The following is a 66,188-nucleotide window of genomic DNA, read 5'->3' on the forward strand; positions in this document are numbered from 1 at the left end:
TTTCCACAAAGACAATTGCTGTATACAAGTAAGGGAGCTAGGATTTTGTGGCTGTGAAAATCAAGAGTGGGCATTTTCCAATAATTTTGACTCAAAAAAAAAAATACTGGCATATTGGACTCATGAGAGGAATGCTGGGAGAGGAGTGCACAGTGCTGCAAACGAAGAAATTTCCTTGGAGTTAAGATTGCTTCTTGACTCCAGTTTGTGAGCTACTATACAGTAGTTGTAATGGTATGAAAAGAAATACTATTAACACTCTTGGCCATTACATGTGCAACACACAGTTAAGCATAATATACACACAATGTATTTATAGAGGTCTCTGCACACCTGTGGGGAAAATATGTATATAAAATGCACAGATTTTTTTTAAAAAGCACAATAAGTTTTATGTACAGTTATTTTCATATAAATTGTGAAAAGAAAACATTGCACTTTTATTTCTAATGTGGAAATTGTTTTCTCTGCATTGCCCCTGTGATTAAAATAGAGAAGCTTCCTTCTCAGTTTAATTCCGGACAATGATTTTAATTTTTATTTCATAGAATAGAGCTTTGTATTGATTAATTTTTAAAAGATATTGTCTATAGGGCATTTCTGTTAACAGTCTTAAATTATAGTTTCATACTACAATGTGTTTCACTGTCATTTTCTTTATTTCTTATCATTTTTTTTAAAATGCTTTAGTTTATAAAGCCACCTAAAGATAATTTTTAAGCCTGGCAGGAGAAAACAGTAACAACCATGATGGCATAAGTCACACTGAATGATATTCTAATTGCTTTTAAAGTAAATTAAAATTAACATTTTTTAAACAAAGGTTCTTTAAGTAAACTTCCTTCTGTTCCATGCATCAGAATGCCAGTCGTTGCTAAGCTTTACAAAACTTCTCCCTCACTTTTTTAACAAGTCTTAAAATAGAGGAATTGATTAAACTGGATACAGATTAATTCCTGATGGGTGACATTCTAGTCCCATTGAAATCAATGAGAAAACTCTCCTTGACTTCAGGGAAACTAGGCTTTCCCCTGTGTTTTATAACTGAGCTACATAGCAACCCGTTTAAAACAACCTGTTGGCACTTAAGACAAAGTTAAGGCTTCCCCCCCGATGGAAATGTAGTACTTTCATAACGCCAGACAGATCAAATATGTGGAGGTAACCACAAAAGTGGGGGAGTTTTATGTTTTGGTTTTGTTTTCCTTTTAAATCAGTAAAGTCTGCCCAGAATGGCAGTTCTTATTTTGGGCCTGACCGTGTTGCTGCCACGTGGAATTAACATTGAAGAATGGGAGTTCTGTTGGTAGAGCTCATGCGGGAACAAGCCTTTATTTGCTGAGCCCATGTACTGTAGTAAGCATTGATAGGGCATTGCCACAACAGTGGGAATTTCCAAGTCGCCGTGTTGCAGATACAGTATATGCATATGTTAGTCCTGTTTGTGTTGTGCGCACACAAACATTGTAAAAGGATTGTTTGGTGAATAGTGTGGGATTAATGGGAATTAACTTTTAACTATTGTGTAATCTGTAGAACCAAGAAAATGTGATTGCTTAAAAACCAAGTTAAACTACCACTTGGTCCGTATTCAGATACTGTGTTTTGTACCTTTTTTGTGATTATAAAACTCAGAACACAATGTAACCAAATCAGCAACATGTAAATGTATGCAAAATTTACAAAGTAATTGAGACAGATATCTGGAAAGTGATCACATACGTAGCAGCAAATGCTTAAATTGTGTAAATAGTTATAATACAACTATTTGATATTGTGTTTTAATTCGTTCTGCATTTCGTTTTGTAAACCCTTTTCCTCATTTTTAAGTTCACCTGTGTGTACAGTACTGTATCTTACGTCTCTTTCTTCAGGACTTCCATTATTGCTGGAGCTTCCAACATGTATATGTTTCTTTGAAAAACAATCCTACTGTTGTTTTTTGTAAATATTTTTGTATTGAATTTGCATGGATAAAACCCACATGTCCAAAACCAGTGTACATATTCTATGTATAAAATACAAACTGTTTCATAACTTCTGTGTAGTCAAGTTATTCGTTTTAATCTTTTATATCATATAGTGTGTAACTTACCAAATTCAGATTTACCTATCGTTTAGTCATTGCTTCTTTTAAAGGCCAGTACTCATGTTTAAGAGGCAACAATGAAGACTTTTTGCATCACAGTTTTTGTTCTCTTAACAATTAATATACTTTTTTCTGCCACAATACTTTGTATATTGAAAGACCTTCTTATGGGTAGGGGAGATTGTGATGACTTGCTTGACCAACAGTTCATAACCTGTGAAGACAGAGTCCTCACTTCTAGTGAGGACTTCTTGATGTGGAATCATTCCTAATTTATATTACATAAGACCAACAAACATCCTGTTGGTTGTATATTTGAGGGCGAACTCTGTGTGTTTTCTGAATCCTAATGTTTAGTTGTCATGATACAAAATCATAATCCTTTTAAGATACAAGACTTCAATGCTGATGGCACCTTCTTCTCTGCCTGTGGTTAGCTTTTAGTTAATTTTTTTTACACTGAGATTTTCTGGGCCTTAGGGTTCCTGAATACTAAGTGTGAAAGCTTCCCCTTTGCATAGGGTGTTTTGGGCATTTTTTTCATTATGTAAGATTTGGCATCTTGCAGCAGAGCCTGGTCTTCCGTTCTACTATTGGGAAATTATGAAGTAGAAATTGAGAAACAGCATGACAAAGAAAGTGGATCAAATCCCGTGGAAAAAGCTTATAAGCGGGTATTAAAAATTCTTTTATAGCAAAAATTCAAGGTTTTAAGATTTAAACATAGAATGTTCTTTGGTTAAGTCTGATATTCAGTTTCCACACAGTCATGGAGACAGGTCAGTACTGCATAGAGGAGATTTAATAATCTAACAATCTGCAATCTCCATGTGGAGGTGTTTCTAGAAAAACTGAGCATCCAGGGGGCTCTCGAGAGATGTGTGGGGAGAGGGTTAATTTATTAGGCCAAGAGGACCCAAGAAAAATGGTCCCTATTATTCCGGCTTTTAGGATGCCACCTGCTAGCTATATAGTTCAGACAAGGGCAGTACTTACTGTTTTTTCTATTTACCACCTCTGTTAAAGGCAATGCAAAAGGCAGACACTCTTGCCAATACTATTGATGAAGAGAAGGGAAGAGGACTTTGTAACACTGAGTATATTTTCTAGAGAATCTTTATTGCAATACCTTTTTCCTCTTAGCTGGTAATGCAAATGTCATTTATGAACTTATGCAACTTTCTGTTGACATCTCACTAGCTTGGGCAGTGACACAGGAATCTTTGTTTTCATGTGGTTCTTGTGCAAGACCTCAATCTGTTTTTCTTCCCTGTGAACTATGCATGACACTTGTCATAAACAGATAGCTAAGGGTTAATGTTTCTTTCACCTGTAAAGAGTTAACAAAGGGAACCACACACCTGACCAGAGGACCAATCAGGAAACCGGATTTTTCAAAGCTCAGGGAGGGAATTTTTGGGGTGTGTGTCTTTTGTCTGTTTCCTCCGGCTATTGAGAAGGGTTCTTCTTATTCAGCTTCTATCTTCATTTTCCAAGTTGTGAGTAACACAAGGTAAAAACAATAGGCTTTTATTGTTTTTTTTTGTATTTACATGTGTGTAGTTTGCTGGAATGTTAATTGTATTCTTTTTGAATAAGGCTGTTTATTCATATATTTTCTATAACAATAGCCCTGTGTATTGTCACCTTGATGCAGAGATCAGTGTTTTGTGTTTTCTTTCTTTTTATATAAAGCTTTCTTTTTAAACCGTTGGGTTTTCTGGTAGGCTAAAGGAACGAAGGGAAGGGAAATTCTCTTTGTGTTAGTTTTACAGAGGGTGAATCTGTGCAGCTCAGGGAAGGAGGAGGGGGAGGTAAATTGCCCTCTCTGTTTGCATTCAAGGAGTTTAAGTACAGTATCGCCAGGATAACCCAGGAGGGGGAGCTGGGGATGAGATAAAGAGAGACAGGGGAGGAGGTTGTTTTCCTTTGTGTGAGACTCAGGGCTCTGATCTTGGGTCCCCAGGGAAGGTTTTGGGGAGCCAAAGTGACAAAACCTGGAATTTTTGGCTGGTGGCAGCGATATCAGATCTAAGCTGGTAATTAAGCTTAGAGGGTTCATGCTAGCTTCTCAGTTTAAGAACGCTAAGGTTCAAATCTGAGTAGGAAGCTATGACAACATTCCATGTACGATTCCTTCATCACATCAGGTTGACTGTTGCAAGGGAAAGCTTATCTCTCCATTTGTGGTTTGAAGTTGCCAGTGCTTCTCAAGGTAGACTTTTAACTAGTCAAGTAATACACGTTCTCATTCACATACAAGTCTGGTTTTTTAAATCTTTCTTCAGTTGTCACATGACAAGCAGCTGATGTCTCCCAATTTCCAACCGTCATTCTGTGATTTTTCGATTGAGATTCATTATTCTGACCTTAGCATTTGAAAAATTTCCCCCTTTAAATGTGTGCAGGAGCAAGAGTTTGTGGAAGTTGCAGAAAGAGGATTTTTGTGCACTCAGCTGAGAATATTGATCATACAACAATCCCTATTTAAACTGCAACGTTCCAGTACATTTTACTTGTGGAATCACCATAAAATATTTAAAAAAAAAAACAACAAAACCCCTTCAAAATATATTTGTGGGACTATATTAAATTGAAATAGCGATCAAGGTATTATAATTAGCTACAAATTTAGCATTTCAGATAGCTGCTAAAAATTTTGAAGTGATTTCTATAAATCTTACCGTTCTTTTTTTAAAAGGTTGCATGTTATTTCAGCATGTCAAAGCTATTCCCAAACCACATAGGTAATCGTTTGCTTTATTTCCAAACGAGGGCTCTGTCAGGATGGAAATCTCATAGTAATAAATGTTCTGATCAGACAGCTTTATATCCTAATTTAAAAAGTCATTTCAACTCATTTGCCTTTGTAAACTGAATGACAAACATCTCTGTAGGGGAAGACAACAATAACTTGCAGGTAATAACAGATAGTGTAAAAAGAATTAGAAAATGTTAATTACTTGTGAACTTCAGAAATACATTAAAGATTTAAATGTGTATCATTATAAACTCATTTATATTTTAATAGGAAAATGTTACAATTAACCATCCTGTATGTGGTAATTCCTTAAACTTTTTAACTGATATTTTAAAATATGATGAATTTATAAAATGATTTGAATATTTGTATTTTTCAGCTGCTCAGTAAACATCTATCCTTCCAGTATTTTAACATTGGGCTTATTATTAAATGGTTCTCTCTTTAGTATAACAAATGACATGTATTTATACACACATAAGGTGGAATATATGATAGTGTCCCATAAATGTTTTATCAGTATGAGGTTAGGGGGAGGGATAGCTCAGTGGTTTGAGCATTGGCCTGCTAAACCCAGGGTTGTGAGTTCAATCCTTGAGGGGGCCACTTAGGGACCTGGGGCAAAATCAGTACTTGGTCCTGCTAGTGAAGGAAGGGGGCAGGACTCAATGACCTGTCAAGGTCCCTTCCAGTTCTAGGAGATAGGTATATCTCCAATTATTTATTAATTTTTAATATTTGGCATTCATGGAGTGAATGTAACTTTTTATGGCCCTTTTTAACTCCAGCAATCAAAATACATCCCTGTAAAGAAATATTTTTTCTACTTGTCCTTTAAGAGATGAAAACACTCAGTTTCATAATCCAGGTAAGTGCCCTTGAGATAATGCACAGGCCCCACACCACTGCTTCCCCCTGGTACAGTACACCACGGAAACCTTAGGAATTACTTGGAGTTTGAATGCGTCAGGATGCTAAAGTAGGTTTTGCTTAGCTCTGTGTTTGCAATATAGGAACTCCTCACTTAGTCATCCCGGTTAATGTTTCATCGTTATGTTGCTGATCATTAGGGAACATGCTCATTTAAAGTTGTGCAATGCTCCACTCTTACGTTGTTTGGCTGCCTGCTTTCTCCACAGCTGGCAGCCTCCCTATGCGGCCTGTCTCCCACGCCCTGTCTCCACAGCACCTCCCGCCCACTGGCAGACCCTGCTGGTCAGTGCCTTCCCCCACCTCCCACCCATAGCAATCAGCTGGCTTGCGGCGTTTAGGAGGAGCAAGGATGTAGTGTGCGAAGTAAAGGGGGAGGAGGTGCGGGGGAGAAGAGGCGGTCAAGGGTGGGGGCTTGGGGGAAGGGGTGGAGTGGATGGACTGAGGGTTGAGCCCCCCCGCCCCCAGCAAAGTCAGTGCCTGTGCTTGCAAGAACAGCAAGAGAAGCAGCCGGACAATCCATCCTCTTGCACTCTCTGACTCCACCACCTTGACCAAGCTTCATACTCAGCAGTGATGACTGTAGTATTAAATTGTTTTGTTTTAAAACTTGTACCTGTATTAAATTGCTTGTTTAAAATGTATATAATGCCTTTTGTCTGGCAAAAAAATTTTTCCCCTGGAAACTAACCCCCCCCCCACACCATTTACATTAATACTTGTGGGGAAATTGGATTCATTTAACATTATTTCACTTAAAGTCGCATTTTTCAGGAACATAACTACAATGTTAAGTGAGGAGTTACTGTATATTTATTTGTATATTCCCTTAATTTCCAATTACTTCTAAGATTGTCATAAGGTCATGAAAAGTGGCAGAGCCTGAAGAGGAGTAAGACATAAAAGTGAACAGTAACCCACTGTATTGGCCAACCGCAGCTCTGCATTGCATCCATTCACAAGGAGTGCCCCCAGCCTGTACTACTCCTATGGCATGAGACTCTAGGCTCCCTGGGTCTTCTCCTCTACTTCATATAACCTGTCTGGGCCTGCCGAATGCCCAGGCTGACCTGAGAAGCTGGCTACAAGCAGAGATGACTCCTCATCTGCATCTCTAGTAGCCAAGGAGTCACGGCCATTGCCATGCCAGCTCCATGCTAGCCGGCCGAACAGCTCCACAGAGCCATTGTTGACTTCAGCAGCCCTCACCGCTGCAGCCACTTCCTGATGGAGCTGCTTGCAGATGTGTTGTGAGAGGGACGAGAACAGGCCACTCTTTGCCAGACACCCTTCTCCTCCTCCCGCCCCTGCACAAACCAAAAAAGCTCCTTCCCAACACAGTTAGAAAAAATAGCTGATCAGGGAGATTGAGCACCTGTTGCTCAGCATAGGTGGGCTTTCCTATGAGCATGGAGGCAGTTCACTCCAACATGGCCTCTGCAGCCACCTCCCAGTTCTGCACTGGCTGTTGCCCAAACTTTTAAACTACATGTTGTCAGGGCCTTTGTCACACCACTTTTATCTTCCAAATTAGGTATGCAAATTTGTAACTAACTTTTGTACCTCAAGTTGGCTTGGCTTTTAGTTGATTTGGATTTCCTGGTTGCCAGGCTCCCAGAGTTAAGTGGATTTTGTTTTCTAATTTTCATATTGAAATTAAGCTGGTCAAATTAATCATTTATAAATGTTTTTGTGACTTTGACCCTTTCTGTTCATCTGAATCACTTTGAAGCTGATCCTGATTTTTGTTAATGTGTTTGTTCTTCATAAGAATTCACCAGATAGTCACAGGATGAACTACTATCAGTTTACAGGCTGGTGACAAACTGCTCTCTTCAAATATTTGTTCTTTGGGAGGATGTTCTTGGTCACCTAACTCTCATGTTACTGTTTTTGTTATAATCAAAGCATAATGACAAGCCAAGGAAAAGCAAATAACTTACTTTCTGGTACAAACATTTGGATAAACAACTTTGATTTATGAACAATTTTTAAAGAGGTCACAACAAAAACCTTGTGATTCTATCCATGAAAACATTTGGAAAGCTTTAATTTTAGTAATATTCACCAGTTCTAATTAGTAACAAAAAGTATAAAAATCCATTTTAAAGTAGCCATATGCCCAGCATAAAATATTAAATGGCTGATACACCCCTGCACAAATCCCAGCAATGTGTAACAGGTATTTGCTGCCCCAGACTAGAGGACCCGCTACCTTGGCACACCCCAACAAAGAGAAAAAGAATAGCAAGTTCAGACCTGTAGGAGAGGGCACCCAGGATCAGCTACTGACTAATATGAACTGGGCCTCCTCTAGCAACAAGAAGGGCTGGAAATGGGCAGAAGCCATTTCTGGATGAAGCTGTGACAGGGGAGGAAGGATTTCCTCTGTCTTAATCCAAGAAACCCAGTCTGGACAGTGGCCAAACTGTGACTGCACCTTTTTAGTTAGACCACCAAAGGTCTGTTGTTCTAGGCCAGTGTTTCTCAAACACTTGTGTAGGGGAAAACCCCTGGCGGGCCGGGCCGGTTGTTTACCTGCCCCAGTTGATCACGAGTCCCAGAGGCTGCCGTTCGCTGCTCCAGGCCAATGGGGGCTGCTGGAAGCAGCGTGGGCTGAGAGACATATTGGTCACCACTTCCAGCAGCCCCCATTGGCTTGGAGCAGCAAACGGCAGCCAGTGGTTTCCCCAGGAATTGAAATTAGGGGGGGTGTCAGGACCAATGAGATAAATAAAAGAGATGAATAAAGTAAATGTTTTGTTTGGATTATGCAAATTTAACATAAGAATAATGCAAGTTACACCAAACACATAACAGGTCTAGATTTCTAAAAAAATATACATTTAAAAAAAATATTTAATTTAAATTGACTTTTGAAAAGTAAGCCATCATGGAGTAAGAGGAAAGTCCTCTCATGGATCAGTAACTGGTTAAAAGATGGGAAACAAAGGGTAGGAATAAATTATCAGTTGTCAGAATGGAGAGAGATAAATAATGGTATCCCTGAGGGGTCGGTACTGGGACGATTACTGTTCTACATATTCATAAATGATCTGGAAAAATGGGTAAACTGTGAGGTGGCAAAATTTGCAGATGATACAAAACTACTCAAGACAGTTAAGTCCCAGGCAGACTGCAAAGAGCTACAAAGGGATCTCATAAAACTGGCTGACTGGGCAACAAAAATGGCAGATGAAAGTTAATGTTGATAAATGCAAAGTAATGCACAGTGGAAAGCAATCTCAACTATACATACAAAATGATGGCATCTGAATTAGCTGTTAACACTCATGAAAGATCTTGCAGTCACTGTGGATAGTCCTCTGAAAACATCCGCTCAATGCGCAGCAGCAGTCACAAAAGCAAACAATGTTGGGAATCATTAAGAAAGGGATAGATAAGACAGAAAATATCATATTGCCTCTATATAAATCCATGGTACGTGCACACCTTGAATAGTGTGTGCAGATCTATGGTCACCATCCTAAAAATATATTTGGAATTGGAAAGGTACAGAGATGGGCAACTAAAATATCAAGGGTATGAAACAGGAGAGAAGATTAAATGACTGGAATTTTCAGCTTAGAAAGAGATGACTAATGGGATATGATAGAGGTCTACAAAATCTTGAATGGTGCAAAGAAAATGAATGAGGAAATTTTATAATCCTTCACATAACACAAGAACTAGCAGTCACTCAATGAAATTAATAGGCAGCAGGTTTTAAAAAAACGAAAGAAGCACTTCTTCACACAATATAAGTCAACTCAGAACTCTTTGCCAGGGGATGCTGTGAAGACCAAAACTGTAACAGATTATAAAAAGAACTAGATAAATTCCTGGAGAACAGGTCCATCTGTGCTATTAGCCAGGATGGGAGGGATGCAATACCCGCTCTGAGTGTCCCTAGCCTGTTGCCAGAAGCTGGAATGGCAACAGGGGATGGTCACTTGATGATTCCTGTTCTGTTCATTCCCTCTGAAGCACCTGGCCTTGACCACTGTTGTAAGACAGGGTACTGGGCTATATGGACCATTGGTCTACCCAGTATGACCATTCTTATGTAAAATTAATTATAATAAAATGTTTAGTACAGAAACTGCCAACATAATGACCTCCCAGATAACAACAAAGTGAGATAACAACCTTAGCAAATAATGCATATAAAAATCTTGGCCTACTAGGAACATTTATTTAATTTCATTCCAGTCACAATCTAGCAATCTGGAGCAATGACTAAAAATATAGTCCAACAAACAAATGTTTCTTTAACATTCCCTCACTTTTCCCTCCCCCGCACCCACTCACCGTGTTGTCCTTGGCAGTGGAGATTCGAGTTCACAGGTGCTTTCACGTGAATACATCTGCCAGGTGAGGGACAAGAGGCAACCTTGCTTGTTCCTCCAGCTGCTCACTGTTTGCTCTGCCACGGCTGTTCGTTGTGACCATTCACTCCACTACTCGGTTGCCAATGGCCCTGCGCAGTCACCTTCAGCTGCCACCTGCCACTGTGACCTCTGCGAGTTGGTCTCTTGAGGTTCCACCAGCTCTCAGTGATTTCAGCTGAGCTTTCAGTGTGGGAACCTCGCTCGCTGCTAGTGCAGTCTGGGCTGTCTCTTGGGGTATGGCTACACTTGAAACTTCAAAGCGCTGCCGCGGCAGCTTTGAAGTGCAAGTGTGTCGCAGCGCCAGCGCTGGAGAGAGCTCTCCCAGTGCTGCACTTACTCCACATTCTGATGGGGTTTAGCTTGCAGCACTGGGAGCTGCGCTCCAGCGCTGCGGCACTTTTACACTGCCACTTACAGCGCTGTATCTTGCAGCGCTCAGGTGGTTTTTTTTCACAGCCCTGAATGAAAAAGTTGCAGCGCTGTAAAGTGCCAGTGTAGCAAGGCCTTACACAAAAACACTGTACCCACAGGAACACTGTCCCCCAACAGGATTAAGCACTTAGACCTGATTGTCAGTTGATTTCAGCTGCAGTGGTCACTTAACAGAACAAAAGACTCTTTATGGAGCCTAATCAGCTCTGTCTTCAAACAGTGGAGAGGGACAGGTCCCCACCCTCTCTCTTGATGCCTTCAAATCATCACAGGTTAAGTATAGTTCTACTGCCCATTACTCATACAATAAGAACAACATTTCATCCCTCATTCCCCCCACATTCAAGTGGTTTGTAACCCAACCCCAGCCAAAATCTATCACTTGGACACAGATCTGTTTGCTGGATACCTAGGTAGATTAGGTGTGAATGTAAATATAATCTGGCCCTGAAACCTTTCCCCGCAGCCCCAGCTCATCACTAGCTGTCAGGGAGAGCTCATTTAGACTTTGCTTACAAATCATCATTTGAAATTATTGGGTTGGCCAACATCACCAAAATGAATGCACTGACATCATAAAAAACAACAGCTGTATAAGGAAGCTAGCCTATGTTCATACTTTTAAAATCTATTATACTTTTTCAGATACACATTTTATTATACACTCTATAAGCTTTTAAAGTGTGTATTAATGTTTCATTTTTAAATTCAGATTTCCAAACAGTCACTAAATTGGTATGTAACTAGCTCACAAAACTTGGGGGGGTATTGGAGAAATTCAGGGGGGTGTAGGGAAATCACTGGTGGGAGCTGTGATTGGCCAGGACAGGTAAACAAACTGGCCTGGCCCGTCAGGGGCTTTCCCTACACAAGCGGCAACCCCAGTTTGAGAAACACTGTTCTAGGCTATGGAATGTAAAGCCCAAGTGACTATCTTGAGTTAAATATTAGTTGATTGCTGTAAAATTAAGACAGCTCACTTCACAAGACACTTCCACTGACTCAGGCAAGCCTGAGGTAACAGTTTTGGAAGTAGGAAACCTACTAAGATTTCTGACACAAGAGCAGGCCTGGGCTGAAACCTTTCAGCTGTTCCTGGAGAAGCAAGGAAGAGGCCTAATGGGCTGCCCGGCAGCAGTAGGCTCTATCTCTTGTACTGGTTCAGTAGTGGCAACACCACCACCACCACCAGCAAGTGTGTCCGTTTCAAGAGGTGGCACTCCAGTGGATTGTCACTTCATCTGTCTGTGGAGCACAAGGTTCTGGTCTCGCCCTTTCCAAGCTGGAGCCAGCTGATGACCCAAAAGCATATCTGCTGAGGTTTGAGTGGGTAGCTGTATGCCACAGTGGGCTAAGGAAACCCAGACCACAGAGCTTGTACCTTTCCTGTCTCAGGAAGCCCAGGTCACTTACGGGGTCTTACACAATGACTGACAGTCTAAAGACTGCTATCCTTGGGGTGGCAGAGGTGTGTCAAGAGGCCCTCACAACCAATTCTGGATGGATCCTTGTGCTCCTAGGTCACACTACAGGCTGTTGCCCAGTGTCTGAAGAATTCCATCCTTGCAATGCGATGGACATTATATTCTATGGTATTAGAACAATAGTTGGGCACACTTCAGCTGCTATTCAGATTGGGTTCGACAACATAACCCCAGCTCCCTGGTGGCTGCCATCCAAACAAGGGATCAGAGAACTCTGCCTCCGATCCCAGAGCTGACAGCTGTTACCAGGCATCATAGCTCAGTAAAACTCGGGAAAACACTGTAGGAGTTTGTAGATTCTGGGTGTTTTCACATGCTAGTCATGGAAATCCTACTGGACCCCCATAGTTCTCCACTGTGATGACCCAGTGCATGTTATTGGCATCCATGGGGATGTCCACTCCTGTCCTACCTTCTGGGTACTGCTGAGTAGGGGAGGACCCAGATTAGCAGGCGTGAAGAGTTGCTTACCCTGGAAAATGATAACAGAGATGGACTGGCAGCAATTCCCCTCTCTACTGTCTCCTTGCTCTGGCCTTCTGTGTAGCCCTGAGTTGGTACCTGACCAATTGGGCAACCTCCTTCCAACTGCAAACTTTGTACTCTTGGGAAGGGCTTTTGACCTAGAAAAGCCAAAAGCAATGATGGGAACCCAGGAAGGCTGGTTACAAGGAGGTCTTGCAGAAAAGACTGAATCTGAGGAAAGCTCTCACACCCTAGATGAGTTCCCCCAACTCCTTGGCCAAGATGAACCACCATTCAAACTGGACAGCCATAGACAGAGGGAGGGAGACATCCTGGGAAAGCCTTATGACCAGGTGGTGGTTATCAATGGTACCATCACCCACAGGCCTCCCAGTTCCCCACTTTGAGATACAAAATGGCTTGCTGCATGGAGCCAAACGGGACTGACAAACCTCCAGCTCTTGGTCCCGTGAGGAGCTAAGAGGGAAGTCCTATGACTGGCTCACTCAGTACCCTCCTCCGGCCACCTGGAAAAGGATGAAACCCTGAGATTGCTGGACAGGTATCCGCAAAGAGACATAACTGTTGTGCTTCCTGCCCCAAATGCAAGCAAGTAGCACCCAAACAGGCCACCCAGGCCCCGCTGGTACCCTGGGAAAAAAGTGCAAGGCAACACTAGTACGTCCTAGTTGTGATAGACTGTGCCACCTGCTACCCAGAGACTATTTCTTTATGCCCCATGACAGCCCAAACAATTGCAAAGAAACTAGTACTGGCCTTTTCCCAGGTAGGTTTGCCCACCGAGGTCTTCACTGACCAAGGAAACAAATTCATTGCCTATTTTCTACAGGAGATCTGGCAACTCCTTAAGAGTCAAATCTCTGTCTATTGCCCCCAGACAGCTGGGTTTGTGGAAAGATTTAACCAGACCCTAAAGAACACATTAACCTTTTTTGTAAATCAGATCCCAAAGCTTGGGACCAGCTTCTATCATTAATTCTCTTTGCAGTGAAGGAGGTGCCACAAGCATTGACAAAGGTCCCACCCTTTGAATTATTGTATAGACAACCGCACCAGAGAATCCGTGATCTCTTTAAGGAGGCCTGAGAAGAACAACAATCCTGCTCCCAAAATGTACTACCCTACGTCCCGCAGATGTGGGGAGTTGTGGGACAATTTGTCTGAGAAAATGTTCCATGAGCCCAGCAGACCAAGGCCTGATGCTACTGTGATGCTCTGTACCTCAGGGGAATACTCTGCGTCCCCATGTTCATTCTTATAATATGATTGTGGGGTATCCAATGCAAAGTTTGTCATCTCGGGTGTCTTCAGAAGGCTCATAATGCACTGAGCATTGTTGTTATAGTAATGTTATAGGTTGTAATTTCATGTATATACTTAGGAAGCTGAAAATGTGTCCTCATGGCTTAAAACCAGCCCAAGCAAAATTCTCCAGGAGCAGAGTTCACACCTCATCAGGGCATGTATGGGACTAACCCAGCCCAGCCTCACAGGAACAAAGTTCACTGACCTAGGCAGCAACAAATGATTTGCTGGACTCTCAAATGAGTCACCCCCCCTTCCCTTGGTCAGTTTGGGACTGCAATGAGGTTATGCTCACCTGACTCTGAACAGGGGGCGGGGGCGGCAAAGCCAAGAGGGAAGAAAGAACATGATTAAAGGAAGAGATGTTTGCCAGGCTCTTCCTCTCTCTTTCATCTACATCTACAGACATCACCACCAAGAGACTGAAGCGCTGATCAAAGGGGAGAGCCTGACTGAAGGGCAACCAGCCAGCCTGTGGTGAGAAGCATCTAAGTCTGTAAGGGCACTGAAAGTGTTAAGATCAGCTTAGAATATATTTTGCTTTTATTTCATTTGACCAAATCTGATTTGTGGTGCTTTGATTTATAATCACTTAAAATCTATCTTTTGTAGTTAATAAATATGTTTGTTTATTCTACCTGAAGCAGTGCGTTTGTTTTGAAGCGTGTCAGAGACTCCCCTCGGTGATAACAAGCCTGGTACATATCAATTTCTTTGTTATAGTGACACACTCATACAAGCTTGCAGCATCCAGCAAGTGTAACTGGACACTGCAAGACGGAAGTTCCTAGGGTTGTGTCTGGGATCGGAAATATTGGCTAGGGTCATTTGGCTGCACAATCCAAGCAGCTGCTGGCCAAAAGTGTTCACTCACATAGCTGGGATCAGCTTATACGCAGGAGGCTGTGCGTGAACAGCCCAGGAGTGGGGGTTCTCACAGCGGAGCAGAGTAAGGTTGGCTCCCAGCATCAAAGATTGGAGTGACCTAGCAGATCCCCGGTCCAGACAACACCAGAGGGGAATGTCACAGTTACCACAAAGGGGTTAGGAAGACAGCATATCAGCCTGGGATTGTGGGTTGCGATTGATCTCTGGCACACAAAGCAAACTCTGGGCCAAATGACAGGGCCCAGATGAAGTTATCTGGTGAGCTGGGCAGATGGATTATGAGATCCTCTATTCAGGAAAGAGAAAAGGGCAGGTATCTCATGGAAATCCATTTTAGAGCAGAGGTGAGTCCAGACTGGTGGTCACATTACGTCCACGTGGCTTCCGTCCTACAATTGCTGGAGGAGGCTGGGCTCACAGTAAACCCTCAGAAATGCAAGTTTGGCATGCAAGGAACAAGATATCTCGGGTGTCTCTTGGGAAACAGCTAATCCAGCTCCTTCAGGACAAGACAGAGGCCCGTTAAAAAGCTCTGATCCCCAAGGCCAAAAAGGAAGTGTGGGCATTGGTTGGGTTAGCAAATCATTACTCTTGCGTCATGCCTTCCTTTGCAACCTTAAGAGCATCTTTGACAGATGTCTCAAAGGCAGCAGCACCAAACATGGTCTGGGAGTAGGAGGAAGCCTTTGATAAGATAAAAAAAGTTCTGTGTCAGTAAACTGTGCTCTGGCGCCCAGACTTTTTGCTACTCTTTGTTGCGCAAACGGACACATCAGAATTTGGCCTGGGGCCTATGACAGAACTGAAACAGCAGATTAACTTTGTGCTTTCCCCACAGGCAAAATATTTGACCAGTGATGCAACAGAAGTGCCACTGCCAATAACTGCTTGGTCTATGACTTTGGGTCACGTAATCTAAACACTTAATTTCCAAGGAATATCCCTTGAATAGTGGTTATTGTATTTATAGTCAAATAATCCATGACTATTTATTTTTTCTATAATATCCATGTGCTGATCCCATCCAACTCGGTTAATAATATTCTGCTGACCTGTAGTCTCTGACCTGTATTCTCTGGAAATACAAGAATTTTGGTGATAATGCAGACCAGTTGTCCATGTAGTCAAATATCATTTTTCTTCCAAACAGTGGATGGTGTTTGCCTTAACTCCTTAAGAATGAGAGTTTATACCATATCCTTAAAAAATAATCTTATCTGATATGACTATAAATATTCCTATTAATAACTTTTGCTTGTTTGTTGTATATGTCTAAGGTTTGGCCTCAGTTATACCATGTGACAATGTATGCCACAGGTTAATAAGACATTGTGCAAAACTGAATTGTAGCAGTTTTTTTAATCAGTTTTTGTCTACATCATGGTGAATGAAGTGGTTCACCTGATAGTTCTCATTCATTTTTCTCTGTACATCAGAGAAGGATCTTTTCGAATGAAAGGTGGTGTATAAAAATGCAAGATGTTACTTTTTAAGCATTATTTTTACAGTTTTATAGCTGCATTTCAGGTTATAACCAACCCAAAATATGGAATTTCAGACTAAGTATTTTGGAAAAGTTGAATATACTGTTTTGCTGTCTTCTGGAAGGCAAGCTGACATCACACATAAACAAGGGGTGGCTAGGCCCTTCCTCAAAAAATCTCTGGAAGCCAACAAACTCACCAGTTCTCCTCCTGTCTGAAAGATCCCTGTCTATTGAAGGCAACTGGAAAGGTGGAAACAATATCCAGCTTATCTGGGATTTTACACTTGTATCTTTATCGGTCGGGTTCAGACCTGGATCTGCACTGATATCTTTGGTGGTTGACATAGCAATGGACACAGGTCAAGTGCCCATGGCGTTTCATTTACACCTCTCAGCAGCTTTTGGTGCCATTACCTATATGGCATTGGTAGTTCACCCACTGGATCTTGTAGGAATGGACAAAGCACGGCCGTTTGGTGGCTTTGCTGCTACATTCCTATATCAGAGGCTGTTGGTGGGAGATTATTTATCTCCCTGGAATCACCTTCCTTGTGGGACCCTGCAGTTTTCCCTCCTGTCGCCGCTCCTATTCAGTGTTAATGGGCAGCGTGTGAGACTGAGCGCAGAACCGTTCTGCGGCTTCTGCTCGGGGCCACAAATGCACAGCGCCCTGCCCACAACCCCCCCACAACTGCCCAGCACACCACACTGAACCCCCACTCCCTAGTTCTTCAACACACAGAGATCTTCCTCGCAGCCCCTAGACTCCCCACAGACCCACTCCCTGCCTCCCAGCCGCACTCACCGGCCCTGCTGGGAGGTGACTGTGGCTGCCAGGCTGAGCTGCCAGGGCTGGTCCCAGGATCGGGAATTGTTCTGGCCCCTCGGGAGTGGTGCAATCAGCCAGGCTGGGCCTGCCCCGGCTGGGCTCCCTCAGGACCCACTTGCCTGGAGGGGCCCAGCCAAGCCCCCCCCAACTGAGTGAGACTGGCCAGGCTTCTGCATCAGTCCCAGGCGGGGACCTAGAGGTGGTGGGAAGCAGAGACTGCCAGGAGCCGGAGGTGCACTGGGGTCTGGCCAGGGGGCAGAGAGAAGCCAGCGGGTGGGGCTGGGGGTGGGAGAGGAGCAAGTGGTGGGTGGTGTGGCGGGGGGGCGGGGGAGCCAGCAGGCTGGTGGGATCTCAAGGCACAGTGCAAGCAGAGCAGGCTGTGGCCCCTTCTGAGCATGGGCCCAGCTCCATAGTGCCACTGGTGCCATCGTAAACCTGGCACTGGTGTCTGACAAGTCAGAAGCCACCTGGATGAGACCAAACTGGTCGAAATTCATCCTGGGGTAGACTGAAATGATGCTTGTGGCCTGGGGAAGAAGTTAGAAAGATGGGTAGAGATGCCGTCTCCATCCCTAAATGGTTTGCAACCTATTGCTGCTCTTGGATTCCACAGTAGCAGTAGCTGCTACGTTATGGCCTAAATATGGCCAGGAGCTTAGAGACACTTGCGTCTAATGTGAACTTTACAAGGGTGAGCCATGCCACTGTCTCCTCCTTGCTTGATTTAACGACAACCAGTCCAGCTGTGACCGGCTCCAGGAAGTGCGGAATGTAGCTGCTAGTCTCTTCAGCGGCTTCCCCTTCACTCTGAGGTGCAATTGAAGATATTTAAGGGACTGACTGGTCTAGGAGCTGGGTGTGTAATCAGGAAAGAGGCAGTTTGTCACGGCAGTAAGGACCACATGGAAGGTGCATGGTGGCACCTTCTGAGGATGAATATTCCATGGGAGAGGCAGGATTTTCTCAGCTGAGATTTGGCATTAGGGGTCCCTCTTCCTGGAAGAGCTGGAGTGTAGCAGTATAGGGCAGCAAGCACAGGATTGTCTAGTTTGATTGAATGTCCCTGCTCTGCGTGTTTCATTTTGGCCACCGAAGCGCCCAGCCGCCATCAGCTGCCAAGAAAACCAGTAAAATAAATCCATTAAATTGATATATTAGATGCACAGTTTTGAGTTGCAATTCTTGGATTTCAGAGCGATGAGGGCTTGTTACCAGCTGGGCCATCTCACAGCAAGGCATGGTGGAAAGGAACTGAGGGTTGGTTGGTCACTCAACCCTTTTGATACCTTTCAGGGGGGCAGTTGCAACCAGCTGACCCTGCTAACTAAAGTACCCAATCTCCAGTGCATCGGGTAAGTTCACACCCCAGGTGGAACCCATGTAAATAATGTATTTCAAAGAACTCCGCTTACAATGGGAAGTGACCTTCCTACAGGCACTTGGTCCTTTGCATTGTCCAGTTCCTCAGCATCACTACTGATGGGTGGGAATTTCTGCTGTGAAATACCTTGAACAATGTAGACTCCTGTCACATATATAGAAAGAAAAAATATATTTGTTTATCTTTCTTATAGCCTTTGCCCTGGGGCTGACTTGTGCTCTCTGATAGTGTTCCTGGAAGCAAGCTCTAGGCAGCCAAGTTTCATGAGCCTTGAAAAAACCTTCCAGTGTAAACTTGGTTGCTCTTCATCAATTTAATCTTTTTATGATACTTCATTTCTCTGAATCTTCTGCGACTAGCGAAGGCAGTATCCTGTAGCAGGAAGCTATTAGTAAGCAGAACTTCTATGTGTTTGATATGCATGTGTCTAATTCTTAATGGCCTGGTCTTAAAATCCCATGACTCATGTTGAAATCTGTTAGTTTCCCCTAATGAAGCATGTTGCAACAAAGAGGTAGGCTGAGTCTGTGCACTGTAGGTTTCCATCTTGAGGAATTTAATGGGAATTAGCCTAATTCAGAATGTGCTTTACTGTTTACATGTGTGTGTAAATTCTGCACATACACACAGGCTTGCTAGGAAATAGTTTGTGACGGACGGAAGCATTTCTGAAGGAGGAGGCATTCACATGTATTATGTTTGTATTAAAAGTAGGGTAACATTACATACACCTTCCAACAGGGCATAAGGAACAACCAAACATCCATCACACTCTTAGTGTGCTATAAATCGCATGTTTGCAGGCATTTGGGTTTACTGTATCTCTAAATTTACAGAGGTGGATTTGCAAACGGAGGCTGTCTCTCGAGTTTTAAAAAAGAGGCTTTTTTCTTCCCCCAAATTAAGGCAAGGTAACTGTGACACTCCAGACCTCAGAGTGGCACCCTGGCACCCCCTTATTCACCACTGTCCTGGAATTAGGGTATGTTTTGCACAAAGTCTGTCTTGTGAGGTATCATTCTAAAAGTCTTGATCTGTTGAACATTGTATGTGCTGTCATTGGTTGGGAAGTAATGAAGTTTTGCTGTGTGTGTTACTGAAATATATTGTGAGGTTGGGAACACTGTAACCGGGGGCACTCACCCCTGCAACGCCTCCTACTGGTTACTTCGGGAATTAGCTCAAATTCCAGCTCAGAGCGCCCTCTGCAGGCCGGTGATCCACCTGTCCTCTGCTCTGGCCCCGTGTCCCTCCCGGGACCCCGGTGCCCTTTTACAAGGGGTTCTGCCCCCCTGGCAGTAACCCCTTTCTCTTTCCCACTCCTGGAACCCCCACCCTCTATTCCCACTTTGCCTCAGGGTCTTGGCAACTGCCTACTCATTAGCTAGCCCCACGCCCTGGGGCAGGCTGCAGTATCAGCCACTCATCACTGGCAAGGAGGGTTTGGACCTGCTGCCTCGGCCTACCCTGGGCTGCCCTCTGCAACCCCCAGTACCTGTTAGCCCAATGCTAGGCCACAGCCTGGGGCTTTCAGGCTGGAGCTCCCCAGCTCCTCTGCCTTTCCCCAGCCCTGTTTCACCCTAGGTACCTTGTCTGGTCCCTTGCAGCAGCCAGGCCCTTCTCCCTCTACAGGCAGAGGGAGACTGTCTGGGCTCCTGGCGTCTCTGCCTTTTATAAGGGCCTGTTGCTCAGTTTGGGGCAGGCCCCAGCTGCTGCCACTTCCCCCAATCAGCCCAGCCTAAAAGGCTGGGTTCTCTGGCCCCAGCCCCTTCTCTGGGCTGTTTTTAACCCCTTCAGGGCCGGAGCAGAGATCCACTCTGCTACAAACACCCACAACCAGCCTTGCGGTATAACACTGAAGGAGCCAGATGTGCTGATGGCCCATTAAAGGGAATCCACTCTCCCAACAGCCATCTCAGAGACTTCTCAGAGAGAGCATGTATTCAATGGAGAATGCTTGACCAATGGAGACTGCCGGATCCCCACATCAAAAGATCTTTCCAGAAAGCTGGAAGAAACTATAAAAGAGGGAAGTGACATCATTTGGCCTCCTCCCCCCCTCAACTCAAAACCTGGAAACATGTCTAGAGGGCCAAGACTTTGAACTGGGGAGGGTTGTCCCAGGCTGGAGGACAATTCCAGTCTGTGTACTGAAGATGTGCGACGGACAGCTAATTACCAGAGTGACAAATTACAAGATGTTTGTTTTATGGTTAAAAACCTGTTGAAATCCTTGCTTTGCATTGCTTCACTCAGACTGTACTGAAGTGCCGCAGCTTGAATACCACACTTATCCGACCAGATGTCAGACACAAACCACCCAGGACCTCAAATCTCCCAATAATATAACAAAGATACTAGCGGAAAGAGCTTATTTCGGAGACCATGTGTCTAATAGTTTACTACTGATGCTGAGTGAGTGTCTTCTAATTGTTACTGATTTTGAAATTTTGACAAAAGTGAAGGAACTTAAACTAAATTGGGATTTTTTTCTGTTCCTTTTTTCAGATGGGTTTACAGAACGTTATCCCCCAGAGCTAGTTAATTATAAATGTAATTCTTTCCACGGGAGAGTGTGCTTATTTATTTTCAGTTCTAGCTGGGATTCATCTGAAATGTAGAGTTCAAGGAACCTGAGGGTCAAGGTGAGAGGGAGCAGGCCGGCATGCTGAGAGTGGTGCATTACAATGAAGAGGCCCGTTTAGAGAGATGAGATGCACAGTGCATCCTTCAGAATTAAGCTGGCAAAGCCATCTGCAGATCTAGGTCTGTTCCTTTGCAAGGGGAACAAAGCAGAAAAGATGAATCCTAGCTGCCTCTGGTTAGGGACAAGGGCCATAAACCTGGGTCTCTGCCTACATGATGCGTGGAGTCATGCTTATAGGGGAATGGGAGAGCCCAGTGATGGGCACAGAGTAGAATGGGCTACAGAGCCGGGGCCCGTGTTTTTTTTTAAAATTTCAAATTGTAACGTGGCTCCAGGAGTGCAGGGCTTTGTGGGTGGGCTGTGCTGAACTGTATTCTGATTTTCAGTTTAAATAAATGTTAAAAGTGATCCTACAGAAAGCTGCAGATGCCCTAAAGGTTAGTCAGACACAGGATTGCAAATACTGACACCTCTCCCGCAGCTCCCCAGGATGGAACATTTAATTTGATACAAATAATAATTTAACTCAGCCAATAAACCAGTGCAGGAAAGCAGTAACCGCCACCTCCAGGAACAAGCCTTCAACCTCCCCCACATGCCCTGTCTGATAAAACGTGGGCCCTATGCTCAGCATGTACTGACCTGGTGATGTCATATCCAATCATTGCAACACACCATGCCAGGCTTTGTTCTGAAGGGCACAATGTAGAATGAAGCCCCCCAAAGCAAACTAGCCGAGTCTGGAGAGCAGGTGAACCCCAGGCGAAACTCTGGATGCAAACTCTGAACTTCAGGGTGTTGCAAAACAGAGTCAGACCAAGTTTTGGGACTTAGTTTCTAGTTCAGTTTGGGACAGTCGCGTGTACCTGGGTTTGGTATATATCCAAGTGCTCCATTTCCCCAGTTCTCACCCAGAGTGAGAAATACAGGGGGGAAGCATTTAAGGGCGAGTCCCCGAACAGACTGCTTCAGGGCAGCTGGCGTCACTTGCCGAGTCCCAGCCTCAGAAATACAAGGCTGATTCCTTCACCCTCTGATCTGAAAAGCCAAGCCCAAGGAGAGGGTTCTCGCATGGGGTCAGTCCCAGATGTTCAGGGGCTTTTCAGTGGGGATGAGTATGTTTCTGTGGCTAGCAGACCTCTATCGTAGTGCCACAGAAAAGAATCGAAGAAATGAATTACTACATTGCTCTCAGATGGAATCTAAGAGAACCACTCTGCAGTGTGCAGAAGAAAGGAGATTGCCTAACATGGAGCATTCTTGCTTTTATAGAGATGGAATGTGTTTAGTGTGTTACAAAATGATTGTTGGATGCTGCATGTATTGTACTCACATTATAACATGGGGTATAGATAACAAGAAACATTCTTATGGTATATAGCCCCTGTAACTAAGTGACCCATCAAACGAGAAAGAAGCCTTGTGTGATGCAGATGACTGTCTCTTACAGGAAGATGTTACATCCTGTCCTTTAAACAATTAGACAGATCTTAGTTTACAGTGACAGGCAATGGAATAGGCAGGACTAAGGTCTGGGGAGAACTGACTCACAGTACTAACACCCAGCCTCCAGCAAAACAGAACAGTACACTGGCCAGAACAGCCAGGAACTGGCAATATAGCTCTGCTACTCACTGTAACGCCAAGATACACACAAGCAGTTCTTACTGACTTTCGTGGAATGTGATGGTTTTGGGGTGTGAGTCGGTACAACTTGTTCTAGTTGTTAGGAAATTTCTGTATCGGGGAAGCCCCCATGCCAGTGTTTCTCCCCCACTGCTGACAGGATCTGCAACAGGTGCACACCAGTTTGAAGACAATGGGTAGTTCTTACTTTAATGACTGTGCTTTCAGTGGACAATAGGTATGGTCAGGTGGTTTGCTCAAGCTGTGAAAAGATACTTCCTCCTGTTGTCTGTCCTGCCTCTCCACTTCCTCCTCCCTTCAAAGAGACAGTCAGAACAACAGGCGTCTAAAAGGGCTTGCAGGGAAAGGCTGAGAGAGGGAGCTTGGGCAGAAGAGGGGAAGGTGATGGGCTAGCCGAGGACAGAAGCAAGCTGCAGGAGCAGGCCCCATGTTTCAGAACCCATAGCATGCTCTGCAGCAGAAGGACCCAGCAGGGTCCCAGACGACCTGACCCCAGCCCCAGGAATGCCCTGGAGCAGTGAGGGAATGGCGGCGGGGCAATGTTTATTATCTCAATGTAGATGTGCTTATTTCCAGTGTGGCAGAGGAAAGAGAAATGCTGTGTTGAAGTCCTGGCTGAGTTACATGTTGACCCTTATCCCGCAGCCCAAGAGAGTTGCACTGTAACACAAGGTTCACACCTTGGGTGGGTGTCTGGGGGCGGGGGGAGGAGAGGTTTATGGTCTGGGGGAGTCCGAGGGTCCAGAGCTGGGCAGTTGGACAGCGTGGTCTAAACTGAGGAAGGGGTGTTAGATAGAGAAGCTGTGCCCAAAAAGTGTGTCTAGGAACCCCAGAAAGGGGCAGTGAGTGGACTCGGTTCAGATTCCAGAGGGTTAAAACATACAGGGTCCATCAGCTAGATTTCCCCACTCATGACAGAGGTGCGCACCCATAACTCAGGGCTGAACCGGGCTCTACCACCTTTGGTCAAGGCTGGCCAGAGTGATCAGAGTTAAGGAGCTCAAACAATCTACTTTTGACTCTTCAGTGTTGAACATGTATTGAGGTGAACACACCTTGTATAGCGTGTTGCAGGACAGTGCAAAGGCAGGGCAAGACAAATGGTCACAAGGCGGAGTGCAGGTAGCAATGGTAACAGCCGCAGCCAAAGCCTCCTGGCCAGAGCCAACCTGCAGGAATATTAGCAGAGGCCCTGGAAGCAGGGCTCCCCCGCCAATGGCTGCAAGTGCATTTCAGAATCCTAGGGGGGAGCAGCTAGGTGAGAGAAGTCCTGGTAACAGCAGAGAGGTGCTAGGAGACGCAGTGGCACTTTATTTTCTGTGGGAGGGGGGTGGAGGAGCAAGGAGTTGCTTTGCAATCACTCTGGCATGGGGCATCACTCAGTGAGGCAGAGCCTGTTTGATGTCCCTGCTAGTACAGTGCAGCTCGTTATGCTGCTACCTACCGAGCCTGGACCTAGAGCCCCTGTGTTCAATATTGGGCTCGGACATGGAGCTTTCATTGGCTGATGACTTCATCAGTCTCATTCCCACCAGCTGGGCCCTTCATCAACACTGGGGGAAACCTTACCGGTTTTGATGGATAAAAGTAACTGTGTAGTTTTAATATACTTGGGCTTTGTAAGAAGTGTGTGACTAAGTATCACCCAATATTCTGATTTTAAAATGAGCACGGTGCAGGTCACTGTCAGTAGAGCACACATTAAAGGGACTAAGAACTAGCCAACTGACAGATCTCGAAGTTGTCAATGGGGATTCATCAAGGCTGAATGGGGTATTTCTAGCAAGGTTCCGTAGGAATCCCTGTCAGGGCTGACACGATTCAACATTGTCATCGATGATCTGAAAGTAAATACAAAATCACGTCACAAAACAAAATTGTGGCTGACACAACTATGGGTGGAGTGCTAAACAATGAGAAGGCCAGGGCAGTCTTACAGCGTGAGCTGGATGCAAGGTTATGCCTCTAGGAACAAAGAATGTAGGCCAGATCTACAGAATAGGGGGCTAGATCCTGGAAAGCAGTGGCTCTGAAAAGAGTTAGGGGTCATGCTAAAGAAGCAACTCAACAGGTGCTCCCATTGTGACACAGTGACAGACAGACTCATCTGCTCCTTAGATGTAGAGACAGGGTAGTAGTGAGCCGGGGAGGGAGTTAATTACAGCTCTGTATTCAGCATTGGTGAGACCAATCCTGCAATAGTACATTCAGTTCTGCTGTCCACATCTTTAAAACAATGTTGAAATGCTGGAGAAGGTGCAGAAAAGAGGCACAAAAATGATATAAGGGCTGCATAAAATGTCTGACAGTGAGAGACTTAAGATCCATCTGTTCAGTTTATTAAAAAAGAAAATTTAGAGGGGTCTTGATTCTGATGTACACATGTGTCCATGGTGAGAAAATGCTGGGAGTGAAGGCCTCTTTCCTCTAGCAAAGAAACACGGAACAAGAATCAATGGCTGGAAGTTGAAGCCTGACAAAACTAAGACACAGATTTTTAACAGGGAGAGTGATTATCCATTGGCACAAACTCCCAAAGTAAGTGGTGGATGTCATCAGACACAGCCTGGCTGCCTTTCAGATGCTTTAGCCAAACACAAGCTGTTGGGTAACGGAGTGCAACATAATGGCCTGTGATACATGGAGAGTCACAGGAGAGAATCAAATGACCCCTTCTGACCTCGACTCTGATTCCACTGGCTGGGTTAGCATAAGATTCCTAGGAGATTTCGGTAGGTTGCACTGAAGGCAAAATTTGTCTCCAGATGTTCATCCTGATTTCAGCAAACCCCAGGGCATGACAAATTAAATTTGAAATTCTCAAGAGAAACCCATATTGTACAATTCCTGCAGTCGTAGCTTTTCCCGCAGTACTTGGGGCATCATTTGTAATAATAAAAATTCAAGCTGGAGTTAATTACATTGTGGTGAAAATTTCTGTTTCTATTTGATCTAAATCAATTTGTCTGTTCATAGCCAAGAGCATTTGGTGGGCAAACTCTAATCTTCCCTAAAACTAGTCCTAGGCTAGTTTCATGGCCCAAGTACTCAGCTGTGGATGGCAGCTATTTTGTGCCTTACAGAGAGTGCCTCCCTTCACGTCTGGTACAGAGTGAGATAACCGGGATGGATCACATGGGTTTGATTCATCTGTGGGTTATGTGTCGCTATCTGCAAGCTCGCTGGTATAGACTGGCTGCTAAGTCCCTGCCTACAGGTCAGGCTGTAACTGGTCCCCATGCAGATATTGATGGGGGGGATTGGGGACAGGAAGCCTTTAAGCCTTCTGGTGCCCTACTGCAGGAGCTGGATGTGGTAGCAGTTCCTAGGCTTGCTCCTGGTTAACTACAAAGGCCCAGGGAAGGGCTTGGGACAGGTCATCAGTCCCTCTCTGCAAACCGAGAGGAGTGCACAGTGCACTCCTGACGGGAGGTAGGAATAAAACCTTCCTGTTGCCCTCCCACTGGTCGGGGAGACCCATTACGGCTCCAGGAGCTCCCCGTGAGGCCCAGCAGCTCCACAGGCCAGTGGCCTCATGTTCTGAGCCACATTCACAGCTGAGCCCTGAGTTATTTACTGTGCCTACAAAGAGCTCCACAGCTGTTGAATGTTAGTTGCTTTCTGCACGGTAACCACTGACTTGTTCAGTAAGGACTCTGTCTGCCAGCACTCGGTGTGGGGCCGGTGGAGCTGTCATGGACAATAGGAATGAAATTAGCCCTACTGCAGCAGGGTGTGCCAGGCCAGACAGTGCTCAACCACAGAGACTGCAGAAAGGAGGGTTTGCCCAAACCCTGCAGGACATCATCCCCTCCCATCCAGGCCAAAGGAGCGCCAGAGAGTTCTGGGGAAATCGGAGCTGTAGAGCTTTCTCCTGGCAGTGTTGGGAGGAAAAGAGCAAGAGTGTGTTAGGAAAGGAAGAGCAGCTCAAAAAAAGAATCTCTCGAACGCTGCGCCAGGCTTTAAGATGCTGTGAAGAAAGGAACTAGCAGATGTTCCTGGAGCCTCAGCGCCGGCATAGCACCAAGAGGAGCAGAGAGAGAATTCTTTGCGCAGATAGTTTTGTATTGAAAGTGGAGGAGAAGAAAATGACAGAGGGTGTGTCTACACTTGGAAATATGCAGCGCTGGGAGTTACAGCTGTGGTCGTACAGCTGTGTAGGAACAGCGCTGCAGTGTGGCCATACTGACAGCTACCAGCGCTGCAGTGTGGCCACATTTGCAACATTTGCAGCGCTGTTGGGAGTGGTGCATTGTGGGCAGCTATCCCAGCATTCCAGTGGGCTGCAACCGGGTGCTTTCAAAGAGGGGCATGGGGTGGAGTGTGACAGGGCGCGTCCGGGAGACAGAGGAGTGTGATTTTTGGAGCAGACACTGTGACAGCTCCTGCCTTGCAAGTTCAAAAGCGGGGGGTGGGGTGGAGTGTGACAGGGAGTTGGGGAGACAGAGAGAGCGGATTTTTGGAGCAGACACTGTGAGCTCCCTGCCTTGCAAATTCTGGCCATTTCTCCCACCTCTCTGTCAATCACTCTTATGTAAAAAGGCTTCAGACCAGATAAGCACTTCTCCAAGGGACTCCCTCCCCCCCGCCGTGCTGTTTGTCTCATCAAGCAAACGGCTGTGACATTCCAAAGCCTCTGCTCGGCTCGCTCGCTGGAGCAAAGAGCAGCTGTGTTTGGTAGCTCTGGGGAGTACCTTCCGGTTTGTTGTAGACAGGAATTCTGGGAACCTCTTAATACCCTGGAGGCCAATAACAGCGCTGGTGAGTGTCCACACCTGCGGAGCAGCGCTGCATCACCAGCGCTGGATTCGCTACACCCGTAGCAGACCAGGAGTACAGCCAGCGCTGCAGCCAGGGTTGCAGCGCTGGCTGAGCTTTGTAAGTGTGGACACCGAGTAAGTTGCAGCGCTGTAACCCCCTCACCAGCGCTGCAACTTGCAGCTGTAGCCAAGCCCAGAGCTAGTTACTGTTTCTGATACAGCGGGTGAGCATCAAACCATTCAGGGCAGACCCCAAGGGAGTGCAATGAAAGAGAGGGTCTATGTGAACTTCTACTAGAGGAAATGTGCCTCTCTGGAGCCAAGAGATGAGCTAAACAACTCCTCTTCCACCATTTAAAAAGGCCTCAGTGAGAACAGGGTTTTTATATTGATAAGCAAAGATCTTGGGGACTGAATGCGGCAGTTCTTTGATGTCTGCCCATGGAAATGCACATCTGACTTGAGATGCCATTAAAACCAGGGTCTCAGACTGGCCATTGCTAGAAAAGCTGAATTCCAGCCCATGACTCATTGAGGCTCACGGTGACCCCTAATTTATGAATGCAAGGAAGGATTATTTTTGTTGCAACATTTCTCCTCATCACTTCCTCTTAATTCACTCTCCCTTCATGTTTCAAGCAATTGACTTGCTCAAAATGATGCAATTTGTGAATCTTAGTTGGAGCAGCCCCCGTCAGCTGGATCACAGATCATCTCCCATCCTTCCCAGTCTCCTCTGTCAGGTGACCTGATCATCCTCAACAGGTGACCCTGGATCCCAAGCAGGTGACTTTGTTGTCAGGTGATCCCTCCCTTAATCAACCATTATCCTGGGTGGGAGCCAGCTTTTTGCCTAGGGTGCGTCTATTTGAAGAGAGGACCTGCAAGGTTTAATAACCCTTCTAGGGTGACCAGACAGTAAGTGTGAAAAATCGGGAGAGAGGTGGGGGGTAACAGGAGCCTATATAAGAAAAAGACCCAAAAATCAGGACTGTGCCTATAAAATCGGGACATCTGGTCACCCTAAACCCTTCATTGTTAGCCCTGGGCCACTAACCCCTGAAATTACAGCCCAATCTGAAATAAACGGAGAAGTCAGACAAACCCCATGTTTAAAATGCAGCTTGCAGCTCAGTCAAGATATACACACAGAGAATTCATACACTGTTCATAGACAGATTCCCCAAACCTTAGACCACTGTGATATCTGTCTATGGAAGATACAGCTTATGGGCCAAGAGGTTTATTACATTCTTTGTATTGCAGAGAATGAAATTCTCAGGTTAAAAGCCGCTGCTAGGGATATGTTTTTCAATTCCTTTGTATTTTTCATCCCTTAACAATGAGCCCATTGACCTCAGAGGGCTTTGGATCAGGCCAAGTGATGTCAGTGACCACAGAAATTCCTTATCCACCATGTTGTTAATTCCTAATTGATGAGCTGAGTTCTTGCCTCCTCAGTGGCCCCCCACCACTCCGGAAGCAGCTGGCACCACGTCCTTGGGGCCCCTCGGGGGGGGGGCAGAGGGCTCCGTGCGCTGCCCTTGCCTGCAGACACCGCCCCCCGCAGCTCCCATTGGCTGGGAACGGGGAACCGCAGCCAATGGGAGATTCGGGGGAGGTACAGTGCACAGAGCCCCCTCCCCCAGGGGCCACAGGGATATGGTGCTGGCTGCTTCCAGGAGCGGTGTAGGGCCGGGGCTGGGGGCGGGAGGCAGGGAGCCTGCCCCGACCCTGCTGTACGCCGCTGCCACTCCGGAGCCATTCCAGGTAAGCGGCGCCAGGGCGGAGCCCTCACCTCGAACCCCTCCTGCATTCTGCACCCGAACCCCCTATCCCAGGCCCCCTGCTGCACCCCAAACCTCCTACCCTGAGCCACCTGCCGCACCCTGCACTTCCTCCTGCACCTCAACCCCCTGCCCTGAGACCCCTTCTGCACCTTGCACCCCTCCTGCACCCTAGCCCCCAGCCCTGAGCCCCATCCTGCACTGTGCACCCCCTCCTGCATCCTGCACTCCTCCTCTGCCCCAACCGCTTGCCCTGAGCCCCTTCCTGCACACTGCACCCCCTCCCACACCTCACAGCCCTCCTGCACTCCAACCCCCTGCCTCACTCGGCACCCCGCCCTGCACCACTGCCCTGAGCTCCCTCCCACACTGTGACCCCCCCCTTGCACCCCAACACCCTGCCCTGAGCCCCTTCCTGCACACTACACCCTGCCTGGCCCTACATTCCTGGCCCTGCAAGCAATTTCCCCACCCTGATGTGGCCCTCGGGCCAAAAATTTTGCCCACTCCTGCTCTAGAACCCGCTCCGCACCTCTGTGCTGCAGCAGCAGCAGCCTGTTGCTCAGGGCCGCTGTCTTGCCCCCCCACCCCCCAGTGCCTTTGAACAGACTTCACTGCACCTGCGGCAGAGTGCAAGGGACACGGACACCACCTCAGCCAAAGACAGAGAATGGCATCCGGCTGAATAGGGGAAGATGGTTAAACTCCCCAGAGGGCAGCAGGCTCCCTCCCTGTCATGGTGATGGCCAAGTCACTGTGCCCACGCAGACAGCCTGAGCATCGTCTGGGATTTGTCTGGTGCAGCGAGCGTCCCTGTGACCAGGCCAACGTACAGTATCAAATAGGCAGCTCTAGGTTCTACTCACCTACCAGTGAAAACAATTGTGCTGTGTGTGGGGAGCGTTCCCCTGCTTTGGCAGGTTGCCATGTCACCTAACCCCCTGTGCCGGATTTCTCCTCTGGGCGGTGCTGGTGAGCAGACAGCCAGGGTTGCAGGGTCAGATGTTTTGCTTGCACTGAGGCTCATGGAAACCCTGCTTGCAAATTTCTTAAGATTTCTTGGATTGTGGAAATGCTGATGTTTCTGTCAGTGCCGGCCTTTCACAGCACTCCTGAAGGGACACCAGGACCAAGCAGGTGTCAAGTGATTACAAAGGTCTTCATAAATTAAAAATTAATTTTGGATGTAAACTGTCTGCAGCCCACAGAGATTTCACCCCAAATACAACAGCCTGGCAACAGTACTTGTGAAGCAGGGCGGGCAGGAGTTTTGTATCTATATTTCAGTATTTAGGCAGAGGGAAATGCAAAAGATAAACGACATAAGTTGTGACAGGTCAGGTCTGTGCTCCTCACTCAGGCAAAACTTCCACTGACCCCAGCTAGAGAATAATGGTATAGCTATTTGGACTGGGTCCATCGGAAACAGAAATACAGTAAGCAATGGATGGAGATTTGAGGTCATTTCGCCTTCATGATTCCAGTAAAGAAGTGTTTTTCTGAAATCTTTTCAAGATACTCTGTTTTCTTACTGGCTCTCTGAGTAGCTGACAATAACCAACCCCTTGCAATATACATGCAGTCCCTATTAAAGCTGCCAGTTTGGCAGGTTGGGAAATACCAGCTGCAATTTTGGCCTTAGAACAGCCCCTATTGTTCCCAACATGAGAGAATCTGGAAACATGCAGATGTAACTGTTGCAGAAAAAGACTTTGAATTTGTTTTGATTCATCCAGGACACTCCAGCTCACGCAGATGGAAATGGATCATTTATAGTGCAGCATCTTTGGACAGATCTCTGCAGCTTCTAGAGACACAAAAAGCACTAGAATTTCTGAGTCCAGGGGATGATTATTACTGATCCCTAGGCCCCCAGTCCAGGGTCAGGGCTACAGGCGGGACAAATGAGTAATAAAAAGACATCCCTGCCTCAGAAGTACCAGAGCAGATTTATGACAATGTACTGGGGGGGATGAAATGGGTGAATGGAAGAGAGAGAGGGAGGGAGCAGGGTGGGGGGAGATGAAGTAACAGTGAAATGAGAGCGCATCTAACAGCTGCTCCAGCTTGCTAGCTTCACAAACATGCCCCAGAGGGGCAGGTTTTTATGGGCACAGGGATTTGAAGGTGGGTTGTGTGAGGCAGTGGCTTTATGGATCTTTGGGGGGGAATCCCTCCCCCCCATGACTAGTGGAAGGAAGCCAGGAGGTGTTGGAGGGAGCAATGGGGGGGGAGGGGGTCACAAAGTGAATGCAGGGCTTAGGGCTGGTTGAGATCCTACAGCAGATGGGAAGGGCTGAATCCTGAGTGGCCTCAGACTAGATCACCTGAAAGGGGAGAGAAGCAAATGACAAATCAAACGTGGGAGGGGTGGCAAGCTGTGTGTTACTTGGCAGCACAGTGGGTGGGGTGGTGTGTCAGTGCCCCAGGGAAGGGGAATTTGAGATGAGAAATTTTAGACGTGCCATTTGTTTCCCATCACCGTGAATCATCAGAGCATTCAAAAGATCTCTGTGCATTTACCCGGATATTTATAGCAGTGCTTAACATCAAGGCTTAACAAAAACAGGAGTTTCTGGATTTCCTGTCCCAACAACCAGCCTGGTCAAGGCTATGATCTTTTGACTATTGCAACATCATTACAATGGGTCACTCAATTTTGCAGAGGGGAGCAGATTAAAGCACTCCAACTCTCTGGAGACCTCCTAGTTCTTCAAACAGACTTATCAACCACGGCAGCTAAGGAACTGCCTGCTGGAAAGAACACTCACTCCTGCTTTAGCCTCTGCTGTCAAACACACCCCAGGGCTCTAGGTAAGAATTTTTGTAGTTTTAAAATGTCCTTGAGTTTTAATGTGCATCTTGGTTTAGCTGTAGCTCATTTTACAAAATCTGTATCTGTTACAAACTAATTGCAATTATTTTTTATTAAAATCCGCCTCATCTACTATATGTTCCCTGTTGGCCATTTGTGCTTAATTCTTTAGCTGGGAAATGGAACTCACCTGTGTAATTATTTCTGGTGGCTTTCTCATCTTCTGCAGATCAGTGCTGCTCCCAGGGAAGGTTGTACCAGTCTCTCACCTGACTCCAAAGTGTAAGGATCTTTCTGGTACTGGAGCATATGCATATACCAAGTCTGATGCGTTTTTCAACAGGACACGTTTTATGTTGTGATCACATATATTGTATTTGACTTTCTACAGACTAACTGCTCTCATTTACTGTGTGTAAATATCTGCCGGGTATTTCCTGATATTACACTAAAAATTGTACATTTCAGTGTTGTCTTCATTTAGATCCATACCCTAGAGCCACTCATATTCCTGTGGCTGTTGGCTTATGCTGGTCACTAACATTTATGTGAATGTCTTTAATTTTGGAACGTACGTGCTTCCTGGCTCTGCCATTGCATTCTCTGGCACCATTCTGTTCTCTTTCATTGTAGCAGAAATGACAAATTGCAATTATATTAGGCTTTTAATCCAAGCATGTCAAAGTACTTCACTAGTATAAGCTATCTGAGCCACACAATGCCCCTAGGAGACAGGGAGGGAATATAGAGGATAATTTCCCCACCACTGAAATGTACAATGTAATACTTTTGAAACCAATAAAGTTACCTTTATAACTGATCTTGTTAAAAGCCACTGATGTGTATTTTATAGACTCCTTCCGCTCCATCCTGTGTTTTTAACAATAGGAATTCTTTACTGTTAGGATATTTTCTAACTCCTGTCTTCAGTATGCCTTAATCTAGCATCAGGCTTTTACTTCTCTCCTACCCCCTACTACTCTAGCGTATAATCTCTTTCTGGCACTCTTAGCTGTAAATAAATTGAGCAGAGTGTGAACTTGAACTGCCCAGGATCTGCTTTCTATTTACATGCCGTCAGAGAAGCCCCATGCAAAGCAGCTCCAGGACAAATCCCAGGTTCTGGTCTGAAGAACAGCTTTCGTTCAGTGGGTGGAGCGCTCTGTTGCCTGCTCCAGGGGAGGTCACCTGTCGTGTGTGAGGGTTCTGGCTGCAATCAAGTTTGTTGGTTTTTTTAAAGACAATGAGGTTTCTCCTCACTCCATCAGATACCCTGGTACTGCAATATTCTTGAAGGTGGTAGCAGAACCAAAAGGATAGACCCAACCCTTCCAGGCTCTATGGCATTGCGAGCTCTGGCTAGAGGCATACTGTGACAGTGCTGCCCGTGGCAGCCAGCTGAGGTCACTCAATTAGGGTGAACTGCAAACAAAACAGGGCAGACAAATCCCAAACGCTGGTGGTTATTCCACTACTTGGATTTACCAAGCCAGCACAAAACAGCTTTTATAGTACCTTACTGGTTACTTAGAAGGTTAAACCACGCAGATTCCTTAAAGTGCCCAGCCTCAGGCCTCCGTCAAGACACACCTGTCAAACATATGATGATGATTCCTGAAAATCTTAGTTCATCATATAAAAGAAAAGGTTCTTCCAATCCCAAAGGATCAGCCACATACCCAGGTTCAATTATAACTTAGGTCTTACCCACAATACACGCTATAGCCAATTCTTATTAACTAAGCTAAAATTTATTAGAACAGAAAAGAGAGAGTGTTGGTTAAAAGATCAATACACATACAGACTTGAATTCAATTCTTGAGGTTTAGATACATAGTAGAGGTGAGCTTGTAGTAGCCAAAAGTCCTCTTAGAAATAGTCTATAGGTCATAGTCCAATGTCCATATTCAGGATGGCTCCAGTGAATGACTGGGGATCTCAATCCTTGTGGCTTAAGGTTTTCCCCTCTTGAAACCCAAAGCAGATCTGAGATGAAGAAGGATCGTGTCCCAGGCTTCTTGTACATTTCCAACAGCCTTTTGGCCTGAGAAAACAATAGGCTTAACTCCTGCTCCCAAACATCCTGGCAATTAGCACAGAATAATTTATCCATGAAACAGTTCAGATACAGGTTACCACAACCTTTAAAGAGACACATAGACAATAACACTATTTCACTCCAGTATCATCTTAAATGCTAATATTCCTTTTTTGATCTTTGAATTTAAACTCTAGCAATAGACAGCTGTTTGCTTACATCAGCAAGAACCTGAAGCAAACACCTTCCCTTCTACCTCTAACACTGCAGACTTGCATTTCAAAGCTCTGTTCATTTACAGATCTTGCTAACCAGTTCTTAAGGTTCACCCATGGGTCGGGTCAGTCGGTGAGGTGAGTTAATTAACTCTTTCTGGCCCTGTCACCTTTCAATGAGATATTATATTATACTCATAACATCATACATACCAACCATGCCATCTCCTTTCTCTGCTAGACTTGAGCAAACAAAGTCTGTGTGAAGCCTTCTCAGGAGCGGTGCCAGGGTTTTTGGCGCCCTAGGCAGGGGTCCTTCCGCGCCCCCAGTCATTGGCCGCAATTCTGCTGTGGGGGGTCCTTCCGCGCCCCTGGTCTTCGGGGCACTTCAGTGGCGGGTCCCGGAGTAAGTGAAGGATCCGTCGCAAAATTGTCCTTGAAGACCCGGAGAGCAGAAGGACTCTCCCCCCCCCCGCTGCCGAATTGCCGCCGAGGATGGCAAAATGCCACCCCCCTCCCCCACAAATCCTGGCACCCTAGGTGACCACCTAGGTCGTAAATGGAAGCGCCGGCCCTGATCCTTCTACCATATCCAATCACAACGTCAAACAGTTCTGCCGTAGTGTGTGATTAGTTCAGAGTCGTAAACAAGGATACCTCAGGAAGGTAAATCCCAAGCTGCTCTGAGCTGGACTGCCAGCTTTCTAATGACCTGCCCAATGCCTGTGTCCTGTAAGTGGCTTGGGGCTGAATGTCTTATACACCTATGGGGAAACACTCCCCTATTTCACAGGGTTTGCAAGCCTAAATAAATTCCTGTGTAACCTTCTCTACACCCCCGGGTGGCTCTGAGGGTACAGACTCTGGGGTGCGCTTGGCTCAGTCTGTCCATCTGGGTCTCCCTGCTGAAGTCAGGCTTCTCTCCTGGTGGTGTCTCCTGGGAAACAATGGGTGATCCCCCGTCTCCCTGGGGCCCGTCCTCACTTCATAAAGGAGCACACAGTTCTCAAATGACCAAACACCCAATGAGCTTTACATAAACACTCGACATTAGAAACACAAACAATGCAAAGAACAAGTGATATTAGCTATAATACATGTGACTCTGGCTAGACTGTTAAAATATAGATACGCAGCCATCCATGGAGTCTGCCCTAAACCCTCTTTTCTTTCATTTAACCACTCACAAAGTCTCCCTGACCCTAGTTGCTATGTCAGCTCTGTAACCTGCCAGCGGCCAGGCCAGGCGCTTGTTGGCAGTGCTCCTGTCAATGTCTTGTCTGAGGGGTCCGAGGAACCGCAGAGGGTCTGGGTCTCAGCAGTCACTTTCCATGGGGTGGGCTAGCGAGCTTAGAGATCAGCTGTCCACTTTACCTCCTGCCTGAGGCAGGTGACCAGATGTCCCGATTTTATAGGGACAGTCTCGATTTTTGGGTCTTTTTCTTATATAGGCTCCTTTTACCCCCACCCCGGCCCGATTTTTCACACTTGCTGTCTGGTCACCCTAGCCTGAGGTAATGGTCAGTGGCAGCTCAGCAGTGTGCTAGACAGCCACTCCCTGCCCAGTGGTGTGACAGGCTCTGTGGGAACTTTTTTTTCCTTTCTTTTCATTAAAAGTTTTGCTTTTTTTTAAAAAAAAGTACAAGTTATCTCTGTAATCTAGATGGTAAATATTACAGGGTCTTTCAGCTTATAGACAATAGAGAAAAAGCTTTCTCCAGCAGAAATACAATTTAAAATACTTTCAGCCAAATACACATTAAAACTCTACCAGCCAGATACACAGTTGGCAAATACAGAAACAATCAAAAGACTATAACCGCCTTTCTACTCAATACTTACTATTCTGAAATATATAAGAGACTGTAGCAGGGAGATTGGCAGAAACCTGGTGCAAGTCCTCTAGTCCCTTCCAGGACTCAGAGAGACACAAAGCAAACCCCAAAACCCACAAACAAAGGCTTCCCTCCATCAAGATTTTGAAAGTATCTTGTCCTCCTGATTGGTCCTCTGGTCAGGTGTTGCAGGTCACTGTTTGTTAACCTTTTACAGGTGAAAGAGAATTAACCCTTAGCTATCTGTTTATGACAGTGTCTCTCTCCTGTTTCTGTCCTTTATTAACCCAGGATTTATTCAGGAACCCCTGATTGCTGTTCCCTTCCATCCCTACAGCTTCTTAAGTCTTCCCCTGGTTCTGCCTCCTCTGGGAGCCGGAGTCCCAGCCCCAGCCCCACTGTGTGGTCTGAGTGGGGGATTCATGTAGAGCAGGGGCTGGACTAGCTCATCTGATCCAGTCTATCTGGAAGAGCTGGGCAGGAGATGAGTTTTGTTTCCATGAAAATAATGATGTGTGTGTGTGTTTTGCTGAAATCTTCCTTCAAAAATGTCCATGTTTTCATCAAGAAACTGGAACCTAGAAAACAGAAGTTTGGTTTTGGTTTGTTCTGAGCCACCAAAATCTGAAATTCTGATCAAACGCTTGACGTCTTTGGGAGCTGGCTGAAATTTCTCTGTTTTCAGCTGCTCAAAGCTGAAAAGTGTTCAGGTTTGGGGGTTTTCTGTTTTCTGATGAAAACCTGAAAATATTAACTAAAAATGGGCATTTTCTGCAGAAATCCTTGTGAGAGACAAGCTCACACAGGGCTCTTCTTCAGGTCTGTGTACACTTGAAAGCTCATCTCTTACCAACAGAAGTTGGTCAAATAAAAGCTATCCCCTCCCCAACCTTGTGTCTCTAATATCCTCTGACAGACATGGCTACAACCACACAGCATATAACATTGTGATTGGCATTTAGCAATCTACATTGATAAAATGCTTGTAAGGTTGTTACTTGTGCTCACAAAGCAGGGGAAAATCTGCTTCTCTGGTGTGGCTGGTTTTATACCTTAACTAGTTTTCAACCTGGCTTATTTTGTAGGTTTCTCGTGTGCAAATATTTTTCTGGCATAATACACTTCCCAGTGGGAAGCTTTGAAGTCTTACACACCAATGGACATCAAATGGATTTGTGCTGTCACCATAATCCTAGCCTGGTTCTGCAGAGCTTCCTCGGCACACCAGACATCAGGTAAATCAAGGAGCGTTCATGATGAGTCTATTGTCTAATGCTCGCTTCAGATTAAATAGTACCAAGCTGTTTATAGAGCATAGGACTAAAAGGGACTGCAAGGGCCATCTAATCTTTCCCCCTGCCAAGATGCAGAATGTGCTAGGTCTAAAACAGTACGAAGATGATTCTTAGCTTTTCATGGCTTTGACCCTGCAAATGGGCAGACCCCTGTGGAAGGGTTTACAATTGCAGGACTGGGCAAACATGCTACTGTGCTTAATGGGAGCTTTGCAATTAACTTCAGTGGAAGCAGAAAGGGGCATCCAGTGCTGATGTACAATACATCTGTTCCATGTTGCTGTAATATGTAAACACACCTTGGGTGTCTGATAAAAATACTCCTCAATATTTCTCAGTGAAGCTAAATGTAGCAGGTTAATCTGGTAGGTGGGGCTAAGTTACAACCTGAAGGGAACTGGCAATAAAATTGTTTCTTCTCATAAGGAATGTTTGTTTGCTATCAAAATACAGTGCGTGCTTCCAGTGATAAAAGAGAGGAACTGAAATCCTTCTGTTCCCCGCTCAGAGATAAATACCTTCACGTGATTGAGCCACGTGACTTGGGGAATCAGTGTTGCAGTCCTCTCCCACATGAAACTTCCATGGGGTCAGATTCTCCAGAGCTGGCCTAGGGAGGTGTAAATTACACCTGGGCACCAGGAAGGAGTCCCTGTGCATGAGGACATGTGGTGGCACTGTTACCTGCTCTGCTTCAGGGTATCCACCAAATGGAGATAGCTCAGCAGAGGCTGCCTCGTAGCCCAGCTAAGGCAGAGCAAGCTGGAGTCTTCTCCTTCTTATGCATCACCAGCATGTAGCAAACAATTCAAGGCAATTACCTCAGTGCAACCTCACTGAAAGCAAGCAGACTGCCAGGAGACTGCAGGGCATCATTTGACTACCTGAGATTGCACGGGTGTAAGCTCTTGATCTGGAGGTAGGATTACTGGTGCATGAAAGAGCCTAGCGTCTCTCTCAGACCCCAGAGCTCTGCTCAGGCTGAGTGCACAGGGCTGATTTTACATCAAAAATGTCTTTCCCTGGCTGTGCTCACATGTGCTGGGAGGTGGCTGAGTCAGCCTGCAAGCGTGAGAAACATTACATTTTTCACAGGAACAGATTTATGAACACTGGTGCCCTGTCCAAGTTACAATTATCCATGCCAAGCGTTGCCATTTCAATGGATCCAACATTCTTAATTACCTGCCCTAAACTGTTGAGTCTTGTTTTTGAACATTGTTAAAACACTTTTTGAACGGAGCCCAAGTAATTCGTGCTTAATCCTGGAGACAGTGGCAGTTTTATGGTGGTGCAGTGACCTTGGTGCAAAGCATTTTGAGATTCTGTGGCTAAAAGGCAATTTGTCTTCTGTGCAATATCACAGTTTGAAATACCTGTTGTCGTTGTTTTTATTATTTCTCTAAAACAACTTATTTTATCCATCTGCTTTTTCTGTTTCAGTTGAACCTCCCCGCAATCTTCAGATAATTGACCCTGGACTTTTAGGCCATCTCTATATAGAATGGCAGCCTCCACCTTTCCTGCTAACCCTTGATCAGTGTACAATAAAATATAAATTAAAATACCGTAGCACGGGCGATGCGGATTGGAAGGTAAGCTCAAGCATAGCTTGGTGTGTAGCATATTGCTACTGCTTCCCATTTGTTTCATCTGTTGATTCCACCTTTTTTAAGTGAACTGTATGAAGCTGGTAAAAAAAAAATTGGTAATTAAAGCAACTTCCTTTGATAAGGCCAAACTGTCAACCAAACAGATGAATGATGTAGAAACGTTGGTCTGAGAATAGGATGAAAATATTTTACAGCTTAACAGCAGCCGCCAAAACCTTTGGGACCGATTGAGGGCCTGCTTCTACAAACACTTCTGACTGGGTGTAGCGCTGATTGCCAAGAGTAATTTCATAGTATTGAATGCACTAGTAGTCAGTCTCTGCAGAACTGGAAGTCTGTAAAGTGCCTATGATCCTTTGGGATCAAAAGTGCTTTATAAATGTGAGATTATGTTTGATTCATTCTCATAACATTCTAACATTTTTTACCCACGGTGGTATTTTTTATTACTGTTTACATCTCTGAGAGATGGTCTGAACCGAAGTCATCCATAAAATAAAATTGCCCATCTTATCTCATTAAAATGTAGCAAGGAGGAAGCAGATATACCTGCTGCAAGGAGGATTGTTGAAATACTTGTCCGTGGGCTGGGAGATAAGGCTCCCACACAGGTAAAAATGTAGTGGACCCAGAGGAACAGACACCCAATGCTTCAATTGCTCACTGTCAGATATTTAGAAGTGCCAAAAAAAAATCACACAATATTGTGTTGGACACACTTCTTTGTTGGGCCATTTGCAAAACCCACGGAAGACAAGAGGAAGCTTTTCAGTGACCTCAGTGGGCTCCTAAAGAACAGGACATAGAATCATAGAATCATAGAATATCAGGGTTGGAAGGGACCCCAGGAAGTATCTAGTCCAACCCCCTTTTCAAAGCAGGACTAATGCCCACCTAAATCATCCCAGCCAGGGCTTTGTCAAGCCTGACCTTAAAAACCTCTAAGGAAGGAGATTCCACACCTCCCTAGGTAACCCATTCCAGTACTTCACCACCCTGCTAGTGAAAAAGATTTCCCTAATATCCGACCTAAACCTCCCTCACTGCAACTTCAGACCATTACTCCTTGTTCTGTCATCTGCCACCACTGAGAACTGTCTAGATCCATCCTCTTTGGAACTCCCTTCAGGTAGTTGAGAGCAGCTATCAAATCCCCCCTCATTCTTCTCTTCTGCAGACTAAACAATCCCAGTTCTCTCAGCCTCTCCGCATAAGTCATGTGCTCCAGCCCCCTAATCATTTTTGTTGCCCTCCGCTGGACTCTTTCCAAGTTTTCCACATCCTTCTTGTAGTGCGGGGCCCAAAACTGGACACAGTACTCCAGATGAGGCCTCACCAATGACGAATAGAGGGGAATGATCACGTCCCTTGATTCTGCTGCGAGTGCCTCTACTTCTGCAGGCAAATAGCCGTTAGCCTTCTTGGCACACAGGGCAATATCTGTTGACTCATATCCAGCTTCTCGTCCACTGTAAACCCTACGTCCATTTTCTGCAGAACTGCTGCCTACCATCAGCTCCATAGTCTGTAGGCAGTGCATGGGATTCTTCATCCTAAGTGGCGGACTCTGCCACTTGTCCTTGCTGAACTCATCAGGTTCTTTTGGCCCAATCCTCTATATTTTCTACGGTCCCTCTGTCATCCTATCCTACCTCCAACGTATCTACGCACTCCTCAGTTTCATGTCATCGTGCAAACTTTGCTGAGAGTGCAGTCAGCGCCATCCTCCATGATCATCAATGAGAACTGAACAAACTGCTCCAGGACCGACCACTTTGGGGCACTCTGCTTGAAACCGGTTGCCAATAGACATGGAGCCATTGATGAACTACCGTCATTTGAGCCGATGATCTAGCCAGCTTTCTATCACCTATAAGTCCATTCATCCAGCCTCTATTGTTCTTTAACTCGCCAGGAAGAATACTGGTGGAGACTGTAAAAAACTTTGCTAAAGTCAGAGGAATTAACATGTCCACTGCTTCCCCTCATCGACAAAGTAAGTTATCTCCTCATAAGAAGCAATTAAGGTAGGTCAGGCATGACTTGCCCTTGTGAAATTCATGCTGACTGTTTCCTGATCATATTTCCTCTCCTCTAAGGCTGCTTCAGAATTGATTCCTTAGGACCTGCCTCCAGTGATTTTCCAGGGACTCGAGGGGAGGCTGACTGGCCTGTAGTTCCCGCGGGTAGCTTCCTTCCCCTTTTTAAAGATAGACAACTACATTAGCCCTTTTTCAGTCATCGGGACCTCCTATCACTGAGTTTCAGATAATGGCCAATGGCTCTGCAATCACATCAGCCAACTCCTTTAGCACCTTCAGCCAGGGCTGCCTGGGGGGGGGGGCAAGTGGGGCAATTTGCCCCAGGCCCCTCAGGGGCCCTCACGAGAGTTTTTTGGGGCCCCTGGAGCAGGGTCCTTCACTCACTCTGGGGGCCCAAGAAAACTCTCATGGGGCTCAGGCCGTCACAGCGTCTTCTGCTCTGCGTCTTTGGCGCAATTCAGTAGTGGTGGGGTCCTTCTGCTCCAGAGCAGAAGGACCCCCCCACCACTGAATTACCGCCAAAGTGGGGGCCCCCTGCTGCTGAAGACCCCAGGCCCCCTGAATCCTCTGGGTGGCCCTGCCCTCGGATGCAGCACATCCGCTCCGTGGACTTGTGCTCATCCAGCTTTTCTAAATAGTCCTAAACCACTTCTTTCTCCACGGAGGGCTGGTCACCTCCTTCCCATGCTGTGATGCCCAGTGCAGTAGTCTGGAGCTGACCTTGTTCATGAAGACAGAGGCAAAAAAAGCATGGAGTATATTAGCTTTTTCCACATCCTCTGTCACTAGGTTGCCTCCCCCATTCAGTAAGGGGCACACACTTTCCTTGACTTTCTTCTTGTTGCTAACGTACCTTCTTGTTACTCTTAACGTCTCTTGCTAGCGGCAACTAGGTCAAGTTGATAGGTGAAAAGGATAGAAAGTGGAATATCAGCTTGCAGCTCATAGCCTGTCAGCCAGCCATGCTGCCACTGCTGGACAGTTTCGTCTACACTGGGCACACGCTGTCATGCTGCCATTAGTGCTAGGTCCCAGACTTGTCTGGCTGACTATTCAGAGGAGAGTCCTAAAGCGGTGAAGAGATCTATGAACCAATCCCCGCTGCTAGGAGGGATTGAATAGGTCGTGAAAGGGGAAATGCACTGCTAAGTGTGTGTCTGGGTTTCTCCACTTTGGTCAGGGGAAGTCAGAGAAGAAAGAAAAAGAAACCTTTGAAGAAAAAAGTCCGACTTCTCTAAATTAGCAAAGCTAACAAGGAAGAGATAAAGAGACAGACTAGAAGAGCAGGAGCAGACTCAGATGAAGCAGCAAAAGTATCTTGCAAAATGCAGATAACATCATCGTGTGAAATATTGGTACCTAGTGTCCTGCCAAAAGATTTGACACAGACACGGCTTATTAACTAACTCATTCTTTTGGCAGCCCCGCGTACACAGAAGAAATGAAAGATGAAGTCACAAAAGCGGAGCATGTGCCCACAGGGAGCAGCATGTGTAAAAGGCTGCGTGAGCTTCAGACCCCTGGGGTAGAGCGATTAGTCAGAGGCGGGTCAGAAGCACATGGCTCAAGAGACTTTTTTATATTCTTGAGCTACTAACAAAAAGTGCAAGTGCAGGGGCTGTGTGCATCCATTGCAGTGATGCAGGCGGGACAGGAATTGGGCTCTGCTGTTTCTCTTATTTTTCTTTAAATAAATCCCATTTCTTGGTCTTTAATTTTAATCCTTCTCAATTTTCTTTTTCTTTTTTGTTTTTTAAATTTAAATTTCATTGGTTTGTTTTCAAGTTACTTGGTGATATAATTTTTTTCCAAGTTCAGGAAAATATTAAATGCTCAAAAAATTGTCAGTGTCCCAGATTTGATGGGATTAATTCCCAGCAAACTAGGAAATCCTAGCTCCTTCTCCCTGACTTGGGGAGATTGGTTGCCCTTTGCCACACGAAGAATCAGTTAAAAGGGAATGCAGATTTGCGTGACTCATCTCCTTCTGCTGGTAAGTCCTTCTAATCTGCGCTGGCACTTTTTATAGCATCTCTGCTAAACGCTGCACGCTGCAAAGGGACATCTACCCTAGAGACCCCTGCCTCTTCTTTAAGATGGTCCCCTGTTGCAGTGAGAGACCCATACAAACGAGAAAGTAACTGATTAAGTGGCAACATACGCTGGTCACAGTAAGGAAGAATCGTTCTTTCTGGGCAGGTTGTTCCAGAATTGTCTATTTGGGAGTTTTCACACCTTCCCCTGTAATATCTGGTGCTGGCCACTGTTTGAGACTGGACACAAGAAACAGTTGGATCACGGGATTAGATTGGATGAATTTCAGTGTTTCATTCCAGTGCCGTGAAGGATATCCATCCCCATAGAGAGAAGTGCAGAGGAGTGAAATGTTGGGTGCTGTATAAGCATTGGACAGGGCAAATTTGATAAGAATGTAAAAGATCTGGATTGTGTCCACAGGAAACATTGTGTGTGTGTGTGTGTGTGTGTGTGTGTATGTGTGTAAGTAACCCTGTGGTGTATATATAACAGAGTACAGCGTACCGAACAAGCATGCATAGCAAGCGTTGCAGCCAATATAAACACAAAAAGTTGATTACAGTATTGTGTGTCTTACACCAGGTTGTTTTTACTAAGAAATTAAAATATGGCGATGGATTTGATCTCAGCAAGAGAACAGAAGCGAAGGTCCAGACTCTGCTGGAAGGACGTTGTACGAATGAATCTGAAGTGAAGAGTGACTGGACTCACACTACCTTCCAGGTGCCGTCACAAGGTAAGGCTCAGGCTGCCGTGCCCCACGTAACCTTTCCAGGCCATTCGCCTTCCTGGAAAAATGTGTTGACCTGACGGAAAGGTTCCACAACCAAGTTATTGCTGCCCCAGTACAGCTCCATCACCTGAGGTGCCTTAGGCGCAGCAGAGCCTGTCAGGCTACTAGATGCAAAAACTTCGTTGCCAGGTTAGGCCATTTTTTTGCTTAGCAAATTGTCATTGTTTGAGGGTTGTGGACTTAGGGTCTGTCTACACTGCAGTTAGATGCCCCCAGCTGGCCCATGCCAGCTGACTCGGGCTCTCGGGGCTGTTTCATGGCTTTTGGGCTTGGGCTGCAGCCAGAGCCAGCAAGCCTACACGGCAGTTAAATGGCCCACGAGCCTGAGCCGGCTGGCACGGGCCAGCTGCGGGTTTTTAACTGCAGTGTAGACACATCCTTAAACGCCTGTCGTCCCATGCCCATGCCCTGATAGCAGCACTCTGGCTCGACCTCCCGGCTCGCACATGTGCATGCATGCATCCTCTCTGCAGTCCCTGGACAAGAGAACTCTGGCTCCATCTACCCCACCGTGCCCTGACAGGAGGGGAGAATGCGACTGAACTTCCCCATCAGCGATCAATAGTACTGTCTAGCTTGCACGCTGCCTTTCCCCTCCGGCTCACAAAATCCTTTGCAGAGTATTGCAGAGCTGTGAAGTGAGTTGTCTGAGAACACGTATCAAGTCATAGACTGAGTCAGAAGCAGAGACTGGCCTCCTGCTTTGTGACCTTGCCTCCCTTAGCTGAAATCTGTTCAACTGCTCAGACAAATCACCTCTGAATAATTAAGCCAGGGTCACTTATTCACTCTTCCATTGCAAATAAATACATGTAAATAGGGTTTGCTATGCAAAGGGTCCCTTAAAATGAAGTGTTTGCTGAGCTAGCGAGTCCCTCTGGCATGTCGCTATCGAATTAGCCTGACTGGTCTGTTTACATGAGCCAGCATGATGGCACAGAGAAAGCAAATGGGTTGGCAAGGCTATTTCTCAGCTCAGCCCAAATGGGGCCTTTCAGATAATAACGTTGTTCTTTCCTTTTCCTTTAATAGGAGAACTGGAGTCACAGATCCGAGACTTCCACTGTGTCTATTACAATTGGGAGCACCTCACATGCACTTGGCAGCTGGGCCAGCTCGCTCCTGCTGGGGCGCGTTATGAGTTATATTATTGGTATGTACCAACTCGGCGGGGAGCATTTGGGTGCCAGGCGAGCAGTCTCACGGGGCAAACAGCACAAAGAAACAGCCACAGCAATTCTGTTTTCGTTGCTGGTGTGCCCATTACATGACTCATAGGTAAATGCCACTCACAGATGTTAGCACCAAGACATGGGGAACAAAGCATGAACCCTGAAAGCCAAGGTCTGGGGCTCCTGAAAACAGCCTTTGTATCAAATTATTCTAGCAGAGATGTGCCCAAAGCAAAAGCCTAGGTTGGAACCCTCCCAAACTTTGGATCTGGAGCCAAACCTTGCAACTTGGAGCCCTGTCTCTAAACTTGTCTGTACCAAGCCCCAGGTCTCAATGGCCCTAGGAAAGTTTGGGTTTGGGTCTGGAATCTGCGGCTCTCTAAATCATTATTACTGTCCTACAGTTAGCACTGAATACTCTAATAGGGAAGAATTCGTATTCTGCTGCCTGGGATTCTGTGACATTCCCCAGGGTCTGGACTGACAGACAATCTGGACTGACAGACAGCTGTGTCCCCTAAATTCTCCAGCCCCCATCAGCAAACTCCCAGTCCCAGACTTTCCCCCAGAAATGTGCCTCTTGTACTGCCCAGCCACCTCCTAGATGATACAAGCTCATATAAGATCTGTCATTTATTAATAGAAAATGAGATGTACAAATCTGGTTATCCCAAATGGAGTTTCCCAAACATTTCACTGGTTTAGATAAAACAAGAAAACAAATTTATTAACTACAAAAAGATTTTAAGTGATTACAAATAATGAGGTGTAAAGGTCAGAATTGGTTACAAGAAAATAAAAGGCAAAATGCACTTAACATCTAACTTAACAAGCTAGATGAATTCAAAGCAAAGGTGTTTCTCACCACATGCTTTAGCGGTCTTACTGGATAGAATCCTACCAGTCAGGACCACTCCCCCACTTCAGCATTAATTTCCTTGTCCTTCAGATAGTGGTGATGCCATGGCAGAGAGAAAGGGAAGAGTATTTTGGGACCTCTGTTCCCCTTTCTTATAGTTGTCTTTTTCTTTGAAAATCATCTCCAGCTGAGGTTCAGGAGACAGAAAATATGTGAGGACCAGAACCACCTGTTGTTTCTTTGCCAAAATGTAAATTTCTTGCTCATGCCCTTTTCCTGCCAAAGAATGGCCACTTAACCTGGTGATAGACCATTTGATTTTGTTGACACTTGGCTGAAGCATCAGTTTTGTCTTTGAGGAACTGATATGTGTCTGCTTTTCTAAACATGGAACATGTCTCAATAATGTTATTCAGTAGAATCTTATAGCTTCACATACAAAGTTGCCACACACATTTTACCAGGACAGTAATGATCAGCAAGTTATGAGTTTTCAAACGATATCTCACAAAGCACAATTTGTACAAAATCCATCATAGCCTTGTAAAAAAGATGAACATGGGGCTACAAACTGTCACAGATTCACAGTCACACTTAAACAAATGGCTTAAAAAAGACTAAACTTTTCAAGATTCAAAATTGACTGAAGAGGGGCCCCTTCTGGCTGCCTTCACGGTAACCTGGGACAGCTCTTAAAGGTGAGATCACTTCTTCCCACAGAGGAGGGCAGTAGCAGAACAGAGTGGTTGGGGTTTACCCTCCCCCACTCAGCAGAATGGCTAGGGAGTTAGCCGTAGGACCAGGGACATTGGGGGATTCCCTGCCTCTGCCCCCTGCCACCCCGCCCCTATGTCAGCCACTACCCTGGTTCCACCTGTAGAGAGGTTACATAGCATGGAGAGGCTCAGCGGAGATGCTAATTGCTCCTGCAGCTGAGTTTGGGCGGGGGGGAAAGGTACCTCAGTCTGGGCATATCCCTCCTATGCCACCCATAGCACCACGCCCTGCAGTCTGCAGAGCCCCGTCCTCACCTAGCCCCAGAGACAGGGCATCCGCCATGGAGAGAACTGCACACACAGATCCAGACCCCGGCCTTAGTTTGTAGATGCAGCCTCCTGGTGAGGGTTCCGTTTTATCACGGGGGTTGTGCTTTCTGCACCTGCTGTGTGTATTTTGCATTTGTGTGTTGCACCTTGATGCCCCTGCCTTTCCCATCAGAACTAAAGCATGTCAGCCACACATTTTGGCTCTCCATAAAGTCAGGTAAATCTGACTGTTGTGGGAATTGGCTTGAGTTCACCAGTCCTAGTGAGCAGCGAGTCTGAAGGTTTATGCACGTAGGCTTTTGTCTTCTTTTGCACCCTGGCCACTCTGGGTCCCTGAATGCGTATCCCACAAAAGTTAGGGGCTGTTAAAGTGTAGGGTGCCAGCCCATCCAGACAAGTGCCGTTAATTCATGCATGGTCCAGCGATTTCTTCCGTGCAGTTAATCCTGTTGACCTGCTGCAGAGTGCCACATAGGCTTCTTTTCTTTAGGAAAAACAAAGTTGGACTTTTGGATCAAAGTAAATTAATAACACACTATCACATTTGTAACAAGTAATGCAAAAGTGAGCCAGTGAATTATTGGTGAGGCATTGTTTTTACTTTCCCCATGCAAATGAGACACCGACATCTATCCAGTTGTTGGTTTCCACATGCTTTTAGCAACTTTGCCAAAAAAACATCAAAACTGATTAGAAGTTGTGTTAGTAACAATAATGCCAAAGATCTGTTTGAAAAACATGACCGTGAATTGGAAACCTCATCACAGAAACAAACACCTGGAGCTGGACTGTGCTCCAGTTAACACAGCAGCTGCACCAAGGTCATTTTTCAAATTGCAGGAGTCATTTGTTTATTTATAAAGGAACGTCCAGTGAAGAGAGGGACCTTTCACGGCTAATGTATTCTGCACAGGGACACCCACTGGGCTTTGAACAGAATGGCCAAAGTTAGTCCTCCTGCAAACTTCCTGGAAGGACTCCCAGCAAGTGGGAAGTTGGGGTACCAGCCCTGCCCTAGCAGCAAAGGACCCACTAGTGGAATGTCCAGGATCTGGGCAGGAAGGAGGGGTCCCTCCCTGGAGTGTGGGATGTTTAGGACTGTATTGGAGCTCAGTGTTAGGAAGTAATAGGAGAGGCGTACCTCCCTGGGAACCCCAGAGGTGCAACACCCGCCGAGCCCATAATCCTCTAGCTGGGCTGGGAAGGGGCATGTGCCAGTGGCCACATGTACAAAGTCAGCCCTCCGCCAGCACAGCCACCAACCAGTACACAGAGGGATCAGGGCTCGCCCCATGTCCCTGCTCTGCCCCCTCCCTGCCGGGAATGTACATCCTGCTGGCAGCACTGGCCAGCGCCCAGCATTCCTGCAGTGCAAGCAGCCAAGTGAGCAGGAGACCCCCCAGCGTGAGCCCACAGCAGAGTGCAGGCCTGCTTTGGCCCTGGCTGGAGGAACGTTCCTGGCACAGATGTGGGGAGGGATTTCTGATGCTGCACTAGGCTGTGATTTCCTTGGGAAATGTAACCACGCAGGTACTTACTGTGACAGAGAACGAGGTACCCCCAGCTGCTGGGTCAAGGCACCACCACCTCGCCAAGAGCTGCTGGCTCCGGTGTGCAGACACCAGGGTTCAGTATGTGCCATGCTTCCTCTGGAGGAGCTGGGCTCAGGGGGAGCTCCTCCGCCAGCTCTGCTGGTAGAAGCTGGGATTCGTAACCCTGGGATGAATCCCTGCCAGTGACCTATGGTAGCAGTTCTTACACTAGTATCTCCCCAGGGTGCAATAGCTGGAAAGAAAGAGTGCGTGCCTCTTCGGCTTAGAGTCCATTCAGTGACCAGACCTTCCAGGATTTCCAGCAGACTGATGCACTTCGCTGCCTTGTGTCAGGGGACATGTTACTTTGCAAGCTTCCTGCACCGGGTGACCTCATCACAAAAGGGAACGTTCTGTATGTTCGGCTCCACATGGTAAAAGCTGTAGTCTCCATGTTCTAACACTCAGCCATATGGTACTTCATCAGTCCTCACGAGTGATTCCCTGATGGCTTACCGGATAACCTGGGTGTGCCCCTTTCCAAGAATGCTGCAGTGCTACTCACCAGACTTTGACTGAGTCATGGCCTTCTTCGTAAAAAGATTTTTAATTTGGTTTAGCCTGAAACTTTAGAGAAGAGCAGATCAAAATACAAGACTTTTTTCTTCGGCCTCCTTGCCCTACTCATTAATTAGTTGCAATTTTTTTTTTAACCCTCAATCTTGTAAAGCAGGAAATGAAACACAACAACTTTTTCAGTTCCAAATGCTTTTTCACCATAGCCAGCCCGGGAACAAAAAGGATTTGTGTTTAATACTATGGGTGCTTTTATATGATCATAAAATAGTGATATTAATATTTATTCACTCTGACTCATGATTTAAAGGCCATTCTGGTATAGAACTTGATTGTTTTCGCATATTTATTTCATCGAATCATTGGATCATGAATACTATTTTAGTCAATGACCTGTCAGACCTTTCTGAAGAATAAAACAGTGCAAATATTTAAAACATCCCTGATTTAAATAGAGCATGTAACAGAATTTTCCTACCTTATGCATAGGTATGAAGGACTGGATCACACAGTGCAATGTAGTGACTATATTCAGACTCATGGAAGAAATACTGGATGCAATTTGCAAAACCTGAGGCAAGCAGAATATATTGATTTCAACGTCTGTGTTAATGGTTCTTCAGAGTCCACACAGCTGAGACCTTCCTACTTCACATTCCGTCTTCAGAACCTAGGTAATGACGACAGCCTGATCTACTTTTGCAGGCTTGGGGGGGAAAGATGCGGATTCTTACATGGTCTGGTAGCTCCTGGGATGAGTCAGTAGCTGTCTTGGGACCAGGTTTCAGTGGTTTGTAAGTACGATAGTAATTAACTATCAGAACTGCTTCCCAAAGGATGTGGTACAGTCTCCATCACTGGCCATCTGGCTGTCTTGGTAAAAGATCTCCAGTTCAACCTCAAATTACTGTGGTAGTTGCAGGATTCACAGGGGGAGGGTTCCCTGCCCTGAGCTTTATGGGTTGCCAGATGTCCAGTTTTCAACCGAACACCCAGTCAAAAAGGGACCCTCCCGAGCCCCGTGAAAATGAGCAAGTGAGTGAGGGTGGGGGAGAGAGAGCGGCAGAGGGAGGAGGGGAGATGGAGTGGGCACATTTTTAAAAAATCAGCTACAGGTTCACTTACAAGAAGGCAGTTGGTTCTAATCCAGACTAAGGGCCAAATTCAATGTCTCAGTAAGCAGTGGCAACTAAGGCTGTCTAAACTGGTTTAACAGTCGCATTGAGGATGCTGGAAGTAGGTGTAAGTCACCTGAACTTATCCTCCCCCCCAGACTTCTGGATTTGGCCCTAAATGTGATAACCAGTCTACAAAGGTGTTTCCTAGTGCCATCCTAATGGCCATATTAAGGGAGAATTTTGTAAATAACCGTGGAAAGAAACAGACTGTTGCAGATACTGGGAAAAAGTAGGGAGGTGGGTTCTTGCTCACAGGACAGGTGTTTTCCCCTCTTTCACCTAGTGACTGTGTTACTGGCTGGCCCTTCAGATGATCGTCACCCTGAGAACGATGGGGCAGCACTGACGGAAGTCAGTACTGGTGGGAGCAAAGACTCCATTCGGTATTGTGCAGATAGTACCTGATGCAGTGTATTACTGGCTGTGGGTGATTTAATAAGAATTGCCATTGGAACAGAAACAGCTTCTCTGTGTCTTAATACAACTTGTGATAATTCAGAAAAGTGCAGGGACCTTTCAGCTTTTTATTGAAACCAAGAGATACACAACTGGATGCAGTATGACGCTTACTGTTAGACTTTTTGGCTAAAACCATAAGTGAGTTTAGAGGGAGCTGCAGCCCAGGGGACCGAAAACGGAGTGTGGCTTGGACAGCTAATAGAAGAGAGTATAAATGTGCTCGACTGCCCCTTGGTAGGGCCTCCTAGCATGGAAATCGCACCAGGCTAAGTTCCCTTACTCTCACACAAATATGTTGGTCCAAGGGAGGAAACTGCCAGATGCTTCCTGTATGACTTTAGGCAAGTCACATAATGTTAGAGCTAGGCACAAGTTTTTGCCCGAAACATTTTGTGCCAAAAATTGCAGATTCAGGCTGACAGAAACATTTTGCAAATTTGTGCTGAATTTGCCAAATTACTTTTATTTGGGGGAAGAGGGGTGGAAAAAGTCTGAAAGCAAACTGAAAAAAATCTAAACCTTTTTTTCCAACACTTTCAAAATGAAACATTTTGATTTTTCAATTTGAAATGACTTTTTGTTCTGATAATTTCTTACATTTCTTAAAAAATTAAAAATGTTTAAAAAGGCTTGAGAATGAAAAGAAACATTTTGACCCAAAACAAATTTTACTCTTTGGTTTGCTGAAAATATCTGTTTCAAGTTGACCTGAATTTGGTTTATTTAACAGATGGTAAACTGAAAAATCAGTTCTCCTCTCTGCGCTCTACTCACTAGCTCTGTAGCCCTGTTTGCCCATCCGTAATATGGGGACAATGAGCTCTCTCTCCCTCCCGGGAGTGTCACCAGGATGAAGTCATTAAAGCGTGTGAGAAGATAGTCAGGGTTTGAATGGTGGGGGAGACACATCGGGATATAGGTTGTGTAATAGAGTAGGGGCTGTACTGGGTTTTGTTTACCATTTTACACATCACCTATGAATTTAGCTCCTTTTAGCTATCATTATATTTGAAGGCAATTTAGAATGTTTCTACCTAGGAAGTTTGCATGTGACTGGGATTGATTTATCTCTTCGGTGTTAACAACACTTCTGATTGATATGCTGCTGGGCTTGGGAACAACTGTAATGACTCCAGAGCGAGGCTGGCCAACGTTTTTCATTTGAAAGTCTTTTTCTGATGAAAATCAGCCTTTTTTAAATATAAAATTACTGGTGAAAGCTCTTTTGTTCTATCCAACTTTTCCGTACTTCCCAGGGTTCTCTTCCACCTCTAATTTCTGCGATTGCAAGCATTGCTTTATCTTTAGAGAGCACAGATAAGCTTGCTGCTGTTTTGCAACACGTAACTTCATGAGATAAAGCTGGTTTGACCAAAGGATAATCTTAGGTCCTGGAACATTTACCATTGAAGCCAAAGCTCTAGGTCTTAGGGACTGTATTATGCTGTAGATTTTTAAGGCGAATACTCTCACAAATGCACAGCCATTGATTTTAATGTGAAAATCTGCTTAAAAATCTCTCTGGCACAGTATGGGTCCATGATAGACCCTCACTTAAGAAGGGAGCAACCATTAACAATTCCTATAGTAGAAGAACACGGATCATGTTGTCGCCTCCCCCCAGGAGGCAGGAAATGCTGTGACTCATCACCCTCAGACCCCAAATGTCTGGCAGAGGGTGGATGTTCCCTTGGTGTTTGGACATCTCTGCACCCAGGTTCACAACAGCAAGCTAACGCAAACTCGGGTGCAGTTAGTGCAAGATGGAGATTTGCTACAAGCTTTTGCACAGTGACAGATGATGTGCTGATGGCGGCAATATCCTGGACAAACCTTAATGAATTAAATGAATGTATCATTGTGAGCCAGGCATTGTGCAGAATTCCATGGGGAGGGGATCACACCCTGCCAGGGATTAAGAACAGTGGAGGGTGGTTAGGCAAATTCACTTGGGTTGCAATATTGTCCAAATGGTACCACCACCTGGAGAAAGGCTCCCATGGACTGGTTCAGACTGGATTCTCCAATGACCAACAGACAGAGAAAGGACTTAGGTTAAATAACCTGAGTCTGGCTCTTTGTTCTGATCCAGCAAATGGACAGGTTCCAGTCTTTGCTGCGAAGAGTTGGAATGACTCGTTCCCATCTGTTCTTGTTCTGAGCCAAAGGGGTTATGACCCAGTAACTGCAGGAAAACCTCCTGGGGAGGGGGTTGAAGGGCTGCTTAGAGCCCTTCTTGGCATTGAGGTGTTGTCTGGTAAGCTCATTGTCATGCCCATAGGTTTGTTTACTGTTTTTTCTGTAATGCTTTTACCTTCGGAATAAGTCCTTGCTTAGAAGGAGCTGTGTGCTATTTCAACCATGGCAGCTCCAGTTTCTTGTGCCTGAGGAGGAAATTAAAGCAGCCCTTATGTTGCTGGGGAATTCACAGTGTAGGCAGGGAGCTTGGCAGCCTGAAAATACCCTGGTCGGGAGGGAGAGAGACGCATGTCTCCACCCAAGAGAGGTGTCGCCTGGAGAGCCAGAAGCCTAAATATGGGTGCCCTGGCTGGACCCTGGAGGGAAATACAGGTCCAGTTGCCCTGAACTGTGATGCTGACCAATTCCATTTCACCTACAATAACATCTCAAAGTACTTGCCATGCGTTAAGGAGCTTTAAGTACCAAACCCCATGTTTCAGAGGCAGAATCTAATTCGCCATTCGGAATTAAGTGTAACGGCGCACATCTGTCTTCAAGGCAGCCCACATCCATGCAGCTGGTTGTCAGGGCCAGGGCCAGCTCCAGGCACTACCCTAGCAAGCTCATGCTTGGGGCGGCAGGTTCTAAAGGACGGCGTCCGCCCAATCCTAGGGCGGCACGGACACCTTTTTCTTTCTTTCTTCGCTGCTCTGGCCGCCCTGCAGGGAATGCGGCACGGAGGAGGGGAGTGCCCTGCTGGGAGCTGGCTGTGCGCTCCGTCTGCCCCAGCCGGTGCCAGGTCTGCAGCAAGCCCGGCAGCCCACGTCCTTCCCTCCCCACTGACCAGAGCGGCACGGCAGGAGAGGCCAAGTGATGAGCGCCCCGGCTGAAGGAAGCCCTGGCTGCCCCCGCTTCTCTCTCTCCCCCCTTCTGCTCGCTTCCCCCCCCGCTAGCCGGGGTGCGCACGCCACTGCCCGGGGCACGTCTGCAGTGCAGGGAGTCCCGCTAGCCAAAAGTCTGCACCCTTGCTCTGGCCGCTCCACAGGTTTATTTATTTATTTGCTTCAATGCTCCAGCTGCCCCGCAGGTTTTGGGGATTTTTTTGCTTGGGGTGGCAAAAAAGCCAGAGCCGGCCCTGGTCAGGATGCCAGTGGGCTCTGGCTACCGTCTCAGGAGAAGCGGCTGAAGTTCAACCAGGATGGAAAGGAGCAATGATTCCCCAGTGGAAGGTCTGATCATGTCTCTCTCCTTTTCAGTCAAACCTTCTCCGCCTGAGAAGCTGTCGGTTTCCATTTCTGCCTATGAGGAAGTTCATATGGAGTGGAGCCCTCCTGCTGGGGGTACCCCCCCGCACTGCCTAGACTATGAGGTGCAGCTGACAGAGCACGATGGCGATGCTGATGCTCCCTGGACGGTATGCAGCACACACGGTTGTTGATAACCAGCTTTCTTACACAGGCTCTAGTTTAAGATGAGCAAGAAGGTTGCTCATTGTGAAGCCTGTTCCATTCCCTTCCCATCAGGATGGGATGGGAGGGCCGGCAGCTGAAGCAGGCAGGGAACAGCCCTGAACTGAATGGTGGGAAGACTCATTAGCTGCCAGCAGTTTGTAAAAGCCAGTGAGGATTGAGGTTTTATGGGTGCCATGGGGCAAAGTTTGACCAGCTGCAGAGAGAGACCTTGCTCGAGCCTGCTCCAGGCGTACAGAGGTGTAACAGAGGGCAGGATCTGACCTCCACAGCTGCAATATAAGGTGACAGATAAAAAGATCCAATCTTGTGCCTTCTGGATTGGATTGTAAGATCTGCGAGGGGCAGAGAGATGTGGCTGGCAGGTTCTCTATCGTCCCTGCGCATGGATGTAAAAGCATGCCATTCCTTCCCCCAGCTGAGCTTACTGCCCCAGGACTCTGGCTGTTCCATAGCTTCACCTCGGCTGACTAGCCCCGAGACAGGATTCGAATGGATGGGAGGCAGGGGCAGCAGGCTGTCGTGCCCGGGTCCCCCGGCTTCCACGGGTGAAGAGCTGCCTGCTCCACGCTCCTCGCAGTGCTTGACTGGGTGGCAGGGATGCTATTGCATGCGACCTCCCTGCGTGGTGCCTGAATGGGAAGCAGAGGGCAGAGATTGTTATGCCAGACCCTACTTCTTATTGCCAGCTCTTGGAGAGAAGAGAACGGAGGCTTTAAAAAGGGAACAGACGTCTGTTTTGGAGAGGAGCCATATAATCACTTCTAGGGGCAACTGTACCATCAGATGTTCATTTCTTTCTGGGTGAGGCCTGGTTTTATAGCTATGGCCTCTAATCAGGATTTAGGAGATCTGGGTTCGAATCTAGTGTTTACCCAGACTCCACGTGTTACCGCAAGCAAGTCGCTTCATCTCTCTGGGGCTCAGTTTTCCATTCCTCCCAGCTCCTCTGGCCAATCTATATAGATTGGAGTCTCTTCAGGGCAGAGTGCTGTGCACTGACCCTTGCAAAAAGGGGCCCTGGCTTCTCCTGAGGCCCCAGGAGATACTTGAACAACTTTCCAATTCAAGCATCCAAAATATGAATTGTGTCAATCCTGCAGCCTGCGCCCGGCAAAGCTTTCCATGGAATCCACAGGTGTTTTGCCTGAGCAAGGACTTAGGATTTGGCCCTAGGCAAGAGTAATTTTAATTTCTTCAAAGAAGTGGTGACAAACACACTCTAACGCTGATGTGCAGTCCCTTTCCTCGTGCCTGTTCAGTTACAATATGGGCTCCAGAATTGCTAGAATGAGTCTCTGTGATGCTGTGTTTACTGGCAAATTATAACCCACCAGTTAGATAATTTACGAAGGGCTCCAGAAATTAGCAAGAATAAAGTGTGGCTGTAGCTCACATGCAAGTATAATTGGCTTAGGCGGTTGGTTAGTTTGTTCGTTTCACTCATGCTAGGTCTGTAGAGAGCCATCACTAAATGCATTTCAAATAAACAAAGCCAGCCTCCTGGGGGTTAACCAGCGTCCGCAGGAGCAGTTACCATGCTGTCAGAAGACGTTCTCCCCTTGGCACTGTCTAGCCCATGTAACTAGGGCCTTGGCTACACTGGCGCTTTACAGCGCTGCAACTTTCTCGCTCAGGGGTGTGAAAAAACACACCCCTGAGTGCAGCAAGTTACAGTGCTGCAAAGCGCCAGTGTAAACAGTGCCCCAGCACTGGGTGCGCGGGTCCCAGCACTGTAAACTAATCCCCATGGGGAGGTGGAGTACCTGCAGCGCTGGGACAGTTCTCTCCCAGCGCTGGAGCTGCGACCACACTCGTACTTCAAAGCGAAGTACGGCAGCGCTTTGAAGTTGCAAGTGTAGCCATACCCTGAGTAGCTCAGGGGTGTGGAGCAACAGGGATATACTGATGTCAGTTTCTAGTGTAGAGACCTGGTCTAACTCCTGTAGCACGTAATCAATCAACCTTCTTTATTCTGCATGTTCACCTCTTTCTCAGTCTGTCTCAACCCAAGTGGAAACCACCTTTACCTTCTCCCAGGCCAATCGCAGCCGCGTCTCATGCGTCCGTGTACGAGGGAAAACAAACATGTTCTGCGCCAGCAAGGGCTTTTGGAGTGAATGGACACGGAAGTGTTTCTACGGTAGGAGACAGTAAAAGAAACTAGTGCTGTTGGTCCCCCTTTATGGGGCTGTCTTGGGACTGAGAACTGGGGATCTGGCCCAGAGATGGTTTTGCATCTTCAAAGCACATTGCAAAAGTGGGCCATTTAACCTTCATCAACCCACCCCCCCTTCCATTTTACAGGCAGGAAACTGCCTCTTGGTGGGGGGAGGGATAGCTCAGTGGTTTGAGCACTGGCCTGCTAAACCTAGGGTTGTGAGCTCAATCCTTGAGGGGACCACTTAGGAATCTGGGGCAAAAATTAGTCCTGCTAGTGAAGGCAGGGGGCTGTAGTCAACAACCTTTCAAGATCCCTTCCAGTTCTAGAATATTGGTATATCGCCAATTATTACCTTTACCATTACACAGTGCTCTGCTGGCCACAGAACTGAAACAGTTTTGCTGGACAGGGGCTAATTTTGCAGATCTGAATACACAGAGTATGCCCCAGTATGCCATGCAGCCCACTTCCATGAGAAATCTTTCCAAGTCTCCATGGGGCAGGATTTGGGGACTAGGGACAGAGGAGGTGCTGTGCTGTCCATGGGTCCGTTGGCCATTGTTTGTTCTGAGTACAGGACCATGCAGCCTCAGGAAGCGGTAAACTGTGGAGAACCACATCCTGGGGGCAGGTTTCCTTCCCCGCTCAGCAGGGAGACCCATCTGCACCGCCCAGCATCATGACCTTGGCGTGGAAGGCAAGGGTTTAGCTGACAGGGGATTTCTGGTTGCTGAAATGGGGCTGGGGATTTGGGGAGGAGAGGACTATAAGAGGATGAGCCCTTCTCTGAGAAGGAAAGAGGCAGCACATGGATACAGCCCTCCTCTTGCCACGAAGCAGGTGTGTAGAGCAAATCACTTCCCAGGCTGGGCCACAGCCATGGCATTTCTGGATCTGGTCACCTCAGGACAGCACCAGTCATGAGATTAGCGAGTAAACCCACTTATAAATGTGGTGACACACGACTTCTGGAAAGCAGCATGGGAGGGAGCTTGGTTTAATTAGTGGTGACAGCCGCAGTCTGAATGAATGCAGGGACAGTGGACCGCTCCAACAGCCAGGACAGCAGGCTGGTGGGGCTTTGGTCAGACTCAGCTGCGGGGAATAGCTGGCTCTAAGCTCATGTTGCGGGGGCTCAGGATCACAGTCCATTCCCTGGAATGTGTGTCTCATCCCACGTACTCAGACTGCCTCCATCTGCACACTGGCTGCTAGCAGGCTACGGTCAGAACTCCATATGCTGCTGCTTTCCCAGCCAATATGCTGTGACCCTCGGGGGTGGAGGTCATAACAGGGACCACCCCGAGTTGCACCCACAGGAAGAGGGGAAGAAGTCAGCAAAGTCTTCTTGCTGCTAGGAACCTGCCCTGCCTTCTGCTGCTGCCTCCTCACTTCCTGCCTCAGAACCAGCCCCGGCTCTCAGCTCTGGGGCTGAGAGCTGAGTTGCTAGGAGGGGGAGAAGGAGACCAGCATCCCTCACCCAAACGACCCCCATTGAGTTTTCCCATGAACTAAATCCCAGCAGCCTTTGCAACCAGGAAGGATTGTGAGATTAGGAGGGAGGCATGATGGCTTTTTGGGGGGTGAGAGGGTTACACATTAATACATTCAAGCCACACTGGGTTATCATTGGATGCAGGTGACCAATCGTATTGTTTCTGTGACCTGGTTACATGAGTGTCATGGTTACAGTGGGACTTTCTGGACTGAATTTAAAATCCATTTCATTAGGTTAGTTGTTCTGAGTCCTGATTTTAAAAAGCCGCTAAGTGCCCTGCACAGCACATGATTGGAGAGGGCCCCGGAATCAGGGCTTGGCTGTGCCGCAGGCTTCCTGTGTATTCTTGGGAGGGTCATGTAACCCCTCTAGGCCTCACGTCCTCATCTGTGACATGGGGATGCCAGTCATTTCTGTCTCCCCTCTGTCTGCCAGGGCTACTCAGATTGGAAATGTTTTGTGGGAGGCGCTTCCTTTCCTTGGCAATTGGAAAAGCTAAAACAAGAATTGTGAAAACGTGAATTCCCTTCGTAAACACACATTATTACCCCAATTCCAACACACCGCTTCAAATCTAAAGTAACACCCCAGACTCTCACCAGCATGTGTAAGATCAGAACTGGGCTGGCTGCCTCAAAGTTTGGGATAGATGGGTCCCTCCTGAAGTGAGTGGGTGATAAAATCTCAGTGCAGCAAAGAGCAGCACTGGTGGATAAAATACGTCCACAACTGGGCGTAATGTGTCTAAAACCTAAAATATGTGCAAGGATTAATGGACGTGTGCAGCATGTTAAATTTAATAATATACTAGCCCATATAATGAGAAAATGGGATTTTGTACTTGGCTCCAGTCTGGTTGCAGCGTAATGTAATTACTGATGAATGGAGAAATTCCTTTAATGCTTTGTGGTTTGTCTTTGCAGTATCCAGAAAAGATGAAAAGCAGCTGTTCATCCTCATTGCAGTAGCCTTAAGTTTTCTGACTGTCATCATAATATTTATATTTGCTGCACAGTGCAAGAAAAGGTAAATGCTAAGGCAACTTGCAAGCTACATACGTCTGTCTAGCTTTTTCAGCTCGTACAGTTAGAAATAAAATGAAGTAAAGTACAACTGCTATAATGGCATCTTCTATCGCCATTGACAGTGACCTGAGTGCAGTGGGATTAACAGTATTTGTTTCACACTCTAGCAATGGCTATTAAGTTTCGAACAATATTAACAGTTGCTGTTAACCAACACCGCTATTGTGCATAAATGTACAGCTCTCCTTAGCACACAAATGGCGAAATAAGATCGACAGTTTTTGTGTCAGCTTCATGATATAAAACGTATTAGAAAGGCCCAAGGAATGAGCGGGTACCTCTTCCTCCTAACTGTCGAGGTCAAATTCAGGTGATGTAAGTTACACTTCTGATCAGATTTTCCTGTTACCCTAGTGGAATTCTCAACTGTTCCCATTTGTTCCAGTGGAATTACTCCCAGCTTACACCAGTGGAACTAATGCCAGCATCTGTGCCCAAAGCCCTGGGGGCAGATCTTCTACCCCAGGGTAAATTTGTCTGAGCTGTACTGGAACTATGTCAGTTCACGCGGCGGTGCTGCTCCACTCTTTTGATGCCAATAGCTCTTAACATGCATTGTTGGGTAGACATTTTCCCATATTAATGATTGCACAGGGGGAAGCAGGTCTGGTAAATTAATTACCCACATCCTAGTTAATTAAATGTTCTTTGGGTCAGAAGTATCCTTTAGGATCTGTATCAAGCAAATTACCTATGAAACCTATGGTTAGAATCACTATGACCACATAATCTCAAAGCACGTGGATAGTCTGTTGCTGTTTTTAACTCATGCAGGTGTCAATACAGAGGAAGAGTTAGCTATAGAAATATTGTCACTCTAATAATAGATGAATTGAAGCCTATTAAATAGCTCAATTATTTGGATGTCCTGGCTTTTATACATACCTACATGTTGATATTTCTGTTTTTTATTTGTCTTTTATATTTTTAAGAACACATGGAGAGAAAAATATATCACCTACAGCTCTATATTTGGAATAATTCCTGAACAAAATGATTTCCAGAGATGCCCTTTGAGATGTCAGTGGAACTTACTGCTGCATTATGCACATGTTATTGATGTCCATAATAAAGACCCATGCCAACTTCCGGTTCCTAGTGTTCTTGGCAAATTTCACGCTCCAGTGGGATGCTAATGCTGCAAATGGTCTTGTTGTGCAGCTTGTGTCCAATGGATTGCCCTTAGCATGTCCTCCCAAGAACAGACATGAAACCTGAACTTCTTACGAGTCTTTTCTACTTCCCCACCCCAACTTACTATGCTTCTATAGTCCAACAACGCGAAGGTCAGATAAGCTTATTGACTGATGCTAGAATAATTTTTTATGATAAAAAGGAGGCAGTGGAGACTGTGATGAATAATATCGACAGGTCTGCTGTGTGTGTTTCATAAGAATGAGTGGAAACACTGTTAACACGATGGAAACTCAGTGGAAAATCAAGATTACACCCACCAGCCTAGGAAAGGTTGCTAGATGCTATCGTCCATAGTCAGCTGAGCACCATACAGTAGATTTCCCTGCTGGCTCCCTCACTACCTTCTTTCAGTCCACTGTTCGTTTTTAAACAGTGAACGTTAGTTAACTGCATTTATTTAATCATGTCATCTACCATGCCACAGTTATTTGTGAAAGAGAAGACCTTGAAACAGTTTTTTGCTGGGAATGGCTGTGCTTACAAATACAGTGCATGGCAGATGGCTCATGGGAGGAACAAATCCTAAGGCTACGCTGTCAAGTGCTGGAAGGGGATGTCCTGCAGGACTTTGGACATGGAAAACACGGCTGTTCAAAGCACCCAAAGGCTCCTAGATCTGAAAGACCCTTATGCAAAGGAATGCCCAGCAGAGGAAATATCTGACCAGCTTTAAACGAAGCCTGTGGAGTAAAAACAGCCCAGTGCTGATCATGGACAAATCACATTGCACCGATGCTCCTGGAGCTTGCTGTGGGAGTAGTCTCACTTTCCACAACTCTCTCAGTGAACGTGTTTCCTTAGAGGAGGGGTCAGAAGAAGGAGGGACCTCTCAGTGACTAGCTGATGCTTGGAAAGGTGAATTTCAAATCACCAGAAACCTGAGTCCAACAGCTGCCTTCATCCTATCAGAAAATCGTAACGTCCTATGGGCAAAAGGCTGAACCTGCACCCTCCACCATCCCATAGGAACTGCGTGTGGGTGGGGCTCAGAGACGGAAGTGCAGCTGGGGGACAAACAATGTTTTGCGTATGGTACATGCTTGCTTTGTAACTCCATGATTGGGCCTTTGTAACAGAGAAGGGACTTGACAATATAGCACAGAAAAGGTGAACACGGGCGCAAGGCACGGGATGGAATCAGAAATAACTAAATGCTGGCCCTGAGCTGAGACGCTCAGTACCAATCTACCATGTCCCTTCATACAGAAGTGTTTGGCTCATGGATGTTTCTAAAATACACTGGCAGAGGGAGTAGTATACATGAGTGCTGTCAGGAATGTTTGTTTAAAAGCACACTGGCTCATTTTTTACTCTGATTTTCAGACAGCACACATGCACACTAAAAATGTGTCAAACTTCATGTCAGGTGTGTGTGCAAGCAAGGGTCCTGCTGGGTGCATAACCAATGACTTGCACATGCAATGCAATTAAATGTAAATGTAAAAAAAAAATGTAAATTAGGTACAGGATTGCATGCGCAAATGGGAAATGTTTAATTTTCAATAAGACATTTTGAGACAAATGACCAACTGCTACAACAAACAAATACTGAGCCGGCCAACTTCCCCACCCAGCTGACTTGGTGTGACATGTCGGTCTTGCTCTGCGATGGGGACCAAAAGCTATAAATGTATTTTGCTTTTATCCTGCACACTCTCACTATGATCCTGGAGCCTGATCATTTTTTGCCAGCGAAAGGACAGGAAGCAGCTCTCATCAGGCCGCCTCCAAAATCCAAGGCTTCCCTGCAGGGCTAACAATCAGTCTCCAGGAATGGCTCCAGGCTCCCGGGCACAGACAGCCACGTTTGAAACGTTTGGCTGTAACATCCATGACCCTTTTTTTTTTTTTTTTTTTTAATAAACTGGCCTTGACTTCAGTCTAGGCTTTACTTGTCTTTATAACAGCAACTCTGACCAACCCGGAGAGCCATTTCCCACTGGGTTACACCAGCCAGCCAGCGCCTTAAAATGCAGCATCAGTCAGGCTGCAGGTATAATCCTGGTGCACAAAGATGGCAGCAGGCACAAACTGCCAGTTTTCAGAGTCTTAGAACCTGTTTGCCTGTGATGGCAGGAAGCCGGCACTCAGAGCCAGCCGCCAGAGCTGCTTTTCCCTGCGAGAGTCACTCTGCCGCTCATGTGCTGCAAGAGCCAAGGTGCTGAATACCCTTTTAGCCATCCTCCAAGGGGGAGGCAAGGTCAGTCCCAGACAGGAACTCACCCAGTAACAAAAGGCTGAGTGTGGTGCTGGAGGATGACAGGACCAGTCAGGAGGCAGAAAGCGCCCTCTGTCCTACCTGCAGCAAACGCCACTTTCTCTCCTCCGAGCTGGGCATTGTACCCTGCTGAGCTGGGCTGCAGCTGGCTGCGAGTTTGCTGCTGTTACAGACTGGAGCGTGAGCTGGGGCTATGTTCTGAGATGTGCAGGAGGGCAGCAGAGATGATCCCACTGCTCCCGCCTGCCCTAGGCGCTGTGAGTGGGGGTGTGGGTGTGTGTGGGGAGGGCGGTAGTCACCTCCACACCTCACATACAAGTACTGCTAACCTCTGTCATAACAGGGCTACTGCTGCTACACTGCCTCCAAACTGCCATTCGTCACCACGGAGGACGCTCCGTAAGCTAATGTCTAATCCTGGGGTGAACCCCACCCCCCCAGCCTCCTCGCAGGCAGCAGAACTAACCGTATTGCTGGGCACAGGGAGTGCATTCGCAGCCGCCCTGCCCTGTACAGGTGGAGCCTGGCACTGGCTGGCTACACCAGCATAGCCCCAGCCACATTACTCGCAGCCCAGGTGCCCCCAGCTGAGAACGCAGGGGTAGCTGTGCTGGATGCAGCAATTGTACTCTTCCCCCTGCCCTGCAGCTGGGCAGCCTCAGGGAGCCTGGTACAGAACATGTTTGGCCCGCTTGAGCCAGGCGGGTTAGCTTTGGGCTCCCAGCAGGCCACGGTGGGGGTTGGGTGTGGTTGCAAAAGGCCAGTGTGGGGCTGTCATTAACCAGGTGTAGTGTGTTTGCACCCAGCGTGTGTGCAAACACACTGTGTACATTGCAGTACAGGATGAAGGTTACACTCGGTCACCTTTGGCTAAAAGGCTCACGGCTGCTCATACAAAGAACAGGCTCATAACCTGGGTTGCTGATGCCATTCAGCCCTTTGCATAACGCCCCAAACAAGTCTCAAGTGCACTGCCCAGTAGTACTGTCAGGCCAAGTTACTTATCAGTGATGGGCAGGACGGACGGACGGACGGACACGCACGCACGCACGCACACACACACACACACACAGAGCGAACTAGCCTGGCCAGGTGTTTGACCGGAATGTCTGATTGGAAAGAGAACCTGGTGGTGTTACCTCTGCCGTGGGGTGGGGTGGGGTGATGCAGCTGCTGCTGGAGCTTGGAGGAGCAGCTCCCTCTGCCCCCAGCCTGCCAGGGACCGAGCTGAAAAGACAAAACCAGTGCCATGGGCGGGGGAGGGGGGGGGGAGTAAAACCTGTCTGACCTCCCTGTACCTCGGTTTCCCCACCTGGCCATTGTGCCAGGGACCCACATCTTCCCTGCTGTGGCTTACTTTCCCCAGCCCCTTGCTCCAGGGCCTCCTTCCTGTTGTGCCCCAATTTCCCCACCCTAATCCTTTGCTCTGGGGGGTCTGACTCCCCGCCAGCTGTGCCCCAATTGGGCCACCAGACAGGCACCACATCAGCTCCTCACTGCCCAGCTCTGCAGGCGGCGGTATGAGCGACATGACCAGGGGCAGCGTGGGAAATGGGGACAGGTGGGGGAGGGGGCGGGGCCTTGGCAAAAGAGGCGGGGTAGGGGGCAGGCTTCCTGAGTGTGTTCTCCCTGGCCCCCGTCACCCATTCGCTTCCTCTCTCCAGCCGGACAGCGGTTTGACCTCATCTTCCATCGACCTGCTCCCAGCCAGGCTCCTTCAGCTTCCACCTCGTTCCCTCAGCTGGATTCCCTCGGCAGACACGTTGGGCAAAGCCAGCTGCTGCAGACGCACGCACCCCTCCCTGGGCTGCCAATATGACGAGCATGGCCCCACACAAGCAGAACCCCTGGAGCTGCACGGAGCTCTGTGCTTGGCCACGAATGGCTCTGCTGCCCAGGTGGCTTTGCCCAGGAAACAGTGGGAAGCAGGGACAGCCACCTTCCTATGGGTGTCCAAAAAATGAGTTAACCTCATTTGAAAGAGCCATCCCACTACGTTATGGCTCGGAGGGGAAGAGGGGGGGTCACCTAGTGCCTGGGTGGCACCGTGATTCTGGAACTGGCATGGCCACTAACCTTACACAATTGGAAAGTGTTGATATTTATACTTGGCACGTTTGCACTGAAGGACCCTGGTAATAGTAAAACCGATCAGCAATAAAATAATTCTTAGCTAGTAAACCGCCCAAGGCCTTTGGGTAGTCGGTAAATACGGTGTTACTTGGCCCAGTTTTCATGTAGGGAAACAGAGTCACAAGGAGGTGCGGGCTGAGTCACAGCACAAGATAGGGGCAGAGCTGGTAGCCCCGACTCACAGGGCCCTGTGACACTTGTGTTTTAAGTGAAAGGGAAATAATTGTGTGCTGAACCTTGGGGCCTCATTAATGGAACCTCTCCTGCCCCACATCTTCCCCCCACGGCTCTGCCTCTCCCCTCTCAAGCACCTACCTTGCCCCCATCGGTTCCTCTTCTCCCCTCTCCCCTCACTCAATACTCTTCCCCTCTCCACTCCCCCACCCCGCTGCCTGGCTCGGGCGGGACTGTCCTGCAGGAGTCCCCATGAGGGTAGGAGGCAGCTGCGGCTGAGGAGGGGCTGGTGCCGGTGATGACCCAGCCCCTCCCCTGCCTGCAGTAACTGGCCTGTGGGTGTCAGGGAAATAGATCTCACCAGACACTGTCAGGTCCCCCTTTTGACTGGACTTTCCAGTCAAAAACCAGGCACCTGGCCACCCTGAAGGGGCCGACAGTTCCCGCCTGTGCCCCCTCACCACAGACAAATGGCCGGTGACCCCCAGCCTTTCAGCCCCCAGGAGTCTAACTGCCAAACAATGGAGATATTCTCCACGCTGGCCCGGCAGGCCGACTGGAAAACACACCAGTCAGAGCCCAAAGCGAAATATCACCCCAGGCCCTGTAACGAAAAGGGATTGGACAACGTGGCGTGGGCTCAGGGAGAAGTGTCTCTAGGGAAGGAAAAGAAGAAGGGGGGGTTCACACACCCTGTTGCTGGCCAATGGTATCCCCAGAGCTGCAGCAGGACTGGATTTAGGGTCAGGCAACCACTTGGGGTGCCAGGTTTGCAGGGTGCCAGGCTTGGGGGTCACCAAGCCGAGGGTGCTGGTTTTGTTGTTAGTGACAAGAGGGAAAATGGAATGTTTGATGTAACATGGTTCAGGTATTCCCCATGTGGATTCATTTTTCACTAATCTCCAGCTACGTTCTGGACCTTTGTAGAATCTCATGGAACTTTCCAGACTTTTTGAGAATGACATTTTCCTTGAACCTCCTAGCATGGCATGTAGGCTCAGTTTACCAAACAGAATAAAGTCAGCAAAATTCTCATACCCCATGGCAGGCAAGCAAAACCAGAGCTGGCTCTAAATTTTTTGCCACCCCAAGTGAAAAAAAAAAGAGCACCACCCCACTGTAACACCCCCCCCGTGAGTTCCACGCCACCGAACCCCACCCAGCGCTGTGCTGCCGAAGCCCCTGCCTCCCCCAGCACCGCACCACTGTAACACCCCCCCAGCACCATGCCGCCAAAACCCCTACGCACTGCGCCACCGAA

General features: G+C 46.8%; 2 protein-coding genes across 4 annotated transcripts in view; both read left to right on the top strand.

Moving 5' to 3' along the window:
- LRCH2 (leucine rich repeats and calponin homology domain containing 2) overlaps positions 1-2,037 on the top strand; it is a 98,256-nt gene extending 96,219 nt beyond the window's left edge. For all 3 annotated transcript variants that reach the window (XM_075068914.1, XM_032776458.2, XM_075068913.1), the window contains one exon: positions 1-2,037. This exon is cut by the window's left edge and continues 14,498 nt beyond it. The gene's annotated coding sequence lies outside the window, so the exon portion shown is untranslated.
- Positions 2,038-32,057: 30,020 nt separating this feature from the next.
- On the top strand, positions 32,058-60,294 carry IL13RA2 (interleukin 13 receptor subunit alpha 2). Its single transcript, XM_032776459.2, has 10 exons — positions 32,058-32,117; positions 37,292-37,441; positions 38,945-39,096; positions 43,776-43,929; positions 45,019-45,139; positions 49,661-49,845; positions 54,246-54,403; positions 56,457-56,601; positions 59,044-59,146; positions 60,138-60,294. The coding sequence occupies exons 2-10, from the start codon at positions 37,363-37,365 to the stop codon at positions 60,184-60,186; spliced, it is 1,146 nt and encodes a 381-aa protein (XP_032632350.1). The 5' UTR covers positions 32,058-32,117; positions 37,292-37,362; the 3' UTR covers positions 60,187-60,294.
- Positions 60,295-66,188: the final 5,894 nt, after the last annotated feature.

The sequence above is a fragment of the Chelonoidis abingdonii genome, chromosome 8 (genome assembly GCF_003597395.2).
Source record: "Chelonoidis abingdonii isolate Lonesome George chromosome 8, CheloAbing_2.0, whole genome shotgun sequence".
Taxonomy (NCBI): domain Eukaryota; kingdom Metazoa; phylum Chordata; order Testudines; family Testudinidae; genus Chelonoidis; species Chelonoidis abingdonii.

Coding starts and splice junctions, on each gene's coding strand:
- IL13RA2 (XM_032776459.2), top strand. CDS start 37,363: ATGGACATCAAATGGATTTGTGCTGTCACCATAATCCTAGCCTGGTTC. Junction 54,404..56,456: donor ATGCTGATGCTCCCTGGACG/GTATGCAGCACA, acceptor CCTCTTTCTCAG/TCTGTCTCAACCCAAGTGGA. Junction 59,147..60,137: donor GCTGCACAGTGCAAGAAAAG/GTAAATGCTAAG, acceptor TATATTTTTAAG/AACACATGGAGAGAAAAATA.